General features: G+C 45.5%; 1 protein-coding gene across 1 annotated transcript; it reads left to right on the top strand.

The window, feature by feature from the left end:
- Positions 1–30,356: 30,356 nt before the first annotated feature.
- Positions 30,357–60,746, top strand: LOC119968818 (interleukin-10 receptor subunit beta-like). Its single transcript, XM_038801645.1, has 7 exons — positions 30,357–30,576; positions 37,660–37,783; positions 42,265–42,452; positions 42,550–42,713; positions 49,100–49,244; positions 55,957–56,114; positions 60,134–60,746. The coding sequence occupies exons 1-7, from the start codon at positions 30,519–30,521 to the stop codon at positions 60,413–60,415; spliced, it is 1,119 nt and encodes a 372-aa protein (XP_038657573.1). The 5' UTR covers positions 30,357–30,518; the 3' UTR covers positions 60,416–60,746.
- Positions 60,747–61,393: the final 647 nt, after the last annotated feature.

Below are 61,393 nucleotides of genomic sequence, written 5' to 3'. Positions count from 1 at the left end.
ACAGCAGCTCCCTTATCAACTTCCATTTTAATAGGTGGCCTGTGCAACTTTGGCACTACCCAAAAACGGTGTGACTCACCCTGCATTGAAAGCACATTCAACTTTAATTCTTCATCAGAATTAATTGATTATTATTTATTTGTAAGTGAACATAAGTTTTGTTATTTATTTTAAATCTGTGAAACTTTAAATCTAAGCTATATTATTGTATAATTTCACATGTGGCATGCTTAAAATTATTCGTTAGTTTTAATTTAGATTAGGGCCTTTTGCTGTCACTACAACATCTGATTTGTAGAAATATCCATCTGATTTGTAGAAATATAGAATCACTGCAGTGCAGAAGAAAGCCATTCAGCCCATCAAGTCTGCACCGACGCTCTGAAAGAGCACCTCACCCAGTCCCACCCTCCCTGCCTTATCGTCGTATCATCACCTAACCTTTGGACACTAAGGGGCAATTTAGCATGGCCAATCCACTTAACCTGCACATCTTTGGACTGTGGGAGGAAAACGGAGCACCCGGAAGAAACCCACGCAGACATGGGGAGAATGTATAAACTCCATACAGACAGTCACCCAAGGTCCAAATTGAACATGGGTCCCTGGTGTTGTGAGGCAGCAGTGCTAATCAGTGTGCTCCCATGTTACCTGTGTTATTATGTTTCTGCCTTGTTTACTTCAATTATCTTATTTATAATTATCTCATAATTAAATGTTGTGTTTTGATGTTTCAGTAAGACAGAAACTTGTAAGATAGAAGCTTGTAAAGATTAATGGAAAACATTTATTAACAAAAATAATGTTATAAACACAACATTTTGATACCTTATTCACATTTAATGCAATGTTTAACATTCACAGCTGCTGGATGACATTTCCTTTGATAACTACTACCTCTTTTCTAAACACTTTGCAATAAAATAATATTTTCACTTTAACATAATAATCAATAAAATAAAATGTTTTTACTTGGACACAGCATCTGTTGTCTTTCTGTAAGGAGGAGAGGGGAGGCAAGGGGGGATGAAGAGAGGGTTCAATGTCCAGATGTAGCAGCTACCAGGTGAACTGAAATTGTTGTACGATTCTGAAATTGAATTTAACTTAGATTTCAGGTTCCACTAAGTCCGAGATCAGTCCGGGTGCAGGTGTGTTCAAACAAGATTCACCAATTATTTAGCTATCAAAATGACAGCAGAAATAACACTTTTGAAAAAATAATTTTTATTCAAATTTTCACATTTTCACAAAAAAGAAAACAATAACAGAAAATTCTGAGAACCAAAAAAAACAGAACCCCCTGCCGCCGTAAATACAAAAGAGAAACAATAAATTAACGCCCGTCATTGGCAAAAAACAGATATTCAACCCAAAACAAAAACAAAGAGACAGCCCCCCCCCCCCCCCCCCCCCCCCGGGATGCTGCTGCTGCTGACCTTTTGTTTTTACCATTCTGCCAGGAGATCTAGGAATGGTTGCCATCTCCTGAGAAACCCCTGCACTGACCCCTTTAGGGCAAATTTCACCCTCTCCAATTTAATAAACCCCACCATATCGTTGACCCAGGCCTTCACGCTTGGGGGCCTCGCATCCTTCCACTGAAGAAGAATCCTCCGCCGGGCTACTAGGGACACAAAGGCCAGAACACCGGCCTCTTTCGCCTCCTGCACTCCCGGCTGCAGAAATAACACTTAACCAGACATTAGGAGCAGCCACTTCACAGTGGAATATTGAATCTCATTCCGCTGGGGTGCTCTCTTGTACCAAAATGTATCTCTCTTCTAACTTTCTGCTCCAGTATCACTGAAAATCCAGCCTTATTAACCCTCTGCAATTCACAACCACAGCCTGACCAGCAGTATCACTGAACTATGATTGGTCGATGTAATATATGATTAGATTCTGGTTGGCTGGGTGAGACATGCACAGTGCATGGTCATCTCCTGATGACAATTCTTCCAGGATAGGAAGCATGTTTGCTCATTGTCTCAGACTTTGCGTACTTAGTGTGAATTCCGAATTAAATCAGACGCTTATATTGTCTGTACGTGTTGTTGCTTTGATCAGTTTTGAAATGTCTCTGCTTTTTGGATGGTATTCTGCTGGGTAACATATTTTGCATTGGCTGTTGTGTTTAGAGTAGCTATTTTACTTTTAGGATAGATTGCAAAGCTATGTATAATTTTAAACAAAGTAGTGTCAACATAATACAAAGGATTACGCAAAGGGTAACACTTAAAAATCTGTACAAAGTGTGTGTAACATAAGTGGATTACAAACATGAACATTTAAATGGTAGGCTGGGTAAAATATTTTACAAATTCAGTTATAGTTAGTACAGTCACAGTGATTGAAGTCAAATGGATTGGATAGTTCCAAAACGAATGATCCACTAACCGAAGTTAAACCTCATACAAAGGTGCATGTACATCCTTTGCTTCTGTACCATAGTTAAGTCAACTTGCTAACTCCTACACTGTCCTTGCATCACCTGGAGCTTGGGCTTGCACACCTGCACCAGAAGAGATGTCTTCGTATTGCCCGCCTCCACTTCTGGTGGCAAGTCATCTTCTGGGTGAAGGCTCCGTCATGTTGAATGGAAAAGTTGTGCCCTTCACAACACACTATAACTGTCATGAGTTTCATATTCACTGTTAAGGCAGTGCAGCAGTTAGAGCTTGTCTTCGGGTCTTTGTTCAGCATTTCGCAATGGTGTCCCATTGCTTCCTTGCTGAAGTGCAGTCTCCTGGCACGCATCTTGTCTGACATCATTTCATATGATGTCCTTTGCCTGCACACTCTAAGGGATGAGTAATTGATCACTTTCACACCACCAGACGTACAACTATATTCCAGATTTTGAATCTGCACTGGATTCTGCAATACCTGTCAGAGAGATAGTTCACATTTGCTTACGGGGACTTCTGGACGTTAGCTTAGGTATTAACCTTTGCAAAAGCATTTGAAGTCATCACCGAGGCTTGTAAGTATCAATATTACATAGGGTGACTCTGAAATAACACCACTTAAAATACATTTTAAAATCCAAATGTACTTTAGCTCTGCAGCAGCGAGGAGGTCAGGCGTAACATTAAAAGTCGTTGAAGGAGCCAAGAGCACCAGAATCAAGGCCAGGGGCTGGATTCTCCGACCCCCCCTGCAATTCAATTCTCCACAAACAAAAAGAAGGGACAGAAGTTACGGGCCTTTATCTTTTTGTGTCTATCTTCGTGTCTTACTGTACTGCACATGGCAAGCCCTGCAGCCTGACTCCTCGGATTGCTGGTTCAAAATTGGTATGGGCCCTTCCTTTGAATTATTGCTCCTAAAGCTTACCAGTTCCAATGCCAGCAATTTTTGACTTTCTGTTAATCAATTAATCTGTTGAGATTGGCCACTCCAATTATTATTATTTTTTTTTTCCTTTCTTCAGATCCGTTCCTTGTCACCAGTTTTCTTTTTGTAAACTGTTGCATCTTTAGACTAACAATACAAAATAAATAGTATTGCAGATGCAAGTGGGTTTGATGCAAGATTAACAGAGGTTTATTGAATAGGTCTTCACTGTACAAGGTTTGGTACTAGACTGTCCAAAAGCCCGTGAAGTAGCCAATAACAATCACACATATCACAGGACTCGGATCTTAAAGAGACATTGCACACAACTAAAATAACCCACACCTGTACACCTAGATCTCTCTGACTGTCAATATTCTTGAGGGTTCTACCATTCACTGTATATTCCGTACCTGCATTATGCATTTTGGAAGGTCTAATGCAGGTAGGGAATATACAGTGAATGGTAGAACCCTCAAGAGTATTGACAGTCAGAGAGATCTAGGTATACAGATCCACAGGTCACTGAAAGGGGCAACACAGGTGGAGAAGGTAGTCAAGAAGGCACACGGCATGCTTGCCTTTATTGGCCGGGACATTGAGTATAAAAATTGGCAAGTCATGTTGCAGCTGTATAGAACCTTAGTTAGGCCACACTTGGAGGAGAGTGTTCAATTCAGGTCGCCACACTACCAGAAGGATGGGAGGCTTTAGGGAGGGTGCAGAAGAGATTTCCCAGGATGTTGCTTGGTATGGAGGGTATTAGCTATGAGGAGAGGTTGAATAAACTTGGTTTGTTCTCACTGGAACGACGGAGGTTGAGGGGAGACCTGATAGAGGTCTACAAAATTATGAGGGGCATAGACAGAGTGGATAGTCAGAGGCTTTTTCCCAGGGTAGAGGGGTCAATCACTAGGGGGCATAGGTTTAAGGTGCGAGGGGCAAGGTTTAGAGGAGATGTACGAGGCAAGTTTTTTACACAGAGGGTAGTGGGTGCCTGGAACTCGCTGCCGGAGGAGATGGTGGAAGCAGGGATGATAGTGACGTTTAAGGGGCATCTGAACAAATACATGAATAGGATGGGAATAGAGGGATACGGACCCAGGAAGTGTTGAAGATTGTAGTTTAGTCGGGCAGCATGGTCGGCACGGGCTTGGAGGGCCGAGGGGCCTGTTCCTGTGCTGTACTTTTCTTTGTTCTGTGTTCTTTATATACAACAATATCCGCTTGGACAGAATGCTGAAATAAAAGCCACCACAAAACAAACATCACAAACACTTTATAAAATGAAGCCATATTCCATTAAAAAGGCAATAAAATCACCCTTCATTGATTCAGTGTTTGCCTGCTGGGTGTCAGTGGTTGTTCTAGTGTAATGCTTACCCATGATTGTAGCAGGGCTAGTGAAAGGCTGCTGGCTTTCAGTGGAAGAGACTGCAGATGGCCTTGCAAAATCACTATTTGCAGTTCTGGTTCTAGATGGTACAGCTATGGAATGCACAACCATTGCATGAGTATCAGCAGTCTAGGTTGGCTGGCTATCAAGCGACAGGAAGGGCATTGGCAGAGAGGCAGTATTGAGAGGACAACTGTTTTAATACTGAGAGAGGAATGCGGGTTTGTGTTCCACAGTACCACTGCCACTACCCCAACACCCTGCATTTGTTGGAAAACAAGTTGCTGGACTGCTATGAGACCTTGCAAGCCCCTCTGAACAATGGTATCTGCAGCCATGCAGGCATAACAGCAAATTGCACATGCATGGCAACACATAACATGACTTCAGACTTAAGAATAAGCTTCCATTGCAGTAGCCAGATTTTGAGTGGCTTCTGTTTGAGCTGCAAAGGAAGCTGAGACACCAGTCATAAGATGCTGCAGCTCAGTTTAGTCCATAAGTGTAGTAATGGAGTTGGTCAGCATTTCCTTGCTTGAACGATAGGCTCCAAACTCTGTACAAAGCCACATGCACAGTTGGTCCTTCGTGCTGTTTGACAGGCCTGCCAATGCACCCCAATGCAGATGAAATTAATTATTCCTTGCAATCCACATTTTCGGATCTTCAGATCTTGCAGCACCTAAAACTCCATGGAAAAAGTTATGCATTTTCTTCTTTCAGGCATGATCAAAATGTTGCAGTTCTTACCTTCCAAAGAAAGGTTTGTCAAGCTTAGTGAACTTTAACTGTCAATCAAATATCTCACTAAAACCTGAAAGCTAAGCAGTTATTTTAATACTTTTACTCCAGTAAGCATATCTAATACAGAAATGTTGAAGTGTGTTTCCCAGGGCAGAAGCAGCTGCAATAAATATTATACAAGCCACATGCATTTTTTAAAGCACAATATACTGTACACCAAAATATATAATCACGACTAGCAGTGAAATGTTTGCGAGGCATCATGGGACTTAGCTAACTAACTTGGCCACATTCCTTGTAAGGACTGTCTCACACAGACACAAAACAGAAAAGGCGCATTCAGCAGAAATACTCCTTATCAGCGGCCCCTGGGCAGATGCTGACAATGGTACCAGCCTGTAATAAAATTAAGATAAGGGGAGCCATGTATGCATAAGACCCAAGGACAATTGATAAGGGCATCTGGAAGATAGCATGAGACCATGAGTAACCTCCTAGTTGTCCATGAGATGATTTTGCCATTCCCAGCTGCCTAGTAACCAATTTCATTGGTTCTAAAAATCAATGTATAATTATTATGATTGGATTCTGTCCAGCTGAGGAGGGCCAACTATTTGTAATTGTATAAATCATGATAATATTCTTTATTCGGTGGAGAGGATTGCCCAGTGCCTACTCCCAGCTGGTGCAATACAATAAACTGATTAAATAGAGCAGTCCCAAGTGTTGAGTGATTCTTTTGGATTCATTACCGCAAACAGGCAGCATCAATCCAGATCTTCCCACTACCCAGTGTCCTGTTTTTAAAGTTTTCTCCAGAATTGTTCCATTGAATGCTTAGCCTGAAGTGGAGTATTGTTACAGTATTTTTTTAAAAATCAGTAAAACCAAATGAAACCTTGATAACATTGTCATCAGTAGATAGTTTCCCACACACTGACCCTTCTTAGTTTGCTGCTAGCAACACAACATTTTGGAAGACATTGAGTCTGCACAGGGCTATAGATAGGTTAAGTGAGTGGGCAAATATTTGGCAAATGGAGTATAATATGGGAAAGTATGAATTTCTCCACTTTGGCAGGAAGATTAGAAAAGCAGCATGTTATTTAAATGGGGAGAGATTGCAGAACTCTGAAGTACAGAGGGATCTAGGTGTCCTGGTACATAGATGGTGAAAAGTTAGAATGCAGGTACAGCAAGTGGTTCGGAAGGCAAATGGAATGTTGCCATTTATTACAAGGGGAATGGAATTTCAAAATAGGGGTGTTTTACCATAGTTGAACAAGGCATTGGGGAGACCAATTTCTAAAGTGTTGTGCACAGTTTTACTCTCCTTATATGAGAAAAGATAATGTGTTAGAAGCAGTTCAGAGAAGGTGCCATCAAATACCTGGGATTGAAGGGCAGCGCGGTGGTGCAATGATTAGCACTGCTGCCTACGGCGCTAAGGACCCGGGTTCGATCCCGGCCCCAGGTCACTGTCTATGTGGAGTTTGCACTTTCTTCCCGTGTCTGCATAGATTTCACCCCCACAACCCAGGTTAGGTGGATTGGCCACGCTAAATTGCCCCTTAATTGGGAAAAAAATAATTGGGTACTCTTTAAAAAAAAAAAATACCTGGGATTGGAGTGTTATCTTACAGAAAGGTTCGACAGACTGCGCCTGTATCCATTAGAATTCAGAAGATTAAGAGGTGATTTTATTGAAACATACAAGACCCTGAGGACACTTACAGGGTGGATGCTGGAAAGATGTTTCCCCTTGTGGGAGAGACTAGAACTAGGGCAGGCATTGTCAAACACGGGGGTGCGACCCGCGGGTGGGTTGCGGGCGCGTGACGGGAGGGTCGCGGAGCCGTCCGTCGTTGCACTCCAGATCGCGCAAATCCGCGCGCAACAGCCGGAGCAGCCGGCTGTTAAGAATGCCGGCTGCATGCGGCCTTCAAAATGGCCATGAACATGTAAAATAAAATGCGGCCGTACTGCGCATTCGTGCCAGATCATCGGCAAAACAATGCGCGTAGCGTCAATGATCGGGCCGCATGCGTAGTGCGGTCGCTTTTTTTTTAAGCGGTCGCAGCTGCTTGTTTTACAAGTTCCAGGGGGGGTTTTATTCATTTATTTTATTCATTTAATTTTTATATTTTTCATTTATTTTATTCATTTTATTTTTCTTTTACGATTTAGAAGGGGTTTTATTTGATCAAATTTTACAGGAAAAAAATGCAGAACTTTGGACAGATGGAGACTCCATACTTTCCGACACCGGAAGGCTTCACCTTTATCCAACAGGTTCCATCGGAGGAGCGTGTACGAGGGCCAAAGGGACCCAAAACCATTTCCTCCATTTTTGTCAGCAGCAAACAAGGTAAGAGGAAATTGTGGGTCGTGCAGGTCGGCCGGCGCGGGTCTCGATGGTCGGCCAGGTTGCGTCCCAAAGGTTAGCCAGTTGGTAAAAATGGGTCCCCGGAAAAAAAGTTCGAAGAACACTGAACTTGGGGACACAGTTTAAAAATAATGGTCTCCCATTTAAGACGCAGATGAGAAGTATTTTTTCTCTCAGAGGGTTGTAAATCTTTGGATCTCTCTTCCCCGAGAGTGTGGCGGAGACAGGGTTAATGAATATTTTTTTTTAATATAATTTTTATTGGAATTTTTTACAGAAAATATAAAACATAACGACAAACAATGAAATGCAACAAAATAACCCATAATAACTGTGACACCCCCAGACCGTATCGACGCATGTATCACATCCCCCCACCCCCCCAAACCCCAATGAACAACAAAAGAACTTTAAAATATATTAAAATTAAATAAACAAACATAGTCATTGTCCGCCCCCCCCTTTCCTCCCCCCTTTCCTCCCCCCACCCTTTTCCCTCCCCCCCCCTTTTCCTTTCCCTCCCCCCCCCTTTTCCCTCCCCCCCTTTTCCCTCCCCCTTTTCCCTCCCCCCCTTTTCCCTCCCTTTTCCCTCCCCCCCCCTTTTCCCTCCCCCCCTTTTCCCTCCCCCCCCCTTTTCCCTCCCTTTTTCCCTCCCCCCCTTTCCCTCCCCCCTTTTCCCTCCCCCCCCCTTTTCCCTCCCCCCCTTTTCCCTCCCCCCCCCTTTTCCCTCCCCCCCTTTCCCTCCCCCCCCCATTTCCCTCCCCCCCTTTTCCCTCCCCCCCTTTTCCCTCCCCCTTCCCCCCTCCCCCCCCGGGTTGCTGCTGCTACTGTCCCTGTACCCTATCGTTGAGCCAGAAAGTCGAGAAAAGGTTGCCACCGCCTCAAGAACCCTTGTACCGACCCTCTCAGGGCGAATTTGACCTTCTCTAGCTTAATGCAACCCGCCATGTCATTGATCCAGGTCTCCACGCTTGGGGGCCTCGCATCCTTCCATTGTAGCAAGATCCTTCGCCGGGCTACTAGGGACGCAAAGGCCAGCACACCGGCCTCTTTCGCCTCCTGCACTCCCAGCTCCACCCCAACCCCAAAAATCGCGAGTCCCCATCCTGGCTTGACCCTGGATCCCACCACCCTCGACACCGTCCTCGCCACCCCCTTCCAGAACTCCTCCAGTGCCGGGCATGCCCAGAACATATGGGCATGGTTCGCTGGACTCCCCGAGCACCTGACACACCTGTCTTCACCCCCAAAGAACCTACTCATCCTCGTCCCAGTCATGTGGGCCCTATGCAGCACCTTGAATTGGATGAGGCTAAGCCGCGCACACGAGGAGGAAGAATGAACCCTCTCCAGAGCATCAGCCCATGTCCCGTCTTCGATCTGTTCCCGTTAATGAATATTTTTAAGGCGAAGGTAGATTGATTCTTGACTAACAAAGGAGTTACCTGTTTTGGGGGGTTAGGCAGAATGTGGAGTTGAGTCTACAATCTAATCAGCCATGATCTTATTAAATGGCGAAGCAGGATTGTCGAGCCAAATGACCACCTCCTGCTCCTAATTTGGAGGTTCATGTGTTCGGTATTTTAAACTAACCTTTAGATTTTATCGATATTATTTGGCACCACAGACCAAATGTTGGTTGAAACTGCAAAAGGGAATTAGACTACACACAGAAGACAGTTAGACCGGATACAAATTACAAAAATAAGCATTGCAGGTTGTGGTAAAGGACAGTACTTACGTTATATTCCAGATTTATTAACTGATTGAAATCCAACCAGCTGCCTTGGGATTTGAACCCATAGCTTCTGAGCATTAGTCTGGGCCTCTGGATTTCTAGTCCTGTGGCATTACCACTACACCATTCCCCATCCTCCTTGGTAGTGGTGCCCTACAATTTATTATGTGGAGCTGCCGGTGTTGGACTGGGGTGAGCACAGTAAGAAGTCTTACAACATCAGGTGTAGGCTTGGAGGGCCGAAGGGCCTGTTCCTGTGCTGTACTTTTCTTTGTTCTTTGTTAAAGTCCAACAGGTTTGTTTCAAATCACTAGCTTTCAGAGCACTGCTCTTTCCTCAGGTGAATGAGGATACATATTTCTGGAAACATATTTCTAGACAGAGTCAAAGATGCAATACCCTCAATGTCTTAGGGGGTGCTTTTGCTAACACTGTTGGGGAGGTTTTAAACTAATGTGGCAGGGGGATGGGAACCAGATTAGGAAGTTAGAGGTCAGTAAAGAGGCAGCAACTAAAGCCAGTAAGATATTAGATAATAAACTCAATGTGACTAAGGGGAAGAGTAGACAGGGAAGAGATGATGAACGCAAAGGGGCAGGTGGTCTGAGGTGCATTTGTTTTAATGCGAGAAGTGTAGCAGGTAAGGCAGATGAATTTAGGGCTTGGATTAGTACCTGCGAATATGATGTTATTGGTATTACTGAGACTTGGTTGAGGGAAGGGCAAGACTGGCAACTAAATATCCCAGGGTATAGATGCTTCAGGAGGGATAGTGAGGTAGGTAAAAGGGGTGGAGGAGTTGCATTACTGGTTATATATGATATCACAGATGTGATTAAGGAGGGCACGATGGAGGATTCGAGCACTGAGGTCATGTCTTACAAACCTAATAGAATTCTTTGAGGAAGTGACAAAGTTAATTGATGAGGGAAATGAAAATGAAATGAAAATCGCTTATTGTCACAAGTAGGCTTCAATTAAGTTACTGTGAAAAGCCCCTAGTCGCCACATTCCGGCGCCTGTCCGGGGAGGCTGGTACGGGAATCGAACCGTGCTGCTGGCCTGCCTTCAGAGCCAGCGATTTAGCCCAGTGTGCTAAACAGCCCCTGGGCTGTAGATGTCATTTACATGGACTTCAGTAAGGCGTTTGATAAAGTTTCCCTGGCAGGTTGATGGAAAAAGGGAAGTCATATGAGGTTCAAGGTGAACTAGGTAGATGGATAAAGAACTGGCTGGGCAACAGGAGACAGAGAGTAGTGGTGGAAGGGAGTGTCTCAAAGTGGAGAAAGGTGACTAGTGGTGTTCCACAGGGATCCGTGCTCGGACCACTTGTTTGTGATATACATAAATGATCTGGAGGAAAGTATAGGTGGTCTGATTAGCAAGTTTGCAGATGATACTAAGATTGGTGGAGTTGCAGATAGCGAGGAGGACTGTCAGAGAATACAGCAGAATATAGATAGATTGGAGAGTTGGGCAGAGAAATGGCAGATGGAGTTCAATCCAGGCAAATGCGAGGTGATGCATTTTGGAAGATCTAATTCAAGAGCGGACTATACAGTCAATGGAAGAGTCCTGGGGAAAATTGATGTACAGAGAGATCTGGGAGTTCAGGTCCATTGTACCCTGAAGGTGGCAACGCAGGTCGATAGAGTGGACAAGAAGACATACAGCATGCTTTCCTTCATCGGACGGGTATTGAGTACAAGAGTCGGCAGGTCATGTTACAGTTGTATCGGACTTTGGTTAGGCCACATTTGGAATACTGCGTGCAGTTCTAGTCGCCACATGACCAGAAGAATGTGGATGCTTTAGAGAGGGTGCAGAGGAGGTTCACCAGGATGTTGTCTGATATGGAGGGTGTTAGCTATGAAGAAAGGTTGAGTAGATAAGGATTGCTTTCGTTGGAAAGACGGAGGTTGAGGGAGGACCTGATTGAGGTCTACAAAATTATGAGAGGTATGGACAGGGTGGATAGCAACAAGCTTTTTCCAAGAGTGGGGGTATCAATTACAAGGGGTCACGATTTCAAGGTGAGAGGGGGAAAGTTTAAGGGAGATGTGCGTAGAAAGTATTTTTACGCAGAGGGTGGTGGGTGCCTGAAACGCTTTGCCAGAGGAGGTGGTAGAGGCGGGCACGATAGCATCATTTAAGATGCATCTAGACAGATATATGAATTGGCGGGGAACAGAGAGAAGTAGATCCTTGGAAAACAGGCGACAGGTTTAGATAAAGGATCTGGATCGGCGCAGGCTGGGAGTGCTGAAGGGCCTGTTCCTGTGCTGTAATTTTCTTTGTTCTTTGTTCTTCTTTGATACTTTGAATGCGAGTCTTTGCAGGTAATTAAATCTACAGGTCCTGACGGGGCAGCTGGAGAGAGGGATAATCACAGGTTAAAGAGGTATGAATTGTCTCAAGCCAGGACAGTTGGTAGGATTTCGCAAGCCCAGGCCAGATGGTTGTGTACGGCCTGTGTGGAACTTGGCTATAAGTTTCTGCTCGGTGATTCTGCGTTGTCGCGCATCCTGAAGGCCGCCTTGGAGAACGCATACCCGAAGATCAGAGGCTGAATGCCCTTGACTGCTGAAGTGTTCCCCGACTGGAAGGGAACATTCCTGCCTGGCGATTGTCGCACGATGTCCGTTCATCCATTGTCACAGCGTCTGCATGGTCTCGCCAATATACCACGCTTCGGGACATCCTTTCTTGCAGCGTATGAGGTAGACAACGTTGGCCGAGTCGTACGAGTATGTACCGCGTACCTGGTGGGTGGTGTTCTCACGTGTAATGGTGGTATCCATGTCGATGATCTGGCACGTCTTGCAGAGATTGCCATGGCAGGGTTGTGTGGTGTCGCGGTCGCTGTTCTGGAGGCTGGGTAGTTTGCTGCAAACAATGGTTTGTTTGAGGTTGTGCGGTTGTTTGAAGGTGTGACCCTGGCAAGATGTTCGTCTTCATCAATGACGTGTTGAAGGCTGCGAAGAAGATTACCTGCAAAGACTTGCATTCAAAGTATTGTATTGCATCTTTGACTTTGTCTATATATGTTTCCGGAACCCACCTCTTCATTCACCTGAGGAAGGAGCAATGCTCCGAAAGCTAGTGATTTGAAACAAACCTGTTGGACTTTAACCTGGTGTTGTAAGACTTCTTACTGTGCTACAATTTATTGTATATTTGCTTGCCTTACTTGATCTCCCCCAAATGCATTACTTCACTCTTCTCCAGATTGAACTCCATTTGTCACTTTTCTGTGATCAATTAATTGATCTCTTCTGCAGTTTATAGCTTTCTCCCTCACTAACAACTGCTCATCCAGGGACTTCCGGTGGCGGCTATGGTGTGAGTGGTCGTACATTTGGTGGCTCCCGCTCATGGTGGACCTTTTGGACCTTTTCCCTGGCTAATGGTAAAGCTGAGCGATTGTAAAAGGTGCAGAAGGGGTGGAAGAAGAGAGTATCTCACCAGTATATGGATTTGTGGACCAGAAGTGGTTGAAAAAGGAGGGAACAGTTGTTGAAAGCTGGTTTGGAGCCTGCAACACAGGGAAAGATGGCGAAGGGTCAGGGTCTGAGCTTGCCAGCCCAGTGGTCGACGGAGCAGCTAATGAGCTTTCTCCATGAGAAGTTTTCCCAGCAGAGGAAGGAGAACTTGGAGGACCTGGCCAGGGCAATGGATCCGATAAAGGCAGGGATCGACTGCATAGAGATGAGGTTGGAGGCCCAAGGCCAGGCGATCCAGAAGGTGGAGGAGGCTGTGGGGGAGTACGAGGAGCAGCTGGCTTCGATGGCTGCGGAGATGGGGTTAACGCGAGATCAACAAAGGAGGCTGCAGGAGAAGGTGGAGGATTGTGAGCATAGATTGCGCAGGCAGAAAGTTAGGATCGTCGGCCTGCCGGAGGGCAGTGAGGGAGCGGACGCCGGTGCATATGTGGGGCGGATGTTTGAGAAGCTGCTGGGTGAAGGGTCATTTGCTGGGCCTCCGGAGGTGGACCGGGCGCACAGAGCTCTCATGAGGAAACCGGAAAGGAACGAGCCGCCAAGGGCGATGGTGGTGTGACTGCACCGGTTCCCTGGATAAGGAACAAATTTTGAGGTGGGCCAGGCAGATGAAGCGCTGTACGTGGGAAGGCAGTGAGCTGCACGTCTATCAGGACCTGGGTGCAGAGCTGGCCAAAAGGAGGGCGAGCTTCAATAAGGTGAAGGTGGCCCTCTTTAAGAAGGGGGTGAAGTTTGGCATGTTATACCTAGCATGTCTGTGGGTAACATATGAAGGCTGGGAACTTTAGGCAACACGGTAGCATTGTGGATAGCACAAATGCTTCACAGCTCCAGGGTCCCAGGTTCGATTCCGGCTCGGGTCACTGTCTGTGCGGAGTCTGCACATCCTCCTCGTGTGTGCGTGTGTTTCCTCCGGGTGCTCCGGTTTCCTCCCACAGTCCAAAGATGTGCAGGGTAGGTGGATTGGCCATGATAAATTGCCCATAGTGTCCAAAATTGTGTTGGGTGGGATTACTGGGTTATGGGGATAGGGTGGAGGTGTTCACCTTGGGTAGGGTGCTCTTTCCTTTCCAAGAGCTGGTGCAGACTCTATGGGCCGAATGGCTTCCTTCTGCACTGTAAATTCTATGAAAAAAATTTAGTTTTGGTCGCCAGAGGAGGCATTGGAATTTTTTGGAGACATTGGACTGGCAAGAGAAGGAGGACATTGAACTCTGGAGGAGATGTTCCTATTTTGTATTTTGGGTTTCACCTGGTTTGTATGAATCACCTTTGCACTGTATTTGGGGCCGTTGCTCTGTTTTGGGTTGTTTCATTCCTGATGGGGGATGGTGGGTTGCTCTGTTCTTTGTGTTTGGTGGGGATTGTAAAGTTTGCACTGGGAGATCCCGGCTCTGGGTCACTGTCCGTGTGGAGTTTGCACATTCTCCCCGTGTTTGCGTGGGTTTCGCCCCCACAACCCAAAGATGTGCAGGGTAGGTGGATTGACCACGCTAAATTGCCCCTTATTAATTGGGTACACTAAATTTATAAAAAAAAAAAAAAAAAAAAAAAAAAAAAAAAAAAAAAAGTTTGCACTGGGAGAATGGTTGAGCGGGGGCGGGGGGGGGGGGGGAAATCAGTGGGAGGTAGGATGCTTGGCGCCATGGGCGGGAGCTACAAGGCTAGCTCACGGAAGCGCAGTGGGGGGTGAGCAGGTGGTTTGTGTGTTGATGGGGGTTGGGATTGTTATTTTGTTATGCGGTTGGAGGGGAGGGAGGGGGTAAAAGACTGCTGACAGGGGAGGGGTTGTTGAAAGGTGACATGGTAAGGGTTGATATCGGTGGGCGCCCGGGGGATGGCCTGAGGAGGCGCGGGACACGGGCTGGAAGCTGGCCCAGGACGCAAGGGGGAGGGAATGCCCCCCGACCAGGCTGATCACATGGAATGTGAGAGGGCTGAATGGGCCAGTCAAGATGGCTCGTGTGTTCGCACATCTGAAAAGCTTAAAGGTGGGCGTGGCAATGGTACAGGACACATATCGGAGGGTGGTGGGGTAGACTAGGCCGAGGAAGAGGTGGGTAGGGCAGGTTTTCTATTTGGGGCTAGATTCTAAAACAAGGGTGGTGGCGATTCTGATTAACAAGCAAGTGCCGTTTGAAGTGAAAAATGAAACGAAATGAAAATGAAATGAAAATCGCTTATTGTCACAAGTAGGCTTCAAATGAAGTTACTGTGAAAAGCCCCTGGTCGCCACATTTTGGCACCTGTTCGGGGAGGCTGGTACGGGAATTGAACTGTGCTGGCCTGCCTTGGTCTGCTTTAAAAGTCAGCAATTTAGCCCTATGTGCAAAGTGGGAAGTATAGTGGCGGTCTCGGGGGGGCAGTTACGTCATGGTGAGTGGGAAGTTGGAGGGGATGCCGGTGGTGCTGGTGAATATTTATGCACCGAACTGGAACGACGTAGAGTTTATGAGGTGGCTATTGGGTAAGATCTCGGATCTGGACTCTCATCGGCTGATTATGTGGGGGGCTTTATTACGGTTCTGTCTCCAAGGCTGGATCGGTCAAGCTCGAGGTCAGGGAGGGTATCGGCAGAGGCGAAGGAGCTCAAGGGGTTCATGGAACACATGGGAGGGGTGGATATGATCCAGGTTTGGATGGCGGAGAGCGAAAGAGTACTCATTTTGTTCCTATGTACACAAAGTGTACTCCTGGATTGACTTTTTTGTTATGGATAGGATGTTGCTGGCGGGTTTGGTGGACGTTGAGTACCCGGCAATTGTGGTGTTGGATCATACCCCGCATCAGGTGGACTTGCAGGTGAGTATGGGAAGGGGGCCAGCGGCCACACTGGAAATTAGATGCAGGACTAATGGGGGAGGTTGGTGTGCGGGTGAGGGAGGCCATTCAGAGGTCTGTGGAGATAAATAATACGGGGCAGATTTAGGAATTTATGGTATGGGAGGCGTTGAAGGCAGTGGTGAGAGGGGAGTTTATTTTGATATGGGCCCACAGGGAGAAGGCGGAGCGGGTGGAGATGGATAGGTTGGTGAAGGAGATTCTCCAGGTAGATAGGAGGTCCCGGAGGCCCCGGAGGTGGGGTTGTTGAAGGAGTGGCACAAGCTGCAGATGGAGTTTGGGTTGCTATGTACAGAGAAGGCGGTGGGGCAGTTGAGAAAAGTGAGAGGGGCAGTGTACGAATATGGGGAGATGGTGAAGTTGACGGTTCTCCCGAGGCTTTTGTTTGTTTTTCAATGTCTGTCTATTTGTATCCCCAAGGCTTTCTTTGAGAGGGTGAACGTGGTGATCTCTGGGTTTATGTGGGCGGGTAAGACCCCGTGGGTAAAGAAGGTGTTGCTGGAGCGGGGTTGAGGGGAGGGGGCGGGGCTGGCCATACGAATTTCAGCAACTACTACTAGGCGGCGAACATAGCGATGGTTTGGAAGTGGGTAGTGGGGGCGGGTCGGTGTGGGAGCAGGTGGAGGCAGCCTCATGTAGAGGCACAAGATTAAGGGAACTGGTAACGGTACCTCTGCCGTTCTCGCCGGCTCGGTACTCCACAAACCCGGTGAGGGGACAGTGGCGGAAGCACATAGGAGTGGGGCGTTGGTATGAACACCTATCTGGGGTAACCACCGGTTTGCGCCAGGGGTGGAGGGGCTGGATAGGGGGTTTCGGAGGTGGCAATGAGCTGGGATCGAGCGGTTTGGGGACCTGTTTATTGACGGCAGCTTTCCGTGATTGGAGGATTTGGAGGAGGGGTTTGAGCTGCCCGGTGGAAATGGGTTCCACTACCTGCAGGCGAGGAACTTCGTGCAGAGGCAGGTCTCGACCTTTCCGCACCTGCCGCCCCAGGGGATACATTTAAGGTAGTCTAAACTGGGAGTGGGGGAGGGGAAGATCTCGGAAATTTATAAACAACTCTTGGAATGGGAGGGGGTCCCGATAGGGGAGGCGAAGTGAAAGTGAGAGGAAGAAATGGGCAGGGAGTTAGAGGCAGGGTTGTGGGAGGACGGCCTGAGTAGAGTCAACGCATCCTCCTCCTGTGCCAGGCTCGGCCTGATACAATGCAAGGTGGTCCACAAGGGGCATATCACTGTGACCCGGATGAGCAGGTTTTTTGAAGGGGTGGAGGATAGGTGTGGGCCGTGTGTGGGAGGGCCCACAAATCATGTCCATATGTTTTAGACATATCCAAAATGAAGAGGATTTTGGCAAGGATTTGCCAATGTCATGTGAATAGTATTGAAGGCATGGGTGGTTCCGAGAACGGAGATGGCGGTTTTTGGTGTGTCGGAAGACCCGGGAGTCCAGGGGGCGAGAGAGGCCGTTGTGTTGGCCTTTGCCTCCCTGATATCTCGGAGACAGATCTTATTGGCATCAGAACCCCCGAAATCGGGGGTATAGGTCAGTGACATGGCCAGGTTTCTCAGACTTGAGAAGATCAAGTTCGCCCTGAGGGGATCGATGTTAGGGTTCACCCGGAGTGGCAACCGTTTATGGACTTCTTTGGGGAAAATTAAGCTGTCAGCTGATAGAGTGGGGGGGGGGGGGGTAAAGGGAAAGAGGGAGGATTGGGGGGCTGGTTGAGGTGGGAAATAGTTCATGGGAATGGGGCACTGGGGAATTGTGTATGAAGCCATGTTGGCTGTGTTTGGTTGTTGGTTGGGTGGGTGTTATTTGTTTTGTTCTTTTTGCCTCTTGAAAACTGTTAAAATTATTATATATGCCTTAATAAAATATATATTTTTTAAAACTGCTCATCCAGGGAACAAAAGGTGAATTTAATAATAATAATCGTTATTATTATCACAAGTAGTCTTACATTAACACTGCAATGAAGTTACTGTGAAAATCCCCGAGTCACCACACTCTGGCGCCTGTTCGGGTACATGGAGGGGGAATTCAGAATGTCCAACTCACCTAACGAGCACATCTTTCACGACTTGTGGGAAGAAACCGGAGCACCCGGAGAAAACCCACGGAAACACGGGGAGAACGTGCACACTCCGCACAGACAGTGTCCCAAGTGGGAATCGAACCCGGGAATCTGACACTGTGAAGCATCAGTGCTAACCAATGTTTCAAGCTGCCAAGGTAGAGCTGTGTCATCCTCTTAACTCTGAATTTTGTTGCTTTTAGTTTTTTTATTCCATTTAATCCCTAAACCATTCAGTGAGATTATGGTCACTCATTTAACTCTCTCTATAATTTCATTTCAGCTTTTCCTCCCCAACAGCTGTTTAAATACAATATTGAAAATCACCTAAATTTAGCCAAAATAATAATATATCTGAAGTTGACTGTGGGCTTCGTGAAAACTGTTTGTGGCTGAACCTCTATTTAAGAAATATTTTCAACTCGCATTAATTTCAGTTCTCTATTTCAAAATCGAATGCTTTCAGTACAAAAACTTACACGATCAATGTTATGTTCCTAAATTGGCCAAGGTAATTAGTGACATTGATTTCATTACTGTCCTCTACAGGGTGATTTCTATGTGTTAGAACCCCCATGAGTTCCACAGAGACAACCCGATTAATCTCCCTGTGAGCCTTGTGCAGTACTATCTCTCCCGCTGAGGAGGCGGAGACCCATCAGCCAGCGGATAGTTAACTTAATACTTAAAACCGGCCCAGGTAGGAGCTAAGTTGAAGAGTAGCCCCAACTGGGACTGTTAATTGTCCATACTTCACTTTTGGAAATATACTATTCGTTTGACTCCTTTCCGGACTCCTTTGTGACTTCTGAATTGGCGACGAGGTTAAAGCGGAACTACAGTTGGCACTGCGAACCATTTGGAACACAGCCTTCATAAAGGGATAAGGTTTGCACCATTTTGAAAAGGCCACTCTTTGGCAGACTTGATGCATTCGATGTGGGTACAGAGGACTGGACTCAATACGTGGAGCATAATCATTATATTTTTACGGCGAACCTTATCGTTAGAGATGATCATCAGATGGTTATTTTTCTGACCGCCTGTGGGACGTAGGATCCTGCCTATTTAGTCACATAGCTAGACTGTGATTGGGACCCCCGGAACCTCACCCTGGTCCAAAAACCACCGGGACCAGGCCCGTTGATCAAAGGCCGCTACAGCAAGGTGGGACATTTTCCCGGAATCAATGGAGCGCGACACGTGTGGCCGGTGCAACCGCAGGGATAGGAAACCAGCAAGCTCACCGCTCTACCCAAGGGAGACGCCAGCCCAGAGCCCAGCCTCTCCACTTCGAACAACCTGACGACCAGGAATGTGTGTAGTTGACTTGCATTGCCACTCCACGAGTTGCCCCATAAGGATTGCCATCCAGGTGAATGGCCACTCGTTAGAGCTGGGGGCCGCAGCTTCAGTAATTGGGACATAGACCTTAGAGAGAATAAGTATTGGAGTTCAACAGTTGAGTTTGCGGGACACCGAGCCAAGGCTAGCGACCCAAACGGGGGATCCCTAGCCATAGCAGGAATGCCGAAGACTCCATAATGTAGAGCAGGGGTGGGCAAACTTTTCCGTGCAAGGGCCACATTCAGAAATTCACAATTTTAAAGGGCCGCATAGTATATTAAGTAAAATAATTACTTCACCCGGTTATGATTCTGGGCGCCTCATATAGAACATAGAACAGTACAGCACAGAACAGGCCCTTCGGCCCTCGACGTTGTGCCAAGCAATGATCACCCTACTCAAGTCAATGTATCCACCCTATACCAGTAAGTAACCCAACAGCCCCCTCCCCCCACCCATTAACCTTAAAAAAATAATTAAAAATTAAAATAAATTTTTTTTAACAAAACATTTTTTTTTTTTTTAATGACTTGGTGGGCCGCATAAAGACCTTTGGCGGGCCGCATGCGGCCCACGGGCCGTAGTTTGCCCACCCCTGATGTAGAGGCATTTACAAATACACAAAACTGCTGTTTGGAGTGTCATCGGCTTGTACAATTTTTCTGCGATTTGTGAAGAACATCCTGAGAGGGTTACTGCATGTGGCAGTCTACCTGGGTGCCATCCTGGTGACCAGAGCCAGAGAAAGGGAGCATCTGACAACCCTGGACAAAGTCCTCCGTCGGTTTTCTGAAATGGGAGTCCGCCTCAAGAGAGGAAAGTGTGTATTCTACGTTCAGGAAGTTACATGCTGTGTCGTGTGGATCGGGATGGACTACACCCGGTAGAGCAGGGTTTTTCAAACTCAGGGTTCGCGGGTGTGTATCGGGAAGGCTGTGGGGCGATCAGTCACGGTATTCCAGATCGTGGGAGAAGTGTCCAATGGCTGCCATTGGTTTTTAAGAATGCTGGTCGCCACTGGCCTTTAAATACAAACGATGGAGTCTTCTGGCCAGAAGCAGTGGCAGAGAGCAAGTCACGAGCGCGGCAAATACACTGACATCATGCACCCATTACGTGCATGCCATGGGCGCAAAATCATGAAGGCGAGATTCCTCCATTTGTAGCTGTCAGCAAGCAAGCAACAGGACTGTGTGAAGAACTGAAGATGGATTGTTTGTAACAAGGAAGAGAGGGCCAGAGTCACAAACAGGCCAGGATCTCACAACTGAATCTGCTGGAGAGAGCGTCGCCAGAGAGTCCACGGCAGGACAAAGCAGACCTGGTGTGAGCTGTATGCAGAGCCCCAGGGATTCTGGTGAACACCCAACAAAGAAAAAACTGAAGTCGGGTACAAAGCAGTCTAAAACTAATTTACAGAGGCGTGGCTTCCTTAATAATGCCATTGAAAATCAGGATGCAAAGCCCATGTGTGTTATATGCAGGGAGGTACTGGGAAATGAAAGTTTAAAACCGGCAAAACTTCAAAGACATGACGAGTTTGAGGACAAACCTCTTTTTTTCAAAGGCTGCAGCAAGAACTTGAATTGCCAGCTGAAGTCCTTAGCAGAAATGTAACATTGAATGACGAAGCAAGTGAGATCGTGAGGATCAAGGTAAATTAAAGGTAAGAAATAATGGTGGGCCATGAAGGTTGGCTGGCCTCGGGTGCGAAGGCCAACCGGCATTGATCGTGAAGGTTGGCTGGCACGGGTCCCGAAGATTAGCCAGTTGGTAAAAGTGGGTCCCGGGAAAAAAAGTTTGAAAAACATTGAGGTAGAGGACGGCCTCGTCCCAATGATGCTGGTTTGCAGGGGGCATAGCATCGCAAACCAGCACAAAATCAGCGTATGCCATTCTCCGCCCGATCGCCAATCCCGATTTCGGCGTCGGGCTGCGGAGAATCCTAACAAATGTTTTTCTCCAGCCCTGAGGAAATACTCTTTAGCTTGGCACCAGGCAAGTCTTTGGGACTCATGCTCTTAGCTGCAGAGAACAGTATCTGTCCCCTTTACTATGTAGGCCTCAACTACTATTATGTTCCTTTTGACTCCCGCAATTTGAATGCCCCCCTGTATCACTATGCTGTGGCGTACTCATTCCTTATGCAGCTCCTGCTCTCTTCCAAACAGGCTGCAATAATCTTAAATAAAAACAAGTACAGGCAATATCCTGCAGGTCTGGCAGCATCGGTGAAAGAGAAACTGAGTTAACATTTCGAGTCAAATATGACTCATCTCCAAAAGGAGGGTCTTATTCAGCTCAAAGTGTTAACCCTTTTTCTCCCTCTGTGAATGCCACCAGACCTGCAGAGTATGTCCCATGCTTTGTTTTTATTTCAGATGTCTAGCCTCCACAGTATTTTGCTTTTATGCAAGAAACTCAAGCCTGGGCACAAGTGCAAACGTTGAAGCTCCTCCGGTGCTATTGTCTGAATCCCTCACCCTGCCTCACTCGGAGACACGCCCTCCTCTCCCTGGCCACAAATCAAATCTGCAGAACTTCACCTAAGGCTGCCTCCTGAAAAGTCCAGGTGACTTTTCCCCACCCTGACTCCAACGCTTCAACTGTGAGCCAAGGTTCCTCACTTACTTCAATTCTGGTTGCTGTGGATTGCCCACTGGCTCCCACATGCAACATATCACCCTGCCTCCCGTATTTATTGTATTTTGCTCAACAATTTAGTGTTTCAAGTTTAGAAATATCATTCAACAATTACTTGTTGTTATATTAAATAGTTGACTTAACTTATACCACACCAGTACTAGTTTAAAGTACTGCTAGGGTGATCAAGAGGATGTCGAGAGGCATGACCCTCCTCCTCCTTAGTCTGAACATCCTAGCCCCACCCATTCCTCTCCACAGGGAGAAACAATTCCCATGAACACCATTACAGTACCACAGACCGGGGGCGTGGAGTATGACACGTCACATACAGTGGCCCAGTTAGCAGATCTGCAGGTCCTCACAGGTTCTTTCATTAAGTCCATCAGCGAGGGGGTCACAGTTTAGATGCAGATGAGGAGAGGATTCACTTGTTGATGTGCCTAGATTGGGCTGTTCGCTTAGCCTTACCAGTCCCAGAAGGAACACTTGAGGAAATGAAAACAGCCATACTAACGGTGTGTGACACAGCAGAGGACCGGGTAGCAGGTCTGTGGAAGTGTAGACAAAAGAAAGGGGAACATCACACATCCTTTGCTAACCGCCTGTGGCCGCAAATGTTCCAGGACTGTGTCATTACAGTTAAGAGAATCAGAACACCTACCTTCCTCGCAGACAATCCCGTTTACAAAGGGGAACAGCGTGAATGTCAGGTCTTGGTAACAAACGACCCAAAGGCATCATTCGTGTCAAATCAAAAAGGGGAGAAGCCCAGGGCACCAAGGCCAGGAAGGCCGGAACCCCCATCCCTAAAAGTTTTTGTCACAGCACAGAAGGCAGATAACGATTTGGAACAAATCAGGGCTGGAGTGTTTCCAGCATCTTATAAGAAATAGAAAGCTAACATAGAAACAGAGGACGGTTTTGTTCTTAAGGACGGAGGTTATGTGGTGCCGATCCAGGATCAGGAGCAGATAATCTATCAATGTCATGATATCCAGGATGTGGAGATGCCGGCGTTGGACTGGGGTGAGCACAGTAAGAAGTCTTACAACACCAGGTTAAAGTCCAACAGGTTTGTTTCAAACACGAGCTTTCGGAGCACGGCTCCTTCTTCAGGTGAATGGAAAGGCTTGTTCCAGAAATGTTTATATAGACACAGTCAGAGATGCCCCGGAATGCGAGCACCTGCAGGCAATCAAATCATCAAAGATGCAGAGAGAGAGGTAACTCCAGGTTAAAGAGGTGTGAATTGTCCCAAGCCAGTTCAGTCGGTAGGCCTCTGCAAGTCCAGGCTTGTTGGTGGGGGCCGAATGTAATGCGACATGAATCCCAGATCCCGGTTTGAGTCCGCATGATATCCAGGGACAACAAGGTGGGAATACAGCTACAGAGAGAATTAAAAGTTTATGCTGGTGGCCCGAAGTAAATAGAGACATAAAGCATTATGTGTAAAATTGCCTGGTTTGTGCCCAAAATAATCCAGACCAATATGCTAAGAAAGGAGAGCTTAGATACACCAGGCCAGCAAATGGTAATGGACGAATTTTCCACCATGTAAGGTGGGGGGGGGGTTATGAATACATTTTTGTCATCATTGATACCTTCAGTAAATGGATTGAAGCATTCCCTACCAGGACAAACACGACAAAGGTAAGAGCCAATGTACTGGTACAGCAAGTGTTCACTAAATGGGGACTTCCCAGTAACACTGAATCAGACCACTGAATCGGGCTGCATAGTGGAAAGAATGCAATTAAATTTCAAAGCATGATTCGCAAAACTGTCCAACAAAATACTTGGAATGTTGTTCTGCCCTTTGTCCTGAAGATAGAACAAAATACCGTACGCAGCTCAGCAGGTTTTACTCCCCCATGTCCGGATGACAGGACGCCCCACGAAGGGAATGGAACCCTTGTTGGGATCGGATATTTCAGGGCCAGAATTGTCAGCTGTCAGCCACGGAAAGGCTGGACAACAATTGATGGATAATATTCAAACCGCCCTTATGGCCGATGCAGTTCAAGTGGGACAGAAAAAGAAGGGTAGTGAAGCAACTTTTGATGAAAAGGTCAAGCCTGTGGAGTATGAAATTGGGAATAAAGTCATGCTCCAAATTCACCAACAAGAAACTGCCCCTAAGTATAGTGGACCACAATCTATAGCAGACAAACCAAGTCCCTTGGTTTGCAGAGTTTTATTAGATTCTGGTAAAACCAGTTGGTACCGTGTAAACCAGTTAAAGCTACCCAACATGCAGGGTAATCACCAGCCCCATGTGTTGCTGGATGTGGGTGAGGAAGACACAATTACACCTTCTGCTCTTCCCCTAGTAGAGAATGAAGCATTTGCAGATGCCCGCCAGCTCTACTCAAGCAGCAGACTTGTAAAAGCGCCGAAAGGTAAAAACTCAAAAAAATACCCCTAGGTTGAGAGAAGGAAAAAGGGAAAGAGGAGAGAATTTATCTGATAAGATCCTAGAAGAAGACCCGAGATGAAGAAGAATTTTTTGCCAATTACTAGCAAAATCAAAACTGCAAATAAGGGCATATCTTGATCTCAATAATAGGTACAAAACGATGGACTGGGAAACTGATGGATCTGTACTTTGTTAATATACTTATGTGTCGCCGCCCTATATATTAATCGACAGAACTTGACACTGAGCTTCTTGGGTGAAGTAAAGTATAGCATTTGCGTTTTTTTAAAAAGCCAGTTAAAAACTTGTCTCACCAAATATCCCTTGTAACCTTGATTAAGTCGCAAAAATTAGAAATTAAAATTGGTTACAAAAATAATAGAAAACAAAAGAGATGAAATTTGAGCAAAATTAAAGAAATAAAAGAAAATAAGTTTTTTAACTACAGAAAGGGGCACAATGGCATGCAAGGTCTATCCCCCACTCTCCGCCACTTTAGGTCTGTAGGAGAATTAGCAATTTCAGCAGATAGCTGATTTGTTCTAAATCGCCTGAAAAATTGTGTATCTATGATTATGTATTGGTCACTATTAAGTTTAATTGTGAATTCGTAAAAAAACCCTGTTTGGCTGGCGGTAAGCAGCACCACCCAAAGCAGCAGACTGGCTGTTTGACCTCTCAGAACCTCTCCAAATGGAGAAAATTAAATTCGCCATCCGAGGGTCGGACGATGGCTTCCACAGAACGTGGGAGCCATTCACCCAACTGTTCCGGGACCTGTTTGTGGCCAATGAACAAGCAGAAGAATAGCCAAGTAGCCTAGAATCAGGGAAAAGTAGCCAAGGCGTGAGATGGAGGGAAAGACCCGGTGGGGGGTGGGGGGGGACGACGACAGCTAAACCTAGGAGCAAAGGAAGGTGAAACACAGGAGAAGGAGGGGGGGGGGGGGAGAGGGGGCAGAAGGGGAGGTGAAGAGGGAAGAAGGAGGAGGCAGGGAACAATGGAGGAGAACCAGAGAGGGGGTGGGGAGGCAGGTGAATGAAAGCCAGAAGGGGAGCTTGGGAAACGACAACAAACTCGGCAAATACAGTAACAAAGAGCAAGAAAATATGGGAGAAAGACGGGACGAACGGCTGAAGCGGAGGTGAAAGTCAACAACAACGACAGCGCAAACTGTCCGAGAGAAGCAAGTAACAACACCAACACCAGATCCATTCTCGTATTGCCCTCTTTGTATTGGACATTGTCATAATATCCACTCATGTATATAATGAGATGCAGACAGGCAGTGATTGACATACAGGACGACCAGTAAGCACACAACACAGTGCAGCCAATCACCAGAAAGGACACTATCACTATAAAGCCAGAGGGCACAAGGTTTCCCGTTCTCTCGGGACCCAGTCACTGAGACAGTCAGAGTCCACGAGCTAGCCAGTGCAAACACCATGCGATAGCTAGTAAGTCTGGTCAGGCTACTACTAGGTCTCCAGTCAGTTCAGTATAGTGTCGACCCACAGTTGAATATGTTTATCAGTTCTATCGTTGAATAAAACAGTGTTGGGTCTTCTCCAGTGTTAGACGTCTGTTTCTAGATTCCCTGCATCAAGTGCAGTCCACATCGAACCAACCTGCCTAACACATCAGACATAACTAATGTAATTGTTTCTCTGGCACCCAAATATATATACCTCCCCAGTCCCTGTACCCCCCCCCCCCCCCCACCTCCCTGCCACCCCTCCCCGAAAACATGTCCTACTTATTTGTTAAACGTAATATTGCTAACTATACAGAGTTGCTGTTTTTGAGCTGGTGAACAATATCCCACCAGATTGTTTTTTTTATATTTCATTCTGTGTACATAACTGTAAATATACAATGTTCAAAAATCGAATAAAAAATATTTTTTTAATAAAGTTTAATTGTAAATTTGTGGGAATTCAACAAGATCAGTTAAATGTGAAATTTTAAGCATAGTCCGGAGGAATTTGGAATAAGTGTGAGAATTACATTATGTTTGTCACATCCTCCGAGAGAAGGAACAAAACATTAGTAGGAACTATATTGGACAAATGTCAGCAAGCCAGTAAAATTAAAATCTGTCTACATCCAATATACCTTTTCAGATCAAGCCATGTGTGGATTTAAAACAAGTGAGAATAAAACTTGTGTCTAGAAGTTAGAACCCTAAAAACAGAAATCATTAAAATTGTACATGTTGGTAAAGGTAAATATTGCGTTTCCTCACTGAGAAGATATCGGTATAGTACCAGGATATGCCCTGTTGAGAAACCTACATTTTGCATAAAACCCCAAGGTTCAGCTAGCATTGGTAAAATTAGGTTTGTTGACATAAACGAAAACAGGAGCAAATTGATGTCACAAAGGAAATTAAATCTGAATTTAAGGATTGTTGGGAAAAATATGTGACAAATATACAATTGTTGCCAGAAACTTTAAGAATATATGCGCAGCACGGTAGTACAAGTGGCTAGCACTGTGGCTTCACAGCACCAGAGTCCCAGGTTTGATTCCCTGCTGGGTCACTATCTGTGCGGAGTCTGCACGTTCTCCCCGTGTCTACGTGGGTTTCCTCCGGGTGGGAGGGGTTGGATGTGTGAGTAAGCCGGGTGGGAGGGGTCTTTGATTATGCAGCCCGCTTTCCCCAGGCAGCGGGAGGTGTAGATAGAGTCAATGGATGGGAGGCAGGTTCGTGTGATGGACTGGGCGGTGTTCACGACTCACTGAAGTTTCTTGCAGTCCTGGGACGAGCAATTTCCATACCAGGCTGTGATGCAGCCCGATAGGATGCTTTCTATGGCACATCTGTAAAAGTTGGTACGAGTTAATGTGGACATGCCGAATTTCCTGAGGAAGTATAGGCACTGTTGTGCTTTCTTGGTGGTAGCGTCGACGTGGGTGGAGCAGGTCAGATGTTTGGAGATGTGCACCCCTAGGAATTTGAAATTGCTAACAATCTCCACCTCGGCCCGTTGATGCTGACAGGGGTGTGTACAGTACTTTGCTTCCTGAAGTTAATGACCAGCCCTTTAGTTTTGCTGGCATTGAGGAAGAGATTGTTGTCGCTGCACCACTCCACTAGGTTCTCTATCTCCCTCCTGTATTCTGACTCATCATTATTCGAGATCCGGCCCACTAGAGTCTAGCTTGGTTTGATATTCTCTCTTGGAGTCTCGGATGGCTTTGCGGAGATCGTACCTGGATTTCTTGTATAAGTCAGTGTTGTCTGACTTATGGCCCACTATCAGCAAACTTGTAGATGGAGTTGGAATCAAATTTTGCCATGCAGTCGTGTGTGTACAGGAAGTAGAGTAGGGGGCTAAGTACACAGCCTTGCGCGGCCCCGGTATTGAGGACTATTGTAGAGGAGGTGTTGTTATTCTTACTGATTGTGGTCTGTTGGTCAGAAAATCGAGGATCCAGTTGCAGAGTGGGGAGCCAAGTCCTAGGTTTTGGAGCTTTGATATGAGCTTGACTGAGATTATGGTGTTGAAGGCGGAGCTGCAGTCAATAAATAGGAGTCTGATGTAGGAATCCTTGGTGTCAAAATGCTCTAGAGATGAGTGTAGGGCCAGGAAAATGCCGTCTGCTGTGGACCGGTTGCGGCGGTATGCGAATTGCAATGGATCAAGGTGTACTTTGAGTATGAAGGTGATGTGCTTCATGATCAACCTCTCGAAGCACTTCATTACGACTGAAGTCAGGGCCACCGGATGGTAGTCATTGAGGCAGGTTGCCTGGTTCTTCTTTGGCACCGTATGATGGTGATCTTCTTGAAGCAGGTGGGGACCTCAGAGTGGAGTAGGGAGAGGTTAAAGATGTCCGCAAACAACTCTGCCAGCTGTTCCGCGCAGGCTCTGAGTGTACCACCAAGGATCCCGTCCGGGCCCATCGCCTTCCGAGGATTCACTTTCACGATCTGACTTTGGAAACTGTGATGGTGGGTATGGGCGAGTTATGGGCTGCTAGGGCACTCGACAGCGGATTGTTGGATACCTGCTCAAACCGAGCATAGAATGCATTGAATTAATCAGGGAGGGGTGCGCTGCTGCCAGAGATACTGCTCGGCTTCGCTTTGTAGCCCGTTATGTTAGTGCACGTTAGTGCAACAGGTGATTAAGAAGGCAAATGGAATTTTGTCCTTCATTGCTAGAGGGATGGAGTTTAAGACTAGGGAGGTTATGTTGCAATTGTATAAGGTGTTAGTGCGGCCACACCTGGAGTATTGTGTTCAGTTTTGGTCTCCTTACTTGAGAAAGGACGTACTGGCACTGGAGGGTGTGCAGAGGAGATTCACTAGGTTAATCCCAGAGCTGAAGGGGTTGGATTATGAGGAGAGGTTGAGTAGACTGGGACTGTACTCGTTGGAATTTAGAAGGATGAGGGGGGATCTTATAGAAACATTTAAAATTATGAAGGGAATAGGTAGGATAGATGCGGGCAGGTTGTTTCCACTGGCGGGTGACAGCAGAACTAGGGGGCATAGCCTCAAAATAAGGGGAAGTAGATTTAGGACTGAGTTTAGGAGGAACTTCTTCACCCAAAGGGTTGTGAATCTATGGAATTCCTTGCCCAGTGAAGCAGTTGAGGCTCCTTCATTACATGTTTTTAAGGTAAAGATAGATAGTTTTTTGAAGAATAAAGGGATTAAGGGTTATGGTGTTCGGGCCGGAAAGTGGAGCTGAGTCCACAAAAGATCAGCCATGATCTAATTGAATGGCGGAGCAGGCTCGAGGGGCCAGATGGCCTACTCCTGCTCCTAGTTCTTATGTTCTTATGTTCTTATGTTGTTTAGTCCTTGCCAGAACCGTCGAGAGTCTGTCTGTGACTCTAGCTTGGTTTGATATTCTCTCTTGGCATCTCGGATGGCTTTGCGGAGATCGTACCTGGATTTCTTGTATAAGTCAGTGTTGTCTGACGTGAATGCCTCAGATCTGTCCTTCAGTAGGGAGTCAATTTCGCAATTGAGCCATGGTTTCCGGTTGAGGGACATACGTTTCTTTGGCACGCAGTCGTCCACACGTTTCCTGATGAAGTCTGTGACGGCGGTGTCATACTCATTTAAGTTGGTCGCTGAGTTCTTAAATATGGACCAGTCCACTGTCTCTGAGCAGTCACGTAAGAGCTCTTCTGTTTACTCGGACCAGCACTGCACGACCTTCTTAGCTGGATTCTCCCACTTGAGTTTCTGTTTGTAAGCCGGGAGAAGGTGCACCGTCATATGGTCTGATTTCCCAAAGTGCAGTCGGGGGGTGGAACGGTAGGCACCCTTGATTTTTGAGTAGCAGTGGTCAAGAGTGTTGTCGCCCCTGGTGGGACAGGAGATGTGCTGGTGGAATTTTGGCAGTACACTCTTTAGGTTGGCCTTGTTGAAGTCTCTGGCCACAATGAACAAGGCCCCCGGGCCTTCTTGCTTATAACTGTGTGGGCCTTCTTGCTTATAACTGTGTACGCCTTCCTCACTTCTGCCTGGGGTGGGATGTAGACCACTGTGATAATGGCTGAAGTGAACTCACGTGGAAGATAGTATGGGCGGCACTTCACGGTCAGGTATTCCAGATCCGGGGAGCAGTAGGTCGCCAGGGTCGCCACATCCAATCCCCAGGAGGAGCTGATGAGGAGGCACACCCCTCCACCCTTTGATTTGTCTGATGACGCGGTGCAGCCGGGTAAACAACAACAAATACAATTTAAAGATAAAATCACACGGTCAACAATCATACCAGGAGGGTGATCATCAACTTTGCTGCATCATAGTGTGAACAATGGTATCAGTTCCGTTTCTTAAACATGGGTGATTTTCCTGGTATCCCCACAATTATTTATTCAGTTAATATACCTGTAACTTTCCTTGTTCCAGCAATTAGCTAACAAATGCATTGGCCAAAGGGCGGATTCTTGCACAATGCGGGAAGTGCCGCCTACTGCCTGCAGCCTGTTCCAGGTAGTCTCCGCCCAGCATTGTAACTAACCCCTGCTCCAAACTTCGCACCTGCTTTGGAAGAATGAGGAAACATAATACAGTAATTCGAGTTAGAGCGGCCAGGGAGAGAGAGAGAGAGACATGGCCGTGGACAGAATCTTACTCCAATCCGTGTACACAGCAGCCTTCCTATTTACAGGTAAATTGTATGAAATCTTATCATTTTAAGGAATTAGACTGGGAAGAGTTTGAAACAGTCTGGCGGTGTCTCAATTTCATGCTCGAACTGTGCGTGCTGACTGACCAAATCTTGGAAATCAACCAAGTTGCGGGATGAATTCCAGCCGCCCCTCCCGCCCACCACCACTTTTGTTTTGAATTGGGTACATTTGTGTCCCCGGATTATCGAAGGCGAACCGTTTTAAGAGTAGGAACGGGTACACGCCCTCTTTCAATCCCATCTGCAATGAATCCCACTACATGGCCTGTTCAGAATGTTTTGGAGAGCTTAGTTAAAGATCTTACTAAACGCCCCATGATATGTCAGACCATCTACACAACGAGCTGCTCTGGGGTGATGCTGGTGTGTCAGAACACAGCAAACATTGCACAGCTTCGGTGACCTGAAGTTGCCACTTGAGGTGAGTGTAACTGCCCTTGACATCAAGGCAGCATTTGACCGAGTGTGGCCTGTAAGAGAGGGTAAAACTGAAAAGACCAGCAGACTCCATGCTCCAGGCATGGTCACAATAAAGGCAATGACTATCGCCCAATAGAAAGTGTTATTTTACATAGAAACGTGGGGCTCCCACAAATTCTGGAGGTGGGTTATTCAGGGCCAGGGAAAAATGGTTCATATTTTGGTTAAATTGAGGAATTTGGGGCGATGGCCCCGATTTTCCTTTCTCAACAATGGGCAGACCAGGGTAGGGGCTGAGGGAACCACAAGAGGAAAAACAGACCGTGCCCTCACCAGTTGTGCCAAATGCGTCTGACCATATCCGAGTGACCACCAAACAGACTAAGTCCCATCTTCACACTGACCAAACCCTGCATCATGTTGCGTTATCACTGTGCTTATTGGGATAGATTCAGAACAGTTCAAGTTCATCGGCGTCTATGAGGTGATGTAGGACACCAGCAACAACAGAATTGTACTCAACCATAACCTGTAACCTCATTACCCAGCATGCCCCCCATTCTGCCAGCCGTCTTCAGCCGGAAGTGCCGAGTGGATGATCCGCCTCGGCCTCCCCCCTGAGATTCCCAACATCAGAGATGCCAGTCTTCAGCCAATTCAATTTACTCCATGTGACGTCAAGAAATGGCTGAAGGTATTGGGCACTTCAAAGGCTATAAGCCCCAATAACATTCCAGAAATAGGACTGAAGACTTGTGTTCCAGAACTTGCCATAACCCCAGCCAAGTTGTTCCAGTGCAGCTACGATACTGGCATCTACTCAGCAATGTGGGAAATTGTCCAGGTGAGTCCTGTCCACGAAAACAAGACAAATCCAGCATGACCAATTACTGCTCTATCACCCTCTTCTTGGTCATTAGCAATGTGATGGAAGGGGTCATCAACAATGTTACCAGCAGGCACTTAGCAATAACCTGCTCACTGATGTTTAGTTAGAGACAATGGCAGCTCCAACAACACTTGAAGCTTGACACCATCCAGCACATGCAGCCTTCTTGGCTGGAACCCTATCCGCCAACCTAAACATTAATTCCTTCCACCACCAATGTGTGTACCATCTACAAGATGCACTGCAGCAACGCACAAAGACTGTTTCACCAGCACCTTCCAAACCTGTGACCACTATCATCTAGAAGGACGAGGGCAACAGATCCATAGGAACATCACCACCACCAAGCCACATACCATCCTGACTTGGAAATATATCGCCGTTCCTTCAGTATCGCTGGGTCACAATTCTGGAACTCATTTTGCAACAGTATTGTGGGTGTACCTACACCAGATGTGCTGCAACAGTTCAAGAAGGTGGTTCACCACCAGCTTCTCAAAGGCAGTTAGGGATGGGCAACAAATGTTGGCCTAGCCAGCGACACCCATGAAAGAATAAATCAAAACAAAAGAATGGAAAATGCTGAAACGTTAGTCTTTATTGTGGGCTGTAACAGAGCAATGTCCAGAAATTTCACACCAAACTCAGAAGTTGCCATGTGACTCCCACCATTCCGATGTCTAAAATGGCAGGGGCTATTGATTTGAGAACTTTTTCTATTTTCCCACAACTTGCACAGATTTGTACATGCAAATATCAGGGCTCAGAATCACGGGCATAGGGTGGTGAATGGTCGATGAAAAGGGAAGACGAAAATATGAACAATAATGTCGCACTTCTTGACGATTCACGGCCAACAATGAAGAAAGGGACACAAATAAAATCTGGTTCCCTCAGCTCTTCACCACGCCTTCCCTGCCGCCACCAAACATTTCTTGCTCCTCTTCCCCATCCCCAAACCTGACCCCTCTCCACTGCAGCCCAGCTCCTCCAACACGCCAATGTCAGAAACAGCACAACTGGGGATAAACAGCATGATACTGAAGTAAAATAGTTGACAGCTCACAGACCTGATGCACTAACTTTCTCTCCACAAATGTTGCCTGACTCTCTGAGTGCTTCCAGCACTTTATGCTTTTCTTTCAGATTTCCGAAATCTGTAATATTTTGCTTTGTCTTAGCTCTATTTTACTTAGTCTGTTTCACTAATGAGAAGAACCGTTTTGCTCCAAGTCTGTAGAATTCCGAATTCAAGATTTTTCAGCACTGAATACAACCACCTAGAAAACAGATTGGATAGTATTATCCAGCTGATAGATGTATCCCATATAACAAACAATTATAGTTTATTGATGAGCACCAACATTACATGTGGTTTATGAATGAGGGGGAAATACCCAGAGTATTCAAATACTAAATGAAATTTGATTTTGAAATATTCCATAACTTTATTGTATTGCACAAATTAGCTTAGCTTCATAATAATGGTGTTTTCATTACAGTTTCTTTATTAGATATTCAATACTTCCTCTTTATAAATGTGATTCTCCTTTCCTTCCTATTTTTGCTTCCCTGTTTAACCATAAACAGGGTATTCTAATCTGATTAACTGTTGATTGATTTTGAGCTCTAATACTTTTAATCTTTGACTGTTAGACTTGGTCTTTCTCCCAATGATTTTAACTAATCTCCAGAACGAAAAGACCATTTCTATAAAGCTGAGTCTTTGCTCATCCAAAACATCTGCCTTTATACAAATGAGATGCCATGTGACTAAACATTATCCCATTGCCGTGTTTCAACACCTATGATACGTTCACCAGAAAATACAGAATGTCAGACCAATACATTTATCTTAAAATTAGTAATTTGAATTTATTGACTAGTATAATATTACACAGAAGCAAGAAGACACAGCAAGAACCTAGTAGTATAATTATTGACTGGCATAAAAGCAAATTACTGCGGATGCTGGAATCTGAAACGAAAGGGAAAATGCTGGAAAATCTCAGCAAGTCTGGCAGCATCTGTAGTGAGAGAAAAGAGCTAACATTTCAAGTCTGATGACACTTTGTCAAAGCTCTGACAAAGCTTTGACAAATAGTCATCGAACTCAAAACGTTAGCTCTTTTCTCTCCCTACAGATGCTGCCAGACTTGCTGAGATTTTCCAGCATTTTCCCTTTCACTATTGACTGGCAGAAGCCTTCTGAATACTGAAAAAGGGAGGTGGTAAAGACACAAAAACAGGGCCAAGACGTTATACATGGCAATAACAGAAACCTTACCAACAATTCCTCTCCAGAAAATAGGGGCAGATGTGCTATGTGAAATTGTTGAACTCTAATATTGTGGTCTCACCACCCAGGCACATCAAGGCTTATGTTAAATCTGGAACTGCCTAATTGAAAGATGAGGTACTGTTCATCGAGTACACATAGAGATTCATTGGATAGGTTTAGAAGGCTGAAGACCGAGAGGTCAGAGAAGGAGTAGGTTGGAGAATGAAAATGACAGACGAACAAAAACATAGAATTTGGCTTTTGAACTGAACAGGGGTGTTCCCAAAAACAATTACCCCAATTTGTGTTTGTTTTCCCTAAGGTATATGAGACAATGGTGTGAGCTCTGAGTACAGGATACTAAATTGAAAGACATACAAGTAACTCACGATTTGACCTGTAAGTGTATTTTGGACCCTGGATAATGGAAAGGGAAGAGACAAATAGGCAGGTGTTGCATCTTCTGCTCTTGCGAGGGAATGTACCACATGAAGTGGGATGGGGCGGTTGGATTTATTTTGGATTACTGTGGAGAGGTCCAAGATATTTTGGAGGAAACAACTTCTTTGGAATGTTGAAAGCGTTTAAAAAGTAAGATGTGCTTCACGGTGACGTCATGCTGGAGGGGGGGGAAATGGTGGAAGATGATCCAGGAAATACAGAGGATGGTTGAGTGGAAGGTGAGGACAAGGGGAACTATTAGGATCCAGTGCGAGAACCCAACTATTTGCAATCTGTAAAGCTGTGAGGAAATGTTACTGCACCTGAGGAGTTATAACACAAACCAATAGGTATCTTGTGTATTAAAACACACTTTAATTTGAATTAAATCACATTAGCAACAAATAAATAGTTTTATAGTTAACAGTTACAACAGTTTCTAAGAAAAAGAGAAAAAACCTTAACTTATTTCCTAAATCTGCCACTATATCCAATTAAGTAAACCAATATATTACAAATACCACTCATGAATAAAGTTAAGAGCCAGGGTTTCATTTGCTTTTCTCTGTACAGAATCTTTGGAGAAACAACCTTTCAGGACCAAACACCTCTTTTCAGATGAGAGTTCTAAGACCAATTGACCTTTCAGATAGACCTGGCTCCTCCTAGTAACTACATCATCTGTAGCCAAAGCTAAGGCGTTCTTTTGTCACTTCTTACAAGATGTCCCTTACATCCTTTAGCCAGAACCAAACACAATACCCCTCATAAATTACCTACCCACCGTTGTCCTTCAAACATAAACCATATTCCATTAGCTAGCTATCTGTAAACAAGTAAATGCTTCTTCAGATCTATTAGCACCTTCGAACTAATGATTATCTCACTTTTATGACACCTTAATCACAGCTCTAGCAGTCTTGCTGTCTATATGCATCCTAACCCAAGTTTTAATTGATTACAGCAAAAAAATATAAAAAAACAATTTCTTATATTCATCACAGAACCCAACTGTGATTCTGGGAGGGAGCGGAAAGGATGACATCCGAAGTGAAGGAACTAAAATGGACCTGTTGGAGAGCCCTGTCAATCATGGTGGAGGGAAATCCTTGATAAACAAAGAGGAAGACATGTCAGAAACATTGTTTTCACTATCCCCTCGGACATTCCTTTCTCTGACCTGGAACAATCAGTCCACAGCATCATCCCCTTGCATGCCCAGCTGACTGAGCTTTGAGCTCAGCACAGTGCTAAGCCTTGTCCACTTTGTTGGCCAGGAGCCTTTGCACCCCGATAGGCCCCATCTTCAGAATTCCTGTCCTACTTTAACCCCCTCCCTCTAGCTTCTAACCCTCTCCAGATCTTTTAATTGGGGACTCCACCTGAGGTTAGCAACTCTTCACAGATCTGAACCTGAAACTGGCATCATATATGTGACTCGGTTATTCACTTGTTTAACCAACAAGTTCCTCATTATGAAATGCAGGTCAGACATTAGTAGTCACTGATAGAACTTCACATTTGTGAAATCAGGACATTCAAAAATGAAATTCTGCACAAGAGTCACCATTATTTAATGAGGCATGTCCAACAGTCAGTTTTGTTTTTAGTGTAAAGTTTGAAAAATAGTCAGATTTTTTGCCATCATTAAAATTTTATATGTTAAGCTCAAAACACAATCTTAGAAAGTTTTCAGATACTCCTACTTCAGGCAGCACGGTAGCGCAAGTGATTAACACTGTGGCTTCATAGCGCCAGGGTCCCAGGTTCGATTCCCTGCTGGGTCATTGCCTGTGCGGAATCTGCACGTTCTCCCCGTGTCTGCATGGGTTTCCTCCGGGTGCTCCGGTTTCCTCCCGCAGTCCAAAGACGTGCAGGTTAGGTGGATTGGCCTTGATAAATTGCCCTTCATGACCAAAAAGGTTAGATGGGGTTATTAGGTTACGGGGATAGGGTGGAAGTGAGGGCTTAAGTGGGTCGATGCAAACTCAATGGGCCGAATGGCCTCCTTCTGCACAGTATGTTCTATGTTCTACTTTGCACCTATTCCAGCTAATTTGGAGCACGTCTGGGTGTGCTTCCCGAAAACACTTCCACAGCAACTCCCGAAATTCAATTTGGATAATCTTGCATTGGACTAACTATAAAATTTGCCCTCGAGCAAAGCTGCAACCACCATCCAATTAAACAAAGTGTGTTGTAAAACAACCCATCACAGAAACCAAAAACAAGGAGGTGGTTTGTGGATGTATTATTATAATTTGTCATACTACATTAAGTCATCTCACCTTTAAGTAGGAGCTACTTAGAAACTGGGGTGCCTTTGGAGAATTTCAACACTGGTTTACTGGTGCTTTTATGCCAGATTACAGAATGTCACAAATTAGAGAGGAAATTTGTACATGGGGTGCATGTTCATAATGGCACTCACCTGATTTTCCATCCATTCATCAAAATGTGTGAAAACTCCCAGCAGGGGTCTGCTATGAGCGTGCAATCTTTCCTGCCTGATTTTTATTATTTTTATTGACTTTTCTCTCAATGTTACCTGTTGGTTTATCACCTTAAATCTTAGAAATCCTCTTCAGAGCATTATCTAATGGGACTGCTCTTAGGAAAGCAGGAGAACATTATGATGGCCATATAAGTGTCAATTGAGAATTTTGAATGGTGGGTATGAAACAATGTCAAATGTTCGGACATGAATTTATACTAGTTATTTCACAGGGTGCGTTTCTGATCTCCGCCAGTCACCAGGGAAGGTAATCAGTAGAACCAAAGAAATTCCTCATGGGAAAGAAATAAAAACACACAAGGCCCATGTGTACCTCCCGGCTGCTGTTTCTACAGCTGAATTCTCAGAAACTGGAGTGCCGGCCACGTCAGTGTCTATCTCACTAGTGAATAGTATGCAGGGGTGGGTGAAAATTAATTGGCCAAATACATACTTATAGAAATGCCTGATAGGCATGAAATCCAAAACATGATTCTCTTAATGATACATATGTCTTTTGTTTTATCATCAATACAGTTTATGGAAACCTACCTGCCCCACAGAATGTGACAATGCATTCCATCAACTTTAAAAATCTACTTCGATGGAGCCCAGTAACTTACCAAAAAGGCAATGTCTGTTATTCAGTAGAATATCAAAGGTGAGTGTTTTAATTATAATATTCTGAATCCAAATTATTAGCTATGAGTGGCTAAAAGTGTGTAGTGGGAGATCAAATAAATACAAAGGATGGTTCCTGAATGCTTACTGCTTATATTAAAACTGCAATGAAGCTGTGCAGCTGCCAATATTGAATGAAAAGATGCCAACTGGTGTTAATCTGTTGTTAAGTCTTTGGGATATCAGACCAGCCAGAACTCTTTTCATGTGCATGGGGCCCGATGCCCTAGCCTCTGCCTCCCTAATCGCCCGCCGAAGAATCATGCTCGGCTATCGATCGGCGGCACCACCCAAAGCCACATACTGGCTGGCCGACCTGTCAGCATTCCTCTAACTGGAGAAGATACATTTCGCTATCCGCGGGCTTACACAAGACATGGAAGCCGTTCACCAACTTGTTCCAAGACCTGTTCGTAGCGAGCAACCAATAGAGCAGAGGGGCAAATGGTGAAGGGGGTGTGGTGGAGAAAGGCACAGTAGAGACACTCGGCATAAACGAAAGCGGGTGGGGGAGGGAAAAAAGGTCCATTGAAAAAATAGCCTGCAGGGGATAGAGCCCAAGGACAAGCGCAGCGTAAGGGAGAGCAGCAACAACTCGTGCTAGGGCCAGTGTCAGGAAGGGTAACTGAGACAGAACAACCACAGGGGGCCCACAGCCACGGAAGGGGGAGAAATAAATAGCTGTAAATATGTATAGTGATCTGTGTTTGTTTGTTCTCTCATTTCAATTTCATCTATATTTGTCGTATAACATCAGTCATAGAATTTACAGTACAGAAGGAGGCCATTCAGCCCATCGAGTTTGCACCGGCTCTTGGAAAGAGCACCTTACCCAATGTCAACACCTCCACCCTATCCCCATAGCCCAGTAACCCCAACCAACACTAAGGGCAATTTTGGGCACTATGGGCAATTTATCATGACCAATCCACCTACCCTGCACATCTTTGGACTGTGGGAGGAAACCAGAGCACCCGGAGGAAACCCACGCACACACGAGGAGGATGTGCAGACTCCGCACAGACAGTGACCCAAGCCGGAATCGAACCTGGGACCCTGGAGCTGTGAAGCATTTGTGCTATCCACAATGCTACCGTGCTGCCCTTCCTTAGTTGCCTTTCCAAACGCTATGAAACCTGTAAACTGATCATACAAACTGAAAGAGGTAACAAAAAAGTTATGAAAACCAATAAAAACATTGATTTTTAAAGTGTCAGCATTGTCTCAGTGGTAGCACTTTCACCTCTGAATTTGAAGGTTTTGGGTTCATCGGCTTGACCACATTATCTGGGCTGACGCTTCAGTGCAGTACTGAGTAGACGCTGCACTGTCAGTGGTGATGTCTTTTGGATGTGATGTTAAACGGACGCTCCACCTGCCCCCTCAGATGGAGGCAAAAGATTCCATTGCCCTATTTGAAGATCAGGGGTGTTCTTTCCAGTGACCCGGGCAACATTTATCCCTCAGCCAATGTCACTAAAACAAATTGTCTGTTCAATATCACAATGCTGTTTTTGAGACCTTGCTGTGTGCAAATTAGCTGCTATTTTTCCTTACAATGCAACAGTGATTGCACTTCAAAATCAGCAGCAACTTGCATTTAACATTGCAGTATGTCCGAAGGCAGAGGAGTGTTATCAAATAAAATTTGTTGCCAAGAAGATATTAGGATAGCTTGTTCAAAAAGATTTGTTTTAAGCAGTGTCGAAAAGCAAGAAAGAAAGAAGAGAAATGGAAAGGCTTATGGAAGGAATTCCAGAGCTTGGGACCTTGAAAACATGGCTGCCAAGTGTGGCACATTTAACATTCGAGAAGCACAACAGTCCAGAACTGGAGGGGCACAGAGATCTTGGAGGGTTGTGGATCTGGAGGAGGTTAGAGAGAGAGGGAAGAACATAAATAAATTAACTCAGAAATTTAATATTCAAGCACTTGCATTCTTTCTGAATACTCCATTTACTCTTCTGAGAAGTGGTCATCATGCCAATGAAGCTCAATACAGGGAAGATAAAACTATGACACAAAAAATAACATGTGTGGAAAGAATAAATGTCACAGGCTTTGCCATTGTACACAAAGCATATTCACTTTATCACAGAATCATAGAATTTACAGTGCAGAAAGAGGCCATTCGGCCAATCAAGTCTGCACCGGCCCTTGGAAAGAGCACCTATTTAAGCCCACACCTCCATCCTATCCTGTAACCCAGTAACCCCACCTAACCTTTTTTTGGACACTAAGGGCAATTTAGCATGGCCAGTCCATCTGGCCTGCACATCTTTGGACTGTGGGAGGAAACCGGAGACCCGGAGGAAACCCAGGCAGAAACGGGAAGAACGTGCAGACTCCATGCAGACAATGACCCAAGCCGGCAATTGAACTTGGGACCCTGGAACTGTGAAGCAACAGTGCAAACTACTGTGCTACCCTGCTATCTCGGCAATAGATCAATGATATTGATCTGTAGGAAAAATTGCAAGTGCTATAGCTTCCACTCTGCTTATTCACTGAAACAAGGTGAATAGGTTGTTACTAAATTATGCTTTACATCCAGGCGGGATTTTCCGACTCCACCCACCACCAGGATCATCCACTCCCGCTGAAGGGCATCTGGCTTTTCACTGGGCCACGGCGCTCTCCCCCCCCCCCCCCCCCCCCTCTCCACGGTAGACCCTCCACGGCGTTGACAGGAGATTCCAGCTGAGGTTACTATTAATTGTCACGGTGGCACAGTGGTTAGCATTGCTGCCTCGCAGAGCCAAGGACCCGGGGTTGATTCCGGCCTTGGGTGACTGGGTGGAGTTTGCAATTTCTCCCCGTGTCTGCGTGGGTTTCCTCCGGGTGCTCCGGTTTCCTCCCACAGTCCAAACATGTGCAGGTTAGATGGATTGGCCGTGCTAAATTGCCCTTTAGTGTTCAAACATGTGCTGGTTAGATGGGGTTACAGGAATAGGGCAGGGGAGTGGACCTATGTAAGGTGCTCTTTCGGAGGGTTGGTACAGTCACAATGGGCCAAATGGCCTCCTTCTGTTGTCGGAATTCTATGATGCTATGATGTGAATAGAATCACTGTTTGGTGAGAAGGGCAGCTGTCTAGATATTTAATTTCCTGAGGTGTGAAAATGAAAATTCTGAAAACGTAGACCACTCTTTTACCTTCAACATGTAACATGGCTGCAATGTCCATCTGGAACTTTAATGAACATTTTCATTTATGTAGAGCCTTCCATGACCATAGGACATCCCAAAGTGCTTTATATCCAATGCACTTTTGAAGTGTAGCCGTTATTGTAATGTTTGAAACAGCAACTAATTTGCACTCCGCAATCTTCCACAAACAGCAGTGTAATAACGATCAGACAATCTGACTTTCTGATATTGGTTAAAGGATAAATATTTAATGACACACCATGCGATAATTCCACTGCTTTTTTTCGTAATAGCAGGAACTAGAGAGGCCTCCAGCCTCTTCTACCAATTAATGTGATCATGGCTGATCTGTGACCTAACTTATATCTCCATACCAAAATGCCTTTCCCCCATTTCCCTGAATCACTTTGACTAACAAAAGTCTATCACAGTTTTAAAATGAATCTAAAATCAATTGCTATTTACAGTTTAAAATTTCTACTATCTTTTGCACCTCCGACAATGCAATAGGGCCCTGACTTTTGTGTTTAAATGTGGAATGAAATGTGATCCCACAACCATCCCTAACTCAAGATTGTATCCAACTGAGCCAACACTGGCACTCGCGCACAATGTAACCTGATGATTTCTTTAAATTATTCAGTCATGAGATGTGGGCATTACTGGTTGGGCCAGTCATTATTGCCCATCACTAATTGCCCTTGAACTGTGGCTTGCTTGGTCATTTCAGAGGGTATTTAAGAGTTTATAGAATCATAGATTTTACAGTGCAGCCGGATGCCATTCGGCCCATCGAGTCTGCACCGGCTCCAGGAAAGAGCACCCCACTTAAGCCCACACCTCCACCCTATCCCCATAACCCCACTTAACCTAAGGGTAATTAAGCATGGCCAATCCACGTAACCTGCACACCTTTGGACTATGGGGAAAAAAACCGGAGCAAACCCACACAGACACGGGGAGAATGAGCAGACTCCGCACAGACAGTGACCCAAGCCGGGAATCGAACATTGGACCCTGGAGCTGTGAAGCAATTGTGCTAACCACTGTGCTACTAGTTAACTACATTGTTGTGTGGATCTGGGCATGTAGGCCAGACCAGGTAAGGATGGCAGATTTCTTTCCCTAAAGGACATTAATGAGCCAGATGGATTTTTATGACAATCGAAAATGGTTTCATGGTCATCATTAGACTTTTCATTCCAGATTTTTACTGAATTCAAATTTCACCATCTGGTCGGTTTGGAACTGGGTCTCTGGATTACCAGTCCAGTGACAGATGACTAACTTAATTATGTGCTTCCTTTTCAGTTTCTATGACATGCAGTATAAGAAACAGAAACCTTTTGAGAAAGGCTGTGGGAGCATCAGAATCACAGAATGTGACTTGTCAAATGTACTAGGACCCATGGTCGGTTATTGCCTCCGTGTAAGGGCTGAGTATGAGAACGAGACATCTGAATGGACCGTTATTGAGGGGTTTGAACCACATAAAGACAGTAGGATTGTTTGTCATTATCATATTCTACATTGAAATGAAGTATTTGTCATGATTTTCTAAGAATGCCACAAACGCAACGTGTCTTTGTGATACAGCTGAAATTGGACCTCCTTTAAAAGTGGTTGTGAAGCCAAGGTTGGATATGTTGGATATCGATATCACTGAGCCTGTAAATGAGAATGATAATACATCTATGGGTGACTACTTTCCGGACTTGGCATACAAGGTGTCCTACTGGAAGGTTGGAGAGGAAAAGAAGGTAAATTTCGCAGAATTGAAAAAAGGGATAAAGATACTTTTTCACTAGTTTAAAAGGAACAGCTTCCTTGTAATTGTAAATTTTGTTGAACTAGAAAGTCATGAAAGTAGTCTGATGGATTTGTAATAGGTTTCAGCTCTACTGAAGTGTCAACATTGAGAAGTGTGCACAATATGCCCAACATTCCAAAAATCATTTTTAGTCAATTACGATTGTATAAGAGATGAATAATCACTAATTCATAATTCAAATAATATCACTTTCCTGCAGGTTTTTAAAACCATTTTCATCAATGTTGTGTTGGCCTTACTGGAACAATTTTCCTATAAGGCATAATTTACAGACCACAATAGTTACCTGAATATAAAGCCCAGTTCAACTAATGATTGCAAACCGTTACTAGTCTATTTCATAGAATCAGAATGATTACAGCAAAGGAGGCCAATCGGACCATCGTGTTCATGCTGGCTATCATCCAGAACAATTCAGCTGGTTCCACTCCCCTGATCTTTACCCACAGCCTTGCAATTTTATTCTCTGCAGATAACTATCCCGTTCCCTTTTGAAAGCCACAATTAAATTTTCCTTCATCGCACAAGCAGGCAATGCGTTCCGGATCCTAACCACTCACTTCATATAAGCATACAAAGTGGCAAATATTGGTGGAAGACTAGAGGACTGGGAAATCTTTAGGGGGCAACAGAAAGCCACTAAAAAAGCTATAAAGAAGAGTAAGATAGAGTATGGGAGTAAACTTGCTCAGAATATAAAAACAGACAGTAAAAGTTTTTACAAATATATAAAACAAAAAAGAGTGGCTAAGGTAAATATTGGTCTTTTAGAGGATGAGAAGGGAGTTTTAATAATGGGAGATGAGGAAATGGCTGAGGAACTGAACAGGTTTTTTGGGTCGGTCTTCACAGTGGAAGGCACAAATAACATGCCAGTGACTGATAGAAATGAGGCTATGACAGGTGAGGACCTTGAGAGGATTGTTATAACTAAGGAGGTAGTGATGGGCAAGCTAATGGGGCTAAAGGTAAACAAGTCTCCTGGCCCTGATGGAATGCATCCCAGAGTGCTAAAAGAGATGGCTAGGGAAATTGCAGATGCACTAGTGATGATTTACCAAAATTCACTAGACTCTGGGGTGGTCCCGGTGGATTGGAAATTAGCAAACGTGACACCACTGTTTAAAAAAGGAGGTAGGCAGAGAGCAGGAAATTATAGGCCAGTGAGCTTAACTTCGGTAGTAGGGAAGATGCTAGAATCTATCATCAAGGAAGAAATAGCGAGGCAACTGGATAGAAATTGTCCCATTGGACAGACGCAGCATGGGTTCATAAAGGGCAGGTCGTGCCTAACTAATTTAGTGAAATTTTTTGAGGACATTACCAGTGCAGTAGATAACGGGGAGCCAATGGATGTGGTATATCTGGATTTCCAGAAAGCCTTTGACGAGGTGCCACACAAAAGGTTGCTGCATAAGATAAAGATGCATGGCATTAAGGGTAAAGTAGGAGCATGGATAGAGGATTGGTTAATTAATAGAAAGCAAAGAGTGGGGATTAATGGGTGTTTCTCTGGTTGGCAATCAGTAGCTAGTGGTGTCCCTCAGGGATCAGTGTTGGGCCCACAATTGTTTACAATTTACATAGATGATTTGGAGTTGGGGACCAAGGGCATTGTGTCCAAGTTTGCAGATGACACTAAAATGAGTGGTAAAGCGAAAAGTGCAGAGGATACCGGAAGTCTGCAGAGGGATTTGGATAGGTTAAGTGAATGGGCTAGGGTCTGGCAGATGGAATACAATGTTGAGAAATGTGAGGTTATCCATTTTGGTAGGAATAACAGCAAACGGGATTATTATTTAAACAATAAAATATTAAAGCATGCTGCTGTGCAGAGAGACCTGGGTGTGCTAGTGCATGAGTCACAGAAAGTTGGTTTACAGGTGCAACAGGTGATTAAGAAGGCAAATGGAATTTTGTCCTTCATTGCTAGAGGAATGGAGTTTAAGACTCGGGAGGTTATGTTGCAATTGTATAAGGTGTTAGTGAGGCCACACCTGGAGTATTGTGTTCAGTTTTGGTCTCCTTGAGAAAGGACGTACTGGCGCTGGAGGGTGTGCAGAGGAGATTCACTAGATTAATCCCAGATCTGAAGGGGTTGGATTATGAGGAGTGGTTGAGTAGACTGGGACTGTACTCATTGGAATTTAAAAGGATCAGAGGGGATCTTATAGAAACATTTAAAATTATGAAGGGAATAGGTAGGATAGATGCGGGCAGGTTTTTTCCACTGGCGGGTGAAAGCAGAATTAGGGGACATAGCCTCAAAATAAGGGGAAGTAGATTTAGGACTGAGTTTAGGAGGAACTTCTTCACCCAAAGGGTTGTGAATCTATGGAATTCCTTGCCCAGTGAAGCAGTTGAGGCTCCTTCATTAAATGTTTTTAAGGTAAAGATAGATAGTTTTTTGAAGAATAAAGGGATTAAGGGTTATGGTGTTCGGGCCGGAAAGTGGAGCTGAGTCCACAAAAGATCAGCCATGATCTCATTGAATGGCGGAGCAGGCTCAAGGGGCCAGATGGCCTCCTCCTGCTCCTAGTTCTTATGTTCATGAAAAGGTTTATCCTCATGTCGCCTCTCTTTTGCCATTCATCCCTAAATCAGTGTCTCTCGTTCTTGACCTTTCTACCAATGGGAACAGTTTCTCCCTATCTATTCTTCCCTCAGGAGTTTAAACACCGCTATCAAATCTTATCACAACCTTCCCTTCGAAGAACAGTCAAGCTTCTACAATCTTGCCATGCAACTTTTTTATTCATTCAGGGGATGTGAATGTTGCTGGAAAAGTTGGTATTTAGTGGCATCCCTAATTTCCCTTGAGAAGGTGGTGTTTAATCCCACAGTGTGTGATGTAGGTGTGCCCTCAGTGGTGTTAGGAAGGAATTTTCTTGTTTTCTGCCCAGCGACAGTGAAGGAATGGCAATAAAGGTCTAACTCGGGATCGTGTGTCACCTGGAGGGGAACCTGTAGGTGGTGGAGTTACCATGTATTACTGCCCTTCCAGGTGGTAGGGCTCTAGGTTTGTAAAATGTTATTGAGGGATTGTTGGTGGGTTGCTGTAGTGCATCTTGTAGATGATACACATTACTACCACTGTGCGCCAGTGGCGGAGGGAATGAGTGATCAAAATGGTGGGTGTGTTGCTGATCAAGCAAGCTGATTTGTTCTGATGGCATTGAGCTTCTTGAGTGTTTTTGGAGCTACACTCCTCAGCTAAGTATACTCCCTGACACTACGGACTAGTTCCTTTTTGGATGGTCACCTTTTAGCCACAATATTTATACAGCTGGTCCAATTCTGGTTGATGGTCGGGGATTCAGAGAGAATCATGCCAGTGATTGTAAAGGGAGATGATTGGATTCTCCTTTGCTAGAGATGGTCCATCTGGTTCTGATCTTGCGTAGAAGGAAAAGTCACTTATAAAGCAGCTGAAGATAGCTGGCCGTGGACACTACCCTGGGGAACTCCTTTAGCAATGTTCTGGGCTTGAGAGAGCGGACCTGCAAAAACTATGACCATCTTCTTTTGTACTAGGCATGATTCAAACCAGTGGAGAGTTTTCCCCTGATTCCCATTGGCTTCAGTTTCGCTCGGGCTCCTTGATACCACACCTGGTCAAATGCTGCTTTGATGTGAAGGGCCGTCCCTCTTATCTAACCTCTGGAATTCAGTTCTTTGGTCAATGTTTGGACCAAAGTCATTATGCCGTCTCAAGCTGAATGCTCTTGGAGGAACACAACATGAAAATCAGTGTCGCAAGTTATTGCTGAGGGAATTCCTTGATAGGACTGGTAATGACACCTTGCATCCCTTTGCTGATAATTGATGGGGCAGTAAACTGATGGGGTTGTCATTCGCAATATTGAATTTGTCCTGCTTTTCCTATGCAGGATATACCTGGGCAAATTACATTGCACGGTAGATACCAGTGTTGTTAGTGTTGGAACAGCTTGGCTAGGGGTGCAGATAATTGTAGAGCACAAAGTTTCAATACTACAGCTACAATGTTGTTGTCGGCCATAACCTTTACTGTATCCAGTCATCTCAACTATTTCTTCATATATAGGCTGAATAGATTTGGCTGAAGAATGGCATCCTTAATGCTAGGGACCTTAGGGGGAGGCTAAAACTCAACACTTCTGGCTGAATATGGTTGCACAAGCTTCAGCTTTGTCTTTGGATTTATGTGCTGGGAGCCCCTATCATTGAGGATGGGTGTATTTGTGGAACGTCCTCCTCTGGTTAACTGTTCAATTGTCCGCCAACATTAATGACTGAATGTAGCAGGAATGAAGTCCCCCATCTCTGGAATCATTCTCTCTGAAATCTCTTCTGACTTATTGCTAATGGCTTCATATTCTTCCAAAAGTGCGGTGCCCAAAATTGGGCAGAATAATCCATTTGAGGTTTTATAAAGAGTCACCATGACTTCCTTGCTTTTGTGTACTTTGGGCTAAATGTTCACATCCTGTTTCCCTCTTGTTTGCTTAATCTGCTACCCTGAGGGTCAGTGGCTATCTTGATCAGATCACTATCCATCGCATATCACCCAAACTCACAAATGGGCCAAAGGCTGCCACTTTCAGACCTGAAAAGTGCCCGGTCTGTCTGAAATGACCCTGCAGAGGCAAAGTATTTTAAAATCTGAACAATAGGTTCAGCAGACCATTTCACATTGCTACTACATAGCAGTGGCTATAAGAGTGGTATTTCCCACAAACAAGATGTAACCGTAAGACAAAAGGGACATTCAGCCTTCTGTACCTCAGGCAGAGTTTTCCAGCCCTGCCCACCGGCAGGATCCATGGTCCTGCCAAAGTCGATGGACTTTTGGCTGTCTCGCTGCACCTGCTATGACGGTAGCCATTGTACTGGGCCTGGAAAATCCCAGTAATTGTATATGAGCTTCAGTGTTAAGGTGGGGCCAGGTAAGCAGGTGGTATGTCCCAGCAATCAAACAGTACCTTCCTTGAATTGTTCATAATAGGTGGAGTGCAGATTGTACACGACCAGCTCATCCTTGCAAATCCCAAAAATAAACACCTCCTATTAGATGTGATTCTGTGATTGGGCAGCACTTGCTGAACAACCCTGAGTGCACTAATAGCTACACTAACAATCAATTTAAAATAATCGATCAAGCTTGTAACATGGCTCATTTCATAGAATATACAGTGCAGAGGGAGGCCATTCAGCCCATCGAGTCGGCACCATCCCTTGGAAAGAGCTCCCTACTTATGCTCACACCTCCACCCCGTCCCTGTAACCACCACCTAACCTTTTTGAACACGAAGGCCAATTTAGCATGGTCAATCCATCTAACCTGCACATCTTTGGACAATGGGAGGAAGCCCGAGCACTCAGTGGAAACCCACGCAGACACAGGGAAGAACACTAAGGCCAATTTAGCATGGTCAATCCATCTAACCTGCACATCTTTGGACAGTGGGAGGAAGCCGGAGCACTCAGTGGAAACCCACGCAGACTCCACACAGACAGTGACCCAAGCGGGAATCAAACCTGAGACCATGGAGCTGTGAAGCAACAGTGCTAACCACCGTGCTACTTTGCCACCCATTTTCACTTATTAAAAGAAACATACATTCTCTGCAAATAAAAGGCATATGTTCAAGCCTTCTGAATTGTTTTGAACTACCCAGGAGCTTGGGGAGCCTATAGTTCTCAGTGCTTTCTCCATGGAAACTTTTGTGAGAGCCACAAAGAATCCAGCACGAGTTAGTTGAGCCAAACAGAAAGTACACTTATGCAGCACCAGTAGTTCACGACTGGTTCTCTCTCTAGGCGGAACCATACTGGCCAGCTCCATTTCTACAGCCGAAAGGTTAGCGATTGCCTTGCTCCCTGATCGGGGGAGCTCACATTTCCCAAGATTCAAGGGGTAACCAATTGTCCCCACCCAATAGGATCTGGGCAGGTTACAAGATCCTCTTTAGCATTGGCTAAATAGAGTCCACTTGCCACCAAACAACAATTGCCGCGATTGTTGGAAATTTGGCATTCTTGCTTTTGACCTGATGACTGCAAAATGAACAACTTCGGCACCAAGTTTCACTCTTCAACTACATTTATTAAACTAGCCAACCCAATGAAACAAGAATTTCCATTAATTCATTTGCAGTGTCAGGGAAGTATTTTGAGAAGAAATATGTCTATTGTGTGATTCTACAAGTAATTTTATGAAAATGTTGACAGTATTCACTTCATAATGCTTCCATTTAGTATGTTTCCCTTTATCTGCCTTGCTCCTGCTATTTGGTTCCTGTACCTATTTGATGGACCTTTTGAATTCCACAGACCGAGAGTGTTAACATTAATCAGAAGATAAAAACGCTCATAAATCTTCAACCTTGGACCACCTACTGCCTGAAAGTTGAACCTGTTTTGACTGCGAGAAAGACTCATCCTAGTTCAATTGTCTGTGAAACTACAATGGATAACGGTATCACTATTTTTTTCTATTTGTCCAATTAAATATTTACGCTAATACAGTCAGCTCTCCAACCGGATGTGGACATGTGTTGGCATGGCAGGGTGGATGGAGTGGCATACGTTGGCATGGATAGGGCATGCAGAATGAGTGGAGGCTTTTGAGGGGTGAGGGCTAGAGTGCTTCATATTTAACAGCACAACTGAGGTGAAGTCCCAGAAAATCAGGACAGGCCTTTTAAACAGCTCGACTCCTCAGACCCACTGGAGGGGATGGGGGAGGTCATGCAGATTCTGAGGGACTTTGGCACTTTCTCGGGGTCCAAGCTAAACGAGAATAAAAGCAAGATGTTTGTGATCCAAGCTAAGGGGCAGGAAAAGAGACTGGGAGAGCTTCCGCTGAAGATGGTCGAGAAGAGCTTTCAGTACCTAGGGATACAGGTGGCTCGAAAGTGGGATGCCCTCCACAAGCTTAATCTATCTCGGCTGGTAGAGAAGATGGAGGGGGACTTCGAAAGGTGAGACATGCTCCCGCGATCTTTAGTGGGGAGGGTGCAGACCGTTAAGATGACGGCTCTCCACCGATTCCTGTTCGTCTTCCAGTGCTTTCCCATCTTCATCCCTAAGTCCTTCTTTAAGCGGGTGAACAAGATCATCTCGGGATTCGTATGGGCAAATAAGACCCCGCGAGTAAAGAGACTGTATCTAGAGCGCAGTCGGGGAGGGGGTGGGCTGGCGCTGTTGACCTTTTGCAGCTACTATTGAGCGGCTAACATAGCCATGATTAGGAAATGGGTGCTGGGGAGGGGTCGGCGTGGGAGCGGTTAGAGGCGGCCTCATGTAAAGGTACCAGCCTAGGGGCATTTGTAACGTCACCTCTGCCGTTCTCGCCGGCCCACTACTCCTCCAGTCCGGTGGTGGTGGTGGTGGCATTAAAGATCTGGGGTCAGTGGAGAAGGCACAGGGGGGGCGGAGGGAGCCTCAGTCTGGGCCCCGATACGCAACAATCATAGAATAGACCCGGGCAAGATAGACGGAGGGTTTCAAAGCTGGCATAGGGCAGGCATTAAACGGATCAGGGACCTGTTCATAGACGGGACCTTTCCCAGCCTGAAATGGCTGGAGGAGAAATTCAGTTTGCCCCCTGGAAACGCTTTCAGATACCTTCAGGTACGCGCCTTTCTGAAAAAACAGGTGGTGTCATTTCCGCTGCTACACCCACGCAGGATACAGGATAGAGTGATCTCTGGCACCTGGGTAGGGGAGGGGACGGTGTCGGACATCTACCAGGAACTTCAGGAGGCGGAGGAAGCCCCAGTGGAGGAACTTCAGGGCAATTGGGAGGAGGAGCTAGATGCGGGCCTGTGGGCAGATGCCCTAAACAAGGTCAATTCCTCCTCATCATGTGCCAGGCTTAGCTTAATTCAGTTTAAAGTGGTCCACCGGGCGCACATGACGGCAACCAGAATGAGCAAGCTCTTTGGGGTTGAGGATAAATGTGCGAGGTGTGCGGGAAGCCCTGCAGACTGTGGGCATGATTCTCTGCTCCCCACGCCGGGTGGGAGAATCGCAGGAGGGCCGGGCGACTCATTTCACGCCCCCTGGCGGCCCCCGCGATTCTCCCACTTCCCGCTCGGAAGAATCGCCGCTCGCCATTTTTCACGGCGACCAGCGATTCTCCGACCCGGATGGGCCGAGCGGACTGCCGTTCGCAACCATTTCACGACAGCGGCAACCACACCTGGTCGCTGTGGGGCTTGTGAAGATTGTGGGGGACGGAGAGTGGACAGAAAGCTTCATTCCATTTATAAAATACTTGGATATGGACTTCACATTGAGGATACCCTCTGTTGTGTTGTGTGGCACTACCACCATGCTAAATGGGATAGACTTTGAACAGATCCAGCAACTCAAGATTAAAGACTCCACATCCATGTAGGCCATCAGCAGCAGCAGAATTGTCCTCAACCACAATCTGCAACCTCATGGCCTGGCATATCTCCCACTCTACCATACCACCAAGCCAGGGGATCAACCCTGGTTCAATAAGGAGTGCAGGAGAGTCTGCCAGGACCAACACTAGGTGTCAATCTGGTGAAACTACAACACAGGACTACTTGCATACCAAATAGCAAGTAATAGGGTCAACTGGACTCGAAACGTTAGCTCTTTTCTCTCCCTACAGATGCTGCCAGACCTGCTGAGATTTTCCAGCATTTTCTTTTTGGTTTCAGATTCCAGCATCCGCAGTAATTTGCTTTTACCTCTTGACATGCAAGGCAATACTGTCGCTGAATACCCCACAATCAACATCCTGCGGTTACCATTGTTCAGAAACTGAACTGGAATAGCCATATTGATGTGGCTATCAGAGCAGGTCAAAGGCTAAGAATCCAAAGGCGAGTAACTCACCTCCTGACCCCTCCTCCCTGCAAAACCTGTCCACCATCTACAAGGCACAAGTTCAGGAATGTAATGAAATACTCTGCACTTGCCTGGATGAGTGCGGCTCCAACAGCACTCAACACCATCCAGGACAAAGCAGCCCGCTTGATTGTTCCCCCGTCCACAAACATTCAAACCCTCCACCACCAAAGAACAGTGACAGCCGTGTGTACCATCGACAAGATGCACTGCAGGAACTCGCCACGGTTCCTTAGACAGCACCTTCCAAACCCACGACGACTGCCATCTAGAAGGACAAGAGCAGCAGATATCTGGGAACCCCACCACATGGAGCTCACCACTCCGACTTGGAAATATATCGTCGTTCCTTCATGTCGCTGGGTCAAAATCCTGGAACGCACTCCCCAACAACACTCTGTGTGTAGTTACACAACATCGACAACAGTTCAAGAAGGCAACTCACCACCGCCTTCTGAAGGGCCGCTAGGGATGGGCAATAAATGCTGGCCTAACCAGCGACGTACACATCCCGTAAATTATTATTTTTTTAACTTAAAAGGGCTGTAACCTGCAGGGCTGCGGACCAAGAGCCGGAAAGTAGGTTTAGGCTGGATAGCTGCCACAGACTCAAAGAGCCACCTTCTGTGCTTCAATTTTACTGTAGGATGCATTTTACTGGGTGTTGCAGTCCCTGGCGAAACAGTCCCATCCACAATCCTGACAGCTGCACGGCAGAAATCTAACTTGGCTGAAAGCTCTGTAGTCCCTTCAGCTCTAGTGAGATCTGTGGATATTGTTGGGACTACAGGCAGTCCCCACCGCACTGAGGAGCCCACCTAAGTCGGGGCTAGTTTCAAGAGGTCAGGGGGAAAGGTTTGAGGCTGCAGAATGACATTTGGTGGTGGGAGCGAAGGGGGGGGGGGGGGGGGGGTGCCTCCGAAGGGCCCTGGAGACCTGTAAAGGAGCTCTCGCCCGCTTCCTCGATATCAGCTGAGATAGCTAAAGCTGTTGAGCTTCCCACATCATGTGCTCGAACCTGACGCCAATAAAATACTACAGTGGCAGGGTTCTACTCCTGATGTCAGCCTACCTGGTCAATATTTTCCTTTGTCCTTTTCTCTTCTTTCTTGGTCAGGAAGGTTACATCTTCCAGCTTCTAGCCCACAGAGTCTGTTGTGAATCGAAGGAATTTGAAAAGATCAAGATCAGTGCATCAATGACCTGCCTCCACCTCTTTTAAAACCCTAGCTATAGGCCATCAGGTCCAAATCATTTTTCAGATTTTAATTCCATTAATTCTCAAGTACTTTTTCATTACTAATGTTCAACTTCAAGTTTCGCAGTCGCAATATCATAGAATCCCTACAGTGCAGAAGGAGGCCATTCGGCCCTTTAAATCTGCACCGACCCTTCGAAAGAGCACCCTACCTTGGCCCAATCCCTGCCCTATCCCCGTAACCCCATCCAACCTTTGGACACTTGGGGCAATTTAGCAAGGCCAATCCACCTAACCTGCACATCTTTGGACTGTGGGAGGAAACTGGAGCGCCCGGAGGAAACCCACGCAGACACTGGGAGAATGTGCAAACTCCGCACTGGCAGTCACCCAAGATTGGAATCAAACCTGGGTCCCTGGTGTTGTGAGGCAGCAGTGCTACCCACTATGCCACCATGCCACCCTGGTCCTGGTAGACCCCTGGTCCTCCATAATTTCCACTGCCTTTATGTCTTCTACTATGAAGAAAGAATATATCTCTGCCATTTCCTTATTGCCCCATTATAATTTCTCCTGTCTCTTCCCCGAAGGGTCAGATTACTTAATCGCTGAAGTTCACACATGTAAACTAACCATCTTTAGTTGGAAATATATCAACGCTCCTTCACTGTCACTAAATAAAAAGCTGACAAGTCCTTCAATAACATCACAGCAGTTAAATGAGGCAGCTCTCCACCACTTTCACAAGGACAATTAGGGATGAGTAATAAATGTTGACCTCGCCTGCAATGCCAACATCCCATGAACAAATAGAAAAATCACATTTCTTGTTAGTTTGCTCTTATATTCCACAGAATCCCTACAGTGCCACATGGCACATTGAGCCTGCACCGGCCCTTCGAATGAGCTCCCTCCGTGGGGATGTGTGGGCTGGATTAGAAGTCGGGGTGGACGATCCTGGAATAAGTGAGGAAGCTGTAGGGTGCGGAGGCAGGCTGGGTGAAAGCCCGGCCTCCAGCTGCCGGCACTGTGTCAAAAGTGTAAACATAAAGGATAAAACATGAAACGTTTATCCAGCCCTCCTCTCCCCCCCCCCCCCCCACCCCCCCACCCCCATACACTCTCCATGCCCCATCCAAGCCAACCCATGCCGTGTCACATCCTTATACACACTATGGCCCCAACCACAGCCAATGGTTCCTCAAGATTCCCTGTTAAGGTATGTCTGCCCAAACATCCCTCTCATGGCCCCACATGTCCCTCATGCTACCCTATGCCCCACCCATCCTCAATGGCCCCTCATACCCTCAATGCCAAGCTATTCCCTTCCATCTACTCCCATGGTCCTTTATAGCCCCTATGGTAACTCAAGCCACCTCCAACCCATCACCTTTACTCCTATACCTACAACCTCACCTAATATTCACCATGGGAAGACCTCAGGACCAATGCAGATAGTGAGATGGAATCAAATAAAGTTCCATAAAATAAATCTCTTGCAGATTTCAATATATTGAAAAAAAATTATTATTCATAAAATCTAGTCCACGACATTTGTATTAATTCAACTGCATAAAGCCTTTTGCAGCAAACATTTCATTCAAGTGCGCAATCCCTTTAACAACAAGCATTGGAATTCATAGTCCCAAATCAAAGAGCCTATAACCACTTGTAATTGCCAATGAAGCTATGATATAGCAGGAACCCTACTGTGATCATGGATGCAATCAGCCATGCAGCACCAGTCCAGCAATGGAAACCCTTTGGTTTATGTCAACAGACAAAATGACAAAAATATGTTATCCATATCATATCTTACACAAGCTTTTTTTTATGCTCCAGACATTTATTTTTCCGAAGATTTAAAGGGAAGGACTTTTAAATGCCTTGCAAGCTTGACAGATCCCTTTGACATATGCCTTTGAAAGATCCTCCTGGCACTTCTGAAAGCCCCCTTTTACAGATCCTCTTGACAACTCCTTTTGACAGGACCTTTTGATACTTTTGGCAGGTCCCATTGACAGATCCTCTTGACATCTTTGACAGGTCATTTTAATTGGAGCATCTGACAGTGTTTACAGTTGATTTTTAACATGTCTGTTAACTGTTCCAATGAGATTGGCAGTAATCTATTTATGCACATTTATGCCTACTTTTAACAGCCCCAAGGGGCATCTTAACTCCCCCATAGGTGTCCCGGGATCAGATTTATTGAATGCGAGCCCTAGCTCGCTGAATAAATGACTACCAGTAATGGGATAAAGGGAGAGATATGCACAAGAGCCAAAGACAGAAGAATGCAATGATCTTGCAGGAGAATGTAGGGCCAGATTAGGTTGCAGTGATAGTGAACAGTGAAGACATGAAGGAATTAAAATACAAAATAAAGCTAAATTTAAATTGTAGGTATTGGGGAACTGAGGATCAATGTAGATCAACAAGGACATGGGTGATGGATGAACATGTGAAAGGTACACGGTGGAATATGGGCAACAAAGCTTGGAAACAGGAAAGGGTCATAAGTCCCTAAAAATAAATTTATTTTTGATTGGTCTCCCATACCGACCTTCGACTCAGTTAAAAGTGTTTATGTTGATGTGATCGAGCATTATGGTGAACAAGCTGAGGCAATATTAACGTGTAATTTGTAGAAGTAACGAAATTCTAGTGATTTAATAAATGCATCAATGACTGCCCCATGAGATCACAGCAGGACTATCTGCCAACTACTATAGTACTTCCCTTTTCTTTAAATCATTATAAATATGTAGGGCTTAATTTTCTGGTCCTTCCAACCCGTGCAATCTTACGGTCCCGCCGATGTCAATCTCCCCATTGTGGTTTCCCCGGTGGCAAAGCCGGAATGCCATGCAAAAGTCCGTAGATATCGGCAGGACCAGAAAATCCTGCCATTGGCCAATGGCAAGTCACCCCTTCCACTGGCAACCACGCCACGGGATTGAAATTTGTGCAATTTCTTTTTGGCCTCTTCTGTCTTAACTTAGTTACAGCAGTATCAGTTTGCACCAGAGGTGGGACTTAAGTTGTGTGGGCAAATAATGCTTTCTACTTACAAAAGTTCTCCCACTGTTTGTGCTTGCAGGTAGAGTACCGGAGTGGCAAGTGATTGCGCTTCTTCTTGTGTCAATTTTTGGTGTCTTCAGTGTGACAATGGGAATTTTCTTTGCATCGCTTTATGTTTACAAGGCTGCCAGATATAGTTGTTTACCTTCCTACCACCTCCCTGATCATATAAAAGAGGTACGTGTGATTCCAGTCATTTGTCTCCATTCCTGATTTATCAATCATCAAATTTAATCTGATGCGACCTGGAAAATGTAAGCAAAGTTCCACTCTCCTTCTCGAGGTATTGATTGAGGTTTGTCAAAGCAAGGTTACCGTGAGAGGACAAGGATGTGAGATGGTTTCACAATGGTAAATGCTGGAAAGGTGCTCCAAGTTACTCCCAAATTCACTGCCTTAGCTTTTTCTGAAGCCCCATCTATGCACTGCACTTTCCACAAAATTATCACAACAGCTCTGTGGGAATTCTTGTCCAAAATTGTCTTGCTGACTGCCAGTAAACCTTGTCTCCATTTTAATAAGAATTAAAGTTTAGAAGTAACATGGATGCAGTGTAAAAGTTGCTTCTGTCTGATGTGTTGGGTATGCTGGGTCTGCGAGGACTGCGTTTACCAAAGCAGTGAGAGAGACAGGCTTCCAACACTTGCAGAAATGCAACTCTATTTTATTGAACTATGAACTGTTATACATACTTGAACTGTGGGTTGACACTATGTTGAGTTGACTGGAGACCTGAGGCTAACCTGACCAGACTATCCTGCTACCACGTGGTGGATGTTCTTGTTGCTGCTCACAGGCTCTGGCTGTCTCAGAGGCTGCATCCCAAGAGAGCGGGAAAACTAGTGCCCTCTGGCTTTATAGTGGCCGTGTCCTGTCTGGTGATTGGCTGCTGTGTTCTGTGTGTCAATTGGTCATTCAGTGTGTCAGTCAGTGTCTGTGCACCATCATATACTTGTGTGTATATTATGACACTGTCATCATGATAAGCAGTAGCTTATCTGTGAAATAACAGTAGATTTTTACAGACTGTTGGAACGAGGGGTTTCCAGAGTGAGGGGGTGCCAGAGATACCTGACTCTCACAGGACAATTTCCCTAAAGATTCCAAATAAAACTAGCCATTCCTCACTGAATTAACTGCTGTTACTTTTCTGTCACCACATGGCAACAATACATAGGGCAGTATTTAATGGAGGCGATGGGGCCAACCTCATCTGCCAATTGGAGAGCCGGTCAAAGCCCCATTTCGCCTACTTTAGGGACGGCCTGCAGTTTCATGTGCCTGTGAGGCACTTGACAGGCCAGTGCCAAGCCTACCTCCAGAATCAGCAAATCCGAGCTGGATTAGCCAACACACTATCAGTGCTGCTGGTACTATATGTGCTGCCGGTACATCTATTCAAGGCCTTGCGTCGTCACCAGATCCCAGGCCACAGTTGAGTGATGGCGAGAGGGGAGTCATGGACTGGGGATTTGCAGGAGAGAGGGGTCAACAGGAAGGGCTGTTGCTCGTTTTCAATCCCAACAGCATTGCCAATACTGTTGCTAATATTAATGATAATGTTGGTGAACCACAAGCCTTCCCTTATATCGATCAAATGACCACACAACTAGTTAGTTAGTTCAACAGATGGTTTATTTACATACACAAGAGTTACCTCGACATGCAAACACAATATCTACTACCAGTTAAGCTACACCTATCAGCTACAATAACCCATACTTAACTTCAGGGCGACCGGCACTGTGCAAATGGATAAGGCCTTTATCTGGATTTCACTTGGCTGGTTCGAAGAAAGCGGCTCTGTCTCTGCTGTGCTCATCCGTCAGGTAGTGATCGTTAGTCTTGAACTTGGCTGGCTGTTCCTACTGCAGTTGGGCTGGCACAGGCCAGATCCAAAAGAGACAGAACACATGGCTGTGCTCTCTTTTAGCCCTCTAGGATTTCGCGCTCTTTGGGGCAGTCCTTAATCTTGGGGCGGTCCTTAACCTTGGACCCAATAATTCAACAGGGCTCTGATCACTGTCTTCGGTTTTGGCCAATAAAGGGGTGGGTGCCTTGGTAGCTGGGTGGGTCCTTAGCGGTCATTGACCTTGGCAGTTGAGCTTTCTGAGTAAGGGGAGTGGCGCCGATCAGTCTGTGGCTGTACCGGTTGCTTGATTGGAGTTCTATTGTCCTTGGAAAATGAGCCATTGAAATGCGAACAAGCGGGAGTTTCGATCAGGCTTGGTTACCTGCATTTCTGATACACATAAGCTCTGTATCTGTCTGAGTCCTGGGTTGGCCATAATTCCCATGGTCCTTTGCAGGTAGCCATCTTAGATGGCTACAGGGTGAGGGAGGGACTCTCAGTGGAACTCTCCTTCCCGATGCCAGGTCCCTTAATCAGCCACTAGATGCCTGTGAATAGGCCCCCAGAAGCCTATCGCACAATACCACACATTGTACTTTCCACATGGTGAGCCCCCTGCCTGCCTGGTTAATAACCACTGGATGTACATTCATTCATTGCCCACTTGTCATCCAAGAATCTTTCAACTCTGGACTTAACCAGGATGGAGGCAGGAAGGCAGTGTGGTCCCCACCCACGACCCACCTGCCTGGTTAGATGATTCCATTTGCAACCAAATGTGCCCCAGGGGAAGACATTAAATAGCACCCATATTTGTTAACTCCATGCTTTCTAAGCGAGACCTGCACTTTTCAACCTGCACTTCATACTGTTTGGACAGCACCCAAATCCAGTATTTTTGTTATTCAGGGAAGATTAATTTCCTTCCATGACTTTGTGCATTATCTTTTCTGTGGATGCTTGGTATTTCAGCAAATACTCAGAGCAGAGATAGGATTCGGTTTTGGATTGGGTCCTTGATGTTGGGTCAAATGGAGGTCCCAACCCTGCACAGTCGGGAGCAGTCACCCAGCTGTGATTTCCCTGAATTGGCCAATTGGCAGCTAGAGGGTGCTCGTTCCATTGAATCTAAGATGGTGGGCAGCCTCTGGAAGCTGAAGTCCTCCATCACAGAAGGAACAGCAGCCTGCCATTGAAGGTAAAGAAGAGAAAAGGTGCCTCCATAGTGAGGTGCCATCTCAGCAACTATTAAAACGTTTTATTCAAACCATGTACAAAGCTGCCAGACCATCACAGGGGAGGGGAAGCTCTTGGTTAAAAAAATTCCAGTCGGTCTCTGATAATTGGCCTTAATTAGCTTTTGAATTACCTTAATTGACTGCCCGCTGGTAGCCATTCCATGCCTCCAGGAAAATGGTTTGGGGTTGGGACGTGGTCAAAAATTCCAGACTTATGTAATAATACATTGTCCACATTAATTGATATTCAAAGTTCCTTCATGAAGGCAGCTAGGAAGGTAAATTTGTCAGTCACCCTGTGTCATCAGCAACCCACAAATAGCAACAGATCCCTCTCTCTTCTACTTCACTTAGCTCACTGAGTTCAAATAGAACTCTAGACACGTGGTTAAGAGAAATGAATAGATGAAAAATAAATAACTGCCCATGGAATACATTATAAAAAATAAATAACATGCCCATTCTTTAGAGCAGAAAAGGCTGACGGGACACTTGATTGAGCTGCATAAGGTTATGAGGAGTATGAAGAGGATGGATAGGAAGCAAATATGTGTGGAATCTAATGCCTGAGTTGAAGGATCAATAATGAGGGGGCATAAAGGTGAGGGACAGGAGGTTTAGAGAGAATTTGAGGAATTTCTTTTCACCCAGCAGGTGGTGGGAGTCTGGAATGTATTGCCCGGGAGGGTAGTAGAGGTGGGAAACCTCACAACCTTTAAAACGTACATAGATGAGCATTTGAAATGTAATAATATTCAAGTGCTCGAAGGTGGGATTAGTGTCGATTTAGTGTTGTTTTGTCAGTGCAGACACGATGGGCCGAAGGACGTCTTCTGTACTGTATGACTATGGCTCTACGGCTATGAAATATTTCTTGTGTACATCATCCTATATGGTAGTCTTCACTTTAGATGTGGACATGTTTGCTTTCCAAACTCTCAACTTCCAATTTGTTGTCAGGGCTCCACTTTTTTCCTGAATCCCAGCAAAATACCCTGCATCCCAGTAAATCATCAGGTGCAACACCAGGTATATCTTACGGTAGATTCCCAATTACTGAATTGGGAATGATCAGTCTGAAATGTTTGACTTTGTTTTTTCTCCAGTACCTTGAAGAACCTTCATTGAATTCCCATTTCCTGCTGCCCCAGACGAGGAGTCTGAGCGAAGAATCATTTGACAAGCTAAGTATTGTTTCAGACACCCGAGGAAGTTTTGACAACACAAACGTTGACTTGAGCACAGATACGGAAATGATTGAGAAACAGCCTGTGGAGGAGGAAAATCAGGCAATCGGGGATGAAGAAGAGGAAGACAAAGGACTGCAAAATAATAACAACAACAGCTTTTACGGGAGAATGCAGACATGGCTAGATAGTGCTGCTTGAGCGAGTCAAAGCTGGAGAGATGCGTGAAAGCGATGTGTCATACATCGCCTCCTCTCTATTCTGGGATTTTTGTGACACGTGTATGATTTAGTTTTGTACATTTCTTTTGGGTTGTACACAGAAATAGTAATCTATGTGGTCTGCGTTGTTTTCTTTTACTTCCTTTTCAGCGAACCTTTAAGATTTACTGCCAATGAAGTAAAACAAGGAAATCTGTATAATTTATTATATTTTAGCAGTGAAATGATGCTGTGGGTCATTTTGGAAAGGTTTTTGTTGAGATCTTTTGCAACCTTCAAATAAAAAGTAAAGGACCTCGGATGCTAATATATTACAGTTCTTATATTTGTGTAAATTTCTTTGCAACTTAAGGAGATCAAAAAGGTACGTAGTATTTCCAGTCTAATATCATCAAAGAGTGGGCAGCATGGTGGTTAGCATAAATGCTTCACAGCTCCAGGGTCCCAGGTTCGATTCCCGGCTGGGTCACTGTCTGTGCGGAGTCTGCACGTCCTCCCCGTGTGTGCGTGGGTTTCCTCCGGGTGCTCCGGTTTCCTCCCACAGACCAAAGATGTGCGGGTTAGGTGGATTGGCCATGCTAAATTGCCCATAGTTTCCTAAAAAAAAAGTACGGTTAAAGGGGGGTTGTTGGGTTACGGGTATAGGGTGGATACGTGGGTTTGAGTAGGGTGATCATGGCTCGGCACAACATCGAGGGCCGAAGGGCCTGTTCTGTGCTGTACTGTTCTATAACATCTCTAGTTGCACAATTGCACTGAGACATTTTAGCTCTTTTACTCTGATCCCTTTCTAACAAAGTCCGACAAACTGTTTGCTTTACTAATTGCTTGCTGACCCTGCAAGCTAACCTTCTGTGATTTGTGTGAAAGGCTACCCAGATCCCTTGGGATACCAATGTTTCCCAGTCTTGTTTCATTATAAATTCTTCTGCCCCCATTTCTGATAGAAAGTAAGTTA

This window comes from Scyliorhinus canicula, chromosome 7, assembly GCF_902713615.1.
Source record: "Scyliorhinus canicula chromosome 7, sScyCan1.1, whole genome shotgun sequence".
NCBI lineage: Eukaryota > Metazoa > Chordata > Chondrichthyes > Carcharhiniformes > Scyliorhinidae > Scyliorhinus > Scyliorhinus canicula.
Note: the sequence above shows the minus strand (reverse complement) of the source record. Positions and strands in the feature narration are given on the sequence as shown.

Excerpts from the sequence above, each read along its gene's own strand:
- LOC119968818 (XM_038801645.1), top strand. The coding sequence starts at position 30,519 with ATGGCCGTGGACAGAATCTTACTCCAATCCGTGTACACAGCAGCCTTC. Across the intron at positions 37,784-42,264 it reads TATTCAGTAGAATATCAAAG|TTTCTATGACATGCAGTATA; the intron begins GTGAGTGTTTTA and ends CTTCCTTTTCAG. Across the intron at positions 42,714-49,099 it reads AGGTTGGAGAGGAAAAGAAG|ACCGAGAGTGTTAACATTAA; the intron begins GTAAATTTCGCA and ends TGAATTCCACAG.